Source organism: Lissotriton vulgaris, chromosome 2_1 (genome assembly GCF_964263255.1).
Source record: "Lissotriton vulgaris chromosome 2_1, aLisVul1.2, whole genome shotgun sequence".
Taxonomy (NCBI): domain Eukaryota; kingdom Metazoa; phylum Chordata; class Amphibia; order Caudata; family Salamandridae; genus Lissotriton; species Lissotriton vulgaris.
Window position 1 is genome coordinate 495213439 of NC_141687.1, and position 72089 is coordinate 495285527.

Genomic DNA, 72089 nt, shown 5'->3' on the forward strand with positions numbered 1-72089 from the left:
CGGTTGTGGCGTAAAGAAGCCCGACAGAAAGAAATCAGACAGACTAAACGTAATCAGCGAGATAGTGCTGGTACCATTGTAAAGAAAGCAGAGCAGTTTCAGCATGATAAGGAGGTTAGGGAAAAGGAAGTGTTTGACAGATTACAGCGTATGACTATAGATAAATGCTATCCTACTTTGCCTACGGAGCCGGAAAAGAAGGATGAGGCAGTTGAGGATCCTTTAATGTCTTATCTCATGAAATCGCCACCTCCGTACGTACAGGGTACCACAGCCCCTGTGATTCCCCCTGTACCTGTTCCTGCACCTATTCTTCCTCCGCCTGTTCCTCAACCTGCACCCGTTCTTCCGACTGTTCCTGCTCCTTCGTCTGTTGCTATTCCTACTGCTCCTCCGCTTCCACATACTCCTGCTCACGCTACTGCTCCTGCTCTGTTAACTCCTGCTGTTGTTTCTGTTCCTACTCCTTCACTTGTTAGTCCTGTGTCCTATACTTCTCCCTCTACTCGTAGTCGTAATTCTCCTCTTGCGGCTAGCTTCTTTCATTCACTCGGACCTGTTCTTGGGTCCGCTGGTTCAGATGGTCCTCAGAGACGTAGTCAGCTTCCAGGTAATAGGGAACGTGCTTCGCTATATAATATGGCGATGGGTTGGATGACGCACCCCCTTAGAAATCCACCCCGTGTTGTACTCAACACATTTTGTCAGTTCAATATACCAACCCAGAGATTTGTGTTCGAGGAAATGTGCAAGGTCCTTCGTGATCAGATATCGGCCGACGCACCTGACGAGGTGCTGACCGCGTTGTCTGATTTACAGCTTCAGTTTTCGGCTGGACTGATAGTGGATACCAACGTTCGACGAGCCGTTGAACGGTTGCTATCTTTTCGTCCCACTCCTATACCTCAAGCCTTGTTTGTTGAGGATATTGAAAGACAGACAGATGAGTCTGGTCAGTTTCCTATGCGTGAAGTTCCACCCGTGTTGATGCCAGGTGATGCTGCTCACGTTCCACCTATCCTGCCGTATTTTCAGAGAGTATGGATACATCTCCCATGGAAAAGATCGGAAGTGTTACAGGTGAAGCAATCTTTGCCTGACCCTCGCAAGAATCCTGCAGGGTATTACAAAGAATTATCGCAGCTCGTAGATGCTACGGTAATGAATCTTGCCGATATCGATATGTTGTTTGGCAATGTTGTACCACAACCGGTATGGGCTAAGATTCGTCAGGAAAATCACGCAAACGAATAAGTTGGTGATTGGGCGGCCATTATAGCGGCGGATGGGTTGCAAGTTGGTGGTGCTAAGCCTGAACAGTTGATTGCTGCTCTCCCTCAAAGAATAATAACGTTAATGAAAACTCTTATGCCAGCTATGAGAGTAAATTGGGACAAATTGTCAGCTTGTAAGCAAAAGAAGGACGAGAGTGTTTCCGACTTCTTTACGAGGTTCGAGGAGGCATTCATCGACCATAGTGGCCAGGATATGAGCACTGAGGGTGGTCAAAGGTTGTTCGTGGATAAATTTGTTTCAAACTTACTGCCCGATTTGAGCAATAAATTGAGGAATTCAGAAAGTGCATGGGCCGTTTCTACTTCAGCTCAGATATTGGCTACGGCACAATATTATGAGAACAGAGAGAAAGAAGAGAATGACCGCGCTGATAAAAAGACGAAAGAGCTAAAAACTAAAGTGCTGCTTCAGCAAGCGTATCCTCCACGTTCGAATCAGAATAATTCGCAACAAAATAGATCGCAGCCGCAATCGAACCGATCCCAAACTCGTAATGACTCCTCTTCCCAAAGATCCTCGTTAGGATACAATCAATGTGCTTATTGTAGACAAGAGGGTCACATTAAATTCAATTGTCCTGTTCTAAATGAACGTAATAGTGGTAACTCATCGAGAGGAGGTCGTGGTGGTTCGCAGCAGGCACCACGTGGTAAAGGTCGTGGTGCTCAGAACGATCGCTCAGATAACTCATCGAATTCCGATAATTGTTTTGATCAACGTGGATCGTCGCAAGGACGATCTGCGCAGTACAATGTAGACGATTACTACGTCGATCAGGGAACTGACGACAGTAATTACTAGGACAGCCAAAGACAAGGAGAGGGAGTGGTATCAGTTCCGGTTGATCAGAGAGGGCCTTACGTCGCAGTTGCTACATCGGGCGTCGTTGAGCCTTTTCTGTTGGACACTGGTGCAGCGAAAAGTTCCATTAAGCATTCGAAACTCCCTGGCGCACCTTTGTCTGGCTTAACAAATGTTTCCATTGGATTCTCTGGCGCCCCTGTTAGCAATCCAGTTTCGCGCCCTTTGCCCATTACAATTGGGCCTCGTGAGCTAGAAGCTCCGTTGATTCTAACCACAGGTTGTGGTGAAAATCTTTTGGGCCTGGATTTGCTCAAACGTTTGTATGCGACTTTGTATTGTTCTCCTGCGGGTGTAAAGCTTACGTTAGGAGAGAGGGTTGTCTCTCCCATGTACTTGTCTCTCGATAAGCTCCCACCGGAATTGAGTTCTCTTCCTGCGTCTTTGTGGGCAACAGGTCCCAATGATGTGGGCCTGCTTGACATCTCCCCTTATGTTGTTCAGTTGAAATCTAATGTGCGATTGCCACGTATTCCCCAATATTGTATCTCCCTCGATGGTGAACGAGCACTGTTAGCGATCATTTATGATCTGATCGAGAAGGATGTCATTGAAGAGACTAGGGGAAACGTGTGCAACAGCCCTGTACTGCCCATTCTTAAACGTACTGATCCTTCGAAATCGCCTGTTTATCGTTTTGTTATCGATTTACGGGAGGTGAATAAAATTGTTGTTCCTCAATTCCCTGTTGTGCCTGACATCACGGCGCTACTGACTCTGATTCCAGCTTCTGCATCGTGGTTTTCGGTGATTGACTTGAAAAATGCGTTTTTCAGCATCCCGATTGCCGAGGAGAGCAGAGACCTTTTCGGTTTCTCTCTCGGTGGACGCAGCTTCCGGTTCAAACGCGCTCCTCAGGGCTACTGTGAAAGTCCATCGATTTACAGCCAAGCCTTGAAGGGTCAACTGGATGCGTTTAGGTTGCCGGTCGGTGCGGCCTTAATCCAATACGTCGACGACTTATTGGTGGCTGCTGATACTCAGGACATTTGCAAAATTGCTACGGTGTCGCTGCTGCAACATCTCTGTGAGTTGAATCATAAGGTGTCCCCTTCTAAACTCCAATATTGTTGTCAAGAAGTAACCTATCTAGGTCACTTATTGTCAAAGGAGGGAAGGAGGTTGACCCCAGAGAGAATTGCAGCAATTGCGCGCATGGCTGTGCCAAAAACCCAAAGAGATGTGCGTGCCTTTCTAGGTATCACGTCGTACTGCAGGCAATGGATTCCAAATTTTTCATTGCTAGCGAAACCATTGGTGGCTCTTACGTGCAAGGATGTTTCGACTCCTTTACCATGGACGGAAGAATGTCAGAAAAGTTTTTCTGAACTGCGTGATTCATTATGTTCGGCTCCTGTGTTGGGTACTCCCGACTACAGCAAGCCGTTTACATTATATGTTCACGAGAGAGAAGGTTGTGCTTTGAGTGTCTTAACGCAACCTTTTGGTGGTAAGCAACGTCCATGTGCATATTTTTCCTCGACTTTGGACCCGGTAGCTAGAGCATTGCCGAGTTGTTTACGAGCAACAGCGGCAGCCGCGGTCTCCATCCGACAATCAGCAGGACTGGTCATGGATAATATGCTTACGGTGATGGTTCCGCATGCAGTCGATACTCTTTTGAATCGGACGAAAACTCAGCACTTGACGAGTGCAAGGTTGCCTGGTTACGAGTTGACGCTGTTGGCAAGCCACATTCAAATAAAACGTTGTAATGTTCTGAACCCGGCAACTTTGTTACCAATTAGCACAGAGTCAAATGAAGTAGCAGAACATGATTGTTACTTGAGGACCGAAGAAGAAACAAAAGGTCGAGTGGACCTTAAAAACACCCCATTGGAAGATCCGGATGGTACATTGTATGTGGATGGGTCATGCTTTAAGTTGCCGAATGGCGATGTGACTACTGCTTATGCTGTTGTAACATTGAATACTGTTGTTGAGACTGCAAGATTAAATCAGAATTCTGCCCAAGCTGCAGAGCTGATTGCTCTTACTAGAGCGTGTGTGTTAGCAAAAGGGAAACGTGTGAATGTGTTTACCGACAGCCAATATGCATTTGGCGTCGCACATAGTTTTGGACGATTGTGGAGAGAGAGAGGTTTCTTGACGTCGCATGGTACGAAGATTCAGCATGGCCAGCTTGTGAATGATCTTTTGGATGCACTGACGTTGCCTAAGCAAGTAGCGATTGTTAAATGTAGTGCGCATCGTAAGGTGACGGATGATGTTGGTCGTGGTAATGCGTTTGCGGATAAGACTGCTAAGGAGACTGCCCGGAACCTTAGCACTCGAATGTATGTGACGAGTTCGGTTAGGTGGCCTACAGAATCGAGCATGTGTGAGGATACTATCGAGAGTGTGAAAGCAATTCAGAATGAGGCCACCGACACTGAAAAGACGAAGTGGAAAGAAAGTACGGGAAAGTTGGATGCGAATGGTTGTTGGATTGATTTGTCTGATCAGAAGAGATGGATGTTACCGGATGCGTATGTGCTGGCCGTTGTGACAATGGCGCATGGGTTAGCACATATTAGCACGAAAGGTATTTGTAAATTGTTGTCTCCTGTATGGAAGAATGATGGTATCACGAAATGTGCTGAACGTCTGGTGAAGAATTGTATGGTGTGCATGATGTACAATCCTGGCAAAGGAACCCCAACTCCTCCTGGCAGTTTTGCTCCCCCTTCATGCCCCTTTGAGGTGATTCAATTGGACTTCATCCATATGGAGAGATGCAATAACCTGAAATACGTTTTAGTAGTGGTTTGCGCATTCTCCCGATGGATCGAGGCTTATCCTCTCAAAGACAATACTGCTTTGTCTACTGCGAAAATCCTGCTGAAGGAATATTTTCCTCGGTATGGAATGCCTAGAGTCGTGTGGTCAGATAACGGAAGTGAGTTTGTGGGTAGTGTAATGAAGAGTGTGTGTAAGGGCCTTGGAATTAATCAGAAATTCCACAGCGCCAATCATCCCCAGTCAGCTGGTTTGGTTGAAGGGTATAACGGCACCCTTAAACTAAAGCTAGCGAAGATTCAGGCTACGACTGGTCTTTCGTGGCCTGACGCTTTACCCTTAGCATTACTGTCAACTAGGGCGACTGTACACTCCCGAGTAGGGCTTAGTCCCTATGAAATAGTGTTCGGTCGTCCTGCGAATGTGTGGGGGGTTCCTAGGCCAGGTATTTTTCGTGATCTTGAGTACCCAATGTTGATCGATTATCTTCATGACTTGACTGCTAAACTGAGGTTAATTCACCAACAGGTTCACGAAGCATTGCCGACGCAGACGGAGGGTCCAGGCCACCAGCTCCAGCCCGGAGATTGGGTGGTGACGCGGAACTTTTCGCGCAAGAACAACTTGGACCCGAGGTTTACCGGACCCTATCAGGTCCTCCTTGCCACGAGAACTGCAGTTCGTCTTGAGGGGCGGAAGAATTGGGTGCACGCCACCCACACAAAGAAAGTCCCCATCCCGTTGCCAGCAGACTTGTGGGTGAGGAAAGGCATTGCATCAACTGAAACTGAAGGATTGCCAGCGTTTGTACCTTTTAGCGACGCACAACCTGTCGGAGAATCCTCAGTGCAGCAGAGAGACACTGTTGAACGATTGTCAGAAATGGACTCAAGACCAGAACATTCAGCTGATCAACAGGACGCTGTCCCTTCAACGGATCCTTTGTTCGACGAACAGACACGTCCTGGGAAAACTCGATACTTTTTGCGATCTAGCACCAGAGACTAATAAAAGATCCTGTTCTGTCTTTTGATAATTGCATTATCCCGTTTTCCACGATCAGTTTGAACATTCGTACCACTGTAATTATTTTGTACATATTCATTGAGCTTCGTTCCTTACACTTTTTGCTTCCACAGCTGAGAGATATTGTTTTTGCATACATATATATTGTGCATTAAAGGCCGTAGGGCCGCGCGCGTACTTCCTTCTGGATAGTAGGTCTTGACGCTAGGTTAAAGGCCGTCGGTTCCTGGGAACTCCTAGGGATTGACTATTGCTACACAGAACGAAGTGCGTCAAGAAACGTTGCGGACGGTCGTAGGGAATGGCATTCTCGAAGCTGAATGATTTGGAAGGAGCTCAGGCTCATAGATTCAAGCTGCAGCAACTCAGTCGCACCAAATGTTTTATGTTCCAACTATTTGTACTGTTTTTGACTGCTTCTGCATTATTGGCGGGTGGGGTGTATTACACGATGTCTTACTTCTTACCTTCTGCTACACCTACTCCTACTCCTGACCCTAAACTTACCTCCACTGTTTCTCCTCATTCCTTTCATATGTTACCCGAACACGAACAGGCTAGACGTGTAGAATTCCGCAACAATTCCTTTATTCAGCTCCTTCATCAGCATCAGTTAGTGGTTAACACTACTAATTGTTGGGTGTGTGGGTTGATGCCACATACTACGGATAAGGGAATTCCATATCTGGTGTTACCGTATAGTTCCCAAGGGTCTGCTCGAGCATTTCAGACAATGTTTCGAAGCGCACTGGGTTTCCACCCCATTCGAGAACCACGTTCTCCCTACTCTGGTCCTACCTCGTATCAAAAACCTTTGTCGATAGCAATAGAGGATCTAGATAGCGATATCTATGATCCCTCGCTCATTCCCGAAGAAGAGGTACAAGCCTATAGGGTCCTAAGTAGAGGCGAATATAGTGTGTTCACCAGTGAAAAGCAGCTTAAAAGCTCGCCTCCGATATGGGTCGTACCCCACATTGGTAATTTTTGTCTCATGGGTCGTGGCCGAAGATCGCAAGCCCGACTTGGAGCAAGTGCTTGCACTGAAAATTACATTCTGCCGATGTTCTCGTCCCCTGTGTTTCTGGCTGCCAAGGGTACATACTTTATCTGTCATGATCGTGCATACGCATGGTTGCCCGCTGACTTTATGGGCTCATGCTTCATTGCAAATTTGTTGCCTCCGACGTTCACTGCAGATGCCGATTATCATAAGACTAGAGTTGAGCGAGGCGTAATTAGCGAAGAGGATACTGCCGGTCAAGAGGCAGGAGACTTTTTCAAGGGTTTCCTCCCGTTTTGGGGACCTATGGTTAATAGTAGGAACCTGAGACAGTTGACTCGAGTGGTAGAATCGACAGCTAATATTACTGCCAGTGCCCTTGGTAATATCACCACTGAACTTCAGGCGGATAGACTTATGACGTTACAAAACCGTATGGTTTTAGATGTCATCTTAGCAGATCGAGGTGGGGTATGTAAGGTGATCCATTTGAGCTGCTGCATTTTCATTCCAGATAACGCTCCAACTGTCTATCAAGCCATCTCGAGGTTGCATAAGATCTCCGAATCCATACACGTGGATGTAGGGGATTGGACGCTACTTGGATGGTTTTGGGGCCTGATGTCGACTTGGGGTTGGAAGATTCTGATGATCATCGGAGTCGTTGTAGTGTTCCTGTTCACGTGTTGCCTTTGTGTGCAGTGTGGTCCTGCCTTATGTGGCCTCTGTGCTACAACGTGTATGAGACAGCCACCTGTTACCAAGGGGACTCGGTTGGACAGAGCTATGCTACAGCAACATCTCGATGGTCTGATGAATATCGAATATGATTCCGACTAGTGCTTGCCTACATGAGGGCAAAAGGAGCGTCTGAGGTTCCGTGACAATTGTAAGTGGTGTTTTCGACTCGCACGAATATGGTCGAGTCTGGTATCTATGAACCGCAAATGACGAGTTTAGTAAGTGTGCGCAGTTTCGCTGTGCTAACTTAAACCGTTCGTTTGTTATGTGGGTTTTTCATCTGTACCCACGGGTTCCATCTTAGATACGGCATCCATTTTGTCTCTTGCCCTCAAGTAGCCAGCGAACGGACGCTGTCCGCTTCGCGACCCTGGGACTCCCAAGATATTTGCGGAAGACACATGTCCTTTGTAAGTGTCTTTATGACGAGGGGGATGATACTGTAAGGCAGATGGCCCCGCTCGAGGCTCATCTCGCCGTGCCGGTTTATTGTCTCAGCCGTGCATCTCATTAGGCACGTCCCTTTGATGCCTGTATCTCGTGTTTCCCGATACCTCCCCTTTTACACCCTTTCCGATTTCCCCACTGTCCCCGTCTTCCTCTGAACCTGTCTTTGTTCCTATTTCGATCTGTTTTACTGCCGATTGGAATGCACTAGTGTTGGGAAGATGGGTTTTTACAGTTGGGAACCGCCAAATGTTTCCGCACTTATGTTCCGGACCTTATGTGTATCAAAGTGACCAAAGCGACCCCTCTGGGGGATAATGGTGGGAACCGGGTTGTAAACTTTTGTGTATCATGTTGTCCTATGGGTAAAAACTGTATAAAAGGAGCGATCCACAGAACCAATTTGAAGCAGTCTCCCCAAGTTGCACGAGTTGTACTTGTCGTGATATCTGTGTTCCCTGCAGCAAATAAACCTTGAATCTTTGACGCCGAAGGAAGTGTCCCGTGTCTCTGTCATTCGTACGCCGGAGCAGGTTACCCACGAAGGTTTCAGGTGTTGTGCCCTGGCACCGCTGGGTCTTAAAGAACCCAGTCCTTCAGTCTTCAGCCAGGATAGCTTGACTCCAGTGGCTTAGTGTGCAACATTCCGACCATCATCTTGTGTGTTTTAATTTATTAGTGTCTCATTCAATATATTAGATAGTGCCTAAACTGTATGAATATCTATATTACTTGGCCACTTGTTGTGTAAACAGCTGCACCAGTTGGTTACTAGCTACATGAAGGACTATATTAGTTATTGATTAGTTAACTGACAATTTGTATGGGAGAGTGAATGTGTGTGTGAATCGGTGGGGGTTCTGTGACTGCCCAAAGATATGTGAATATTTAATTCAGTACATATATGACGTTAAGACTACAGGTTATAATAGTTGTTTGGGTGAGTGAATATCTTTATGGGTGTGTTGATGTGCAAATATATTTCTCAATGGTACATATCCAACAAACTAGAAAAAATGAAAAGCAGTGTATATGATAGTTGTTGTTTATAAATAAGTATATGTGCAACTCATTATTTGCATGAGTGACTATATAGATAATTGTATACTAGTAATAGTGATTTTATAACATACTAAGTATGAGTTACTATCTATGTGAATAAATGAAGTGGTGTTTGTATAAGTGTGTAGCTGAGTAAATGTAAGTATGATCCATTGTTTGCATAAGTGAGTAGGATGACTGCATAGGTGAATAGGATGTGTGCTGGTGTATAATGCCGATATAGGTGTATAAGTATTTTTGATAGTGTTCTATTGATAATTGACAGCATGGATGAGTGAATCTATAGGTATGTGATTAGATGTGTGGGTTTTTAGATACTTGTATTGCTGTGTCAATGGATTCAAATATGGTACTCTGTGTTTTACCGTGAGTGATAAAAGGTTATACTAGTGTATGATGAGGTGTATTTGATTGTCACATGGATGATGTAATCAGTGATGTCATTTGAGATGTCAATAGTGATGTCATTAGTGATGTCACTGACCATGTCATGAATGATGTAATATGTGACATCATCACCAGTGGATTGCAGCGCAAGAGTTACAGTTAGTACAACTAGCTATAACGGAGGAATTTCAGTGGTTGTGTTTGAGTGAAATGTCCAGCTAACTATAACAATACTGAAACCTATTGTTTTTTCAGTGAATTTCTAAGGTTTTTTAAATTACAATTCCTAACTATAATGTGCTTCAAAGCTATGTTTTTGTCAGTGAATTTCAAAGGTTTTTTTAAATAATAATTCCTTTCTATAACCTGCCTGAAATCTATGTTTTTTTCAGTGAATTTCAAAGGTTTTTTAAATGACAGCTGAAAACGATCTGACAGGGCACCACTAGCGTTATACTTGGAGCAGGCTTATCATGGCCTTGATGGACCTTTTATTCTGGGTGTGGTGCCTTTAAGTCATTAGATTGACATCTTAATATGCTTACACTTGAAGGAGGGTTGGACCTCTAACACTCTGGGACTTGCACTTGACCACCCACGCATTTGGGAATTGATATAGCGGAGTTTACCACCCACTATTATTACAGATATATCTGTTTGGGTGCTCAGGGTGAATTGGAGTGGGCTCTAGCTACCTTGTTGGCTATATGGTACTGAGTGTCCATTGAGAAAAGCCCACTATTTATTATTTAAGGTTCAGAAAATGTCCTGTGTAATATCTGGATCTCTACGGATTTCTCACTCTTTACTTGATGAGCAAAGAACATTCCAAAAATATCTCTGCCTTGAGAAAGTCTTGTTTGAGACGAAACACATGTCGGCAAGTTGGGAAAGTTGTGCTGGAAAATCTTTTAAAGAAATCAATAAAGACATCGAAAAATTCTTCGTTTCTTGAATCATGTTATGATGAAATGTTTATGGACAATTTTCTTTCTGTGCTGAATGGTGCTATTTAGGCATTCATATGTTTGCTGATACTTGATACTTATCTGGAATTCTTATATAGGAGTGCTGGCCGAGCCCCTATTTCATTGGTTATTCCTTTCTATAATCTGCTTGAAATCTGTTTTCTTCAGTGAATTTCAAAGGTTTTTTAAATGACAATTCCTAATTATGATGTTGACCACTTCCCCATATCTTCAACAAGAAACTAAATCTGCAATGCTACCTAATAAAACAGGCAATAGTTCCACTTACCACTAACAAATTAACATCAACATTTAACTAGTGTAAGGACGTCGATTATGTACTGCTTGAATTACATCCAACTCACACCCATATTTAAAGAGCAATATGTGATAGAGGTACTAATTATACACTTCCGACAACCAACAAAATCACAATACCTAGTGCCGCCACCACTGCAACTACCCCTCCTGACCCCTCCCCCTCTACTACCTCAGAGGCAGTGCAAAACAGGAGAACGGACCTACCCAAAGTAATATGTCCCCTCAATAGCACACTAGCTCAATGCTCAGAGATGTGGCAACCAACTATGTATAAGGGAAGGAACTCGCACATCAACAATAATTTACACATTGCCAAGACTACCAGTGAAATGCTTTACACAACTCACTGTTGAAACTAAAAAACTTTCCTTTTGTAGATATACCATTGATACGTGTGTACTGCTCAGTGGACGCAACCATATTATCTCAGACTACAGAGAATATCTTGGTCATGTTGCTGTGTTGTCTCCCCCACTGAAGCAGAAGTGGAGAGGGCCGATCCAACGTACACAACTCCAGAGTAAGACTATAAATATTTAACCTACACCTGGGGCTTGGTTCACTTATGCAAAGAGAAAAGGCTTTGTCAGAGTGAACGTCCTCACCCTGCCACGTGGCTGCCGCCATGATGACGTGCCACCTTGATACAGGCCGATTGCAAACTCAGCACCACATCACCGCAGACTTATGTCTGGATCGACCTTTGCCATTAATCTACACTGCGGACAGCAGGGTTCACAACTTGAATTCAACTTTGGATCTACACTACGCACAGCATTGAATTTATCCTTCATTTATGTAAGGCAGAGACAATTCTACTCTATGTCCTCAGACTTTGTTAAAATAAGTGATAAAAATTATCCGTCGGTATCTGTGCTGACTACTGCCTTCGATCTACAGTGCGGTCAGTAGAGTTTACAACTTGATACCAGTGGTGCCTCAGCACTACAGAGAACATTGAATTCAGTCTTGATTTATGTAAAAAAGAGACAGTTGTACTATGTCCTCAGATTTTGTTAAAGAATGAACAGTAGGAAATTCAGCCTACATTTATTTAATGCAGAGACAATTCTACTATATGTCTTCAGATTTTGTTTAAATAAGTGACAAAATGCAATCCTCCATGTTTTATCAACTACTGCCTTCGATCTCCACTGCACAGAGCAGGGTTCACAACTTCAATTCAGCTTTCCATCTTCAATACGGACAGCATTCAAGTTAGGTTTCATTTATGTAAAGCAGAGACAATTTTGTTAAATGATGCGACAAAAACATTCCTCAATCTCTGTACTGAGTACTGCCTTCAAATATACACTGCAATCAACCGAGTTCACTACTTGATACCAGTTCATGAGTTCCATATGCAACAGTCAATGTATGGAGTACATTACAGATAATGCAGTGCAGCCTAAGATCTACACTGCAAAAAGCAGGGCTCACAACTTAAATGCAGCTGTCCATATACACTACAAACAACATTCAAATTATCCTTGATTTATGTAAGGCAGAGACAATTTTGTTTAAGGATGCCACAAAAAACATTGCTCAATAGCTATCCTAACTACTGCCTTCAAATGTACACTGCGATCAACAGAGTTTACCACTTGATACCTGTGGCACATCAGCACTACATACAACATTGAATTCATAATTGATTTATTTAAGGCAGAGACAATTGTACTGTGTCCTCAGATTCTGTTAAAGTATGTGACAAAAAATGCATTCCTCGATGTTTGTCAACTACTGCCTTCGATCTACACTGCGGACAGTAGGGTTCACAACTTGAAGTCAACTTTGCATCTACATTACGGACAGTAGGGAATTCAAGCTTGATACATTTAATACAAAGAAAGTTTTACTGTATGTGTTCTGATTTTCTTGGTTTTACAATGGCTAGCACACAATCCAGCAGTGAGGATGAACCAGAATTCATCGATGAACAGCCTCCTCAATGAAAAGTTAAGGAAATAAATAATGTTCAATAGTGGATGTTCAATAGTTTTTTTGCATGTGTGAGTATATGTGTGAGTAACTTTTGGAAGACTGTCGGTGTGTTAACGGATGTAAAGGTGTCTCACTACATATGATAAGTGAGTATATGTATGAATGACTATATAGAACTGTTGGTGAATGAGTGGATGTGTATATAAATGGTTGAATTACTGAATTGGTTGTTGTAACTGGTATAGGTATCGCCACTTTTTTGTAAATGTTAGTTTCTATTTTTGAATATGTGTTTCAGGGGTTACATTACACTGAAAGGAGGTCTGTCACTCTGTCACAAGGATGGTGTCATCAGTGATGTCATGAGTGATGTCACTGACCATGTCATGAGTGATGTAATATGTGACGTCATCAGCAGTGCATTGCAGGCGCGCAAGTTATAGTGAGTCCAACTAACTATAACGTGGAATTTCAATGGTTTTATGTCAGTAAAATGTCCAGGTAACTATAACTGGTGTGAAACCTATGGTTTTTTCAGTGAATTTAATAGGTTTTTTAAATGCTAATTCCTAACTATAACTGGTGTGAAACCTATGGTTTTTTCAGTGAATTTCAAAGGTTTTTTAAATGCTAATTCCTAACTATAACTGGAGTGAAACCTATGGTTTTTTCAGTGAATTTCAAAGGTTTTTTAAATGCTAATTCCTAACTATATCGAGTTTCTAACCTTTTTATTTTTTTTTCAATTTGCTGTTTTGTGTAAGTATTCTTTTTTTTTATATAACTTTTTTCTTTTGCGCTCTGGGTGCGCGCTCCGGTAAGCTCTCCGGTAAGCTTTCCGGTAAGCTAACCGGTAAGCTCACCGGAAAGCGCACCCAGAGCGCTACTTTCGTTCGTGAAAAAAAATAGGAATGAAAAGTTAATATTAATGCAAAACATTTCGTACCATACAAATAAAATCAGTTTTTTTTTATAAGGAAAATGATTATGCATTTCGGTAAAAGTTTGATGAGGTCACTTCGGCGCGCAACGTAAGCGCCCTCGGAAGCGCCTACGTTCGCGCCGCGTAAACGCACCCGGAAGCGCCTACGTTCGAGCCACGTATGCGCCCCGGAAGCGCCTACGTTCGCGCCGCGTTTGCGCACCCGGAAGCGCTCCGGAGCGCGCAGCGTAAGCGCGTCGGGTTATGTGACCTTAAAATAACACTTTTCATTTGTTGCTAACAGTTTTTTTTTACAAAGAATGAAATCCCCACCCATTTCCTTCACTTCTTCTTTCACTTTTGTGACTGAAAAACCTGCCTTTTTGCTCCTGGATATTTGTTGGTTTTACAATGGCTAGCAGACAGTCCAGCAGTGAGGATGAACCAGAATTCATCGATGAACAGCCTCCTCAACGAAAAGTTAAGGAACATTTCATTTGGAAATTTTTTATAATCCCACCTGGACTAAAAAGGGTAAATGCTCCAAAAGTGCAGTGCAAGATCTGCAAAGAAGAGCTGTCACGAGGAAACCCTTTGAAAAAGTACTCTTTTGGGAATTTCAATATGATCCGGCATGTGGAGAGGAAGCACCCCCGGAATTTTGCCCGGGAAAGTGTCAGGGCTCTGGCACAAGAGGTTCCCAGTGATGGGGCCTCTACATCAACCGGAGGAGCAACTTCTTCTGGGAGGGGGCAATCACAGGAGCAGGTGCCAAACATTCAACCTGCATTTAACCATGGTGTCCTCAGATGCAGATACTGCAATCAACTCCTCACCTATGGGGAGCAAAGTGTCTAGCTCATGGTTCGAGCATTGGAGAACCATCGCTGCCCTTCCCACCCCTAATTTGTTTTGTTTTATTTTGCTCCTGTTGAGCAGTTTCCATTCCCTGTTTTTGTTCCTGTTTTGAAAAAAGAACAAAACCAAAAGTTCTTTTCAGAACTACCTCCAATTCTCATCAAAGAGCTATATTCTTAAAAAAATGAAAAAGAGTAAGTGAAATAGAGTGCATTGATAATTGAAAGGAGAATGAGTAAGAAAGAACAGAAAGGTATGAGAGGAAAAAAGAAGTGAAGTAGGAGGACTGAAAGAAGGTGAGTGTTAGGAAAGAAAGTTATGAGAAGAAGAGTGAATATGGGGAATGTTGATATTCAATGAAAATGTTGAAAAAGAACAGGAGTGTTGAAGGATAAGAAAAGATGCATTGCTGGAGTTGAAGGTAGAAGGCCTCATTTATGAAGCCATGCATCACTTTAACGCCACCAAAGCATCACTTTTTGTGACACAACATTCCAATAAAAAATGCACCTTATTTATTCATATTTACAAAGTGGCGTTTCTTGGTAAATACATCACTTTGTAAACCCCTGTGCCACATTATTCCTACGTCAGGTGTAATGTATGCAAAAGGGACGTATTGACGCAAGAAAGTGTCGTAGAGGTGACACAGTGAATAAACTGGAGGCCTCATTTCTGAAAAGTGACGCATCGCTACGTGAAAACAGCAATGCATCACTTTTCTGGGCGCACTCCTTATGACATTCCAAATATGTCATATTTAATTTATGACTAATCAATTCGCAAGGAGTTACAGATACATCAGTATTTCTGACGTATCTGTAAACACAAAAGTAACGCATTGCTGGAGTGCGTCAGAAAAGTGACGCAACTCCAGTAATGCATCCTTTCACATGGGAAAAGCACCATGTGAAAGGTCTTGCGTCAGTCTTACACCTGCTGTGAAGCAGGCGCAAGATTTTGGCGCAACAGCATCCTAAAAGTGACACAGTGAAATCTCATAGATTTCACTGCGTCGCTATTACAAGGATTTTTGCGGGGGAACACCCCCTCTGCATACATTATACCTGACGCAGATATAATGTGGCGCAGGATTTTAAAAAGTGACCCATCTACCTAGATGCGTCACTTTTTAAATATAGCGCACCGAGGCGCATTTTTTTACACCGCTGGTGCGATGCGTCATTTTTCTGTGCGCACTCCTTACGACATTCCAAATGTGTCATTTTTAATGTATGAGGAATCATGTCGCAAGGAGTTACAGATACGTCCGTATTTCTGACGTATCTGTAAACACAAAAGTGACGCAACTCCAGTAATGCGTCCTTTCACATGGGGAAAGCACCATGTGAAAGGTCTTGCGTCAGTCTTACACCTGCTGTGAGGCAGGCGCAAGATTTTGACGCAACAGCATCCTAAAAGTGACGCAGTGAAATCTCATATATTTCACTGCGTCGCTATTACCAAGCTTTTTGCGGGGGAATGCCCCCTCTGCATACATTATACCTGACGCAGATATAATGTGGCGCAGGGTTTTAAAAAGTGACCCATCTACCTAGATGCGTCACTTTTTAAATATAGCGCAACGAGGCGCATTTTTTTACACCGCTGGTGCGATGGTGCTTTCCCCTTGTGAAAGGACGCATTACTGGAGTTGCGTCACTTTTGCGACGCACTCCAGCAATGCGTCACTTTTATGTTTACTTTTATGTCAGAAATACTGACGTATCTGTAACTCCTTGCGACATGATTTGTCATACATGAAATATGACACATCTGGAATGTCATAAGGAGTGCGCACAGAAAAGTGACGCATCGCACCAGCGGTGTAAAAAAATGCGCCTTGTTGCGCTATATTTAAAAAGTGACGCATCTAGGTAGATGCGTCACTTTTTAAATATAGTGTAACAAGGCGCATTTTTTTACACCGCTGGTGCGTCACAAAAAGTGACGCACAGGCGGCGCAAAACTGGCAGCACAAGGCCTTCATAAATATGGTCCTGGATTTTCCCCGTGCTTCGCTCCCCGGTGCGCTTCCCCCCGCGCAAATCGATTTTTTTTTTTTAAATGCTCCGCAGGACCCTATTTTAGCCCCCACATCAAACCTAGGGGGTAAGAGGGGGTCTACTCTGCCCCCTTATGGTTATTGGCCCCTTTGTTTTTGCCACCTCTTGTGTCTCGATTTTACCGAGACACAAGATGGCGGCCGCTCCAGACTGTTTAGAATGTTTACAGACAACCCAAGAGCCAATCAGCTTTCTGCGCGCAAGTCGCGTGGCGCCCCCGGTGCGCTCCCCGGAGCGCGTACCGGGGCGCGCCTATAGATATATATATTTTTTGAACCTAAATTACTCAAAATCCACTGGAGCACATATCTTGAGACATAGCAAAGGCACATTGGGCTACTAGTCCCTACAATTTTGCCAAGTTTGGTGTAAATCCATTCAGCCGTTCGAGCTAAAAGTGAAATCGACCGCCCTATGGAAATTAACATGGGGAAAACGCGTTTTGGGACCCCCCTTTTATCTCAGCCCCCACTTGACAAATCCCCCCCAAACTTTCAGGGAAAGATCGGAACTCGACGAGGCCATTTTGAGGAAATTTCCAGGCAGATTCGTCAACTGGTGCCAAAGTTATTCCAAATAGAATTTTGAGATTTAGCATTGAAAAAAATCCTAACTATAACTACCTACTGGCGACTGCCAGTAGGTAATATATATATATATATATATATATATATATATATATATATGCACATATACACATACATAGGTGCTTGGCTCTGCACTGCAGGTGCATAAAACTGGTGCTCGCCTCTGTGCTGCACTGCAGGTGCATAAACCAGGCACTCTAACAAACGCCTTCATGATTGCGCCCTTGCAGTGCAGTGAGTGTATGTGGAGCTGTTTTATGTGCCTGTTATTCGTGAAACAAACTAAAGTATCCCAATATTTCTCTGAGGTGTTGCTTTACTTTCAGAGAGCACAGCTGTAGTGACAGAAAGAGGCTAACCTTATCAGTTGAATTAATTCACTTCAGGCCCTGCAGACTAATAAAACATGGGCATGGCTCAGCGCCAAATACGTTCGTCATGACATGGCCCTTGTAAGTCACTTGATAACAGAGGGGAATATTACCAACGTATAGCGATATTTATCGCTAACTAGGCTTAGCACCGATTTTTTTATTGCTAAGCATCACCGTAAATTATCGCTGAGAAAACGTGCTATTAGCAACGTTTATGTCCAAAGCGATAATTTTTCCGGTGATAGCATGAATATCACTGAGAATACAGCGATATTCACGCATTACAGACTAAATGCTCTTAGCAATGTTATCCACCTCCCATTGTATAACATGGCTAAGAACTGGTCTGAGCAGGCGTTAGTTTTTGGCGATAGCGGGAATATTTCCATCGCTACGCCCTCCTTGCTAATAGGCGATAGCGATGCTAGCGACTGCTTTCAGTCGCTAACAGGTTGGGTAAGCCCACTTTGCATGTTATTAGCAATAAATATCGCTGACAAGCAAAGTGGACCCCAAACCGCTCACTATCACCTAAAAGCTGTGGCTAACATCAGTTAGAGACAGCATGCTAATATAGCAGTAGAATTATCGCCGCTTAGCGGCTGAAAACGGCAGCTAAACCGGCGATAATTGCCTATCGCCCCCGTTGGTAATATGCTCCAGAGTTTGTAAGGCTGGTCTTCCTCTGTGTTACAGTACTCTGTAGCTTTGACCACACAAAGCCATCATTGCGAAGCTCTGTGCGTGGTGTGGTAATTTCTGAGAGTGATGAATATCGCATTTCCACAATCTGTCCTAGGTAAATTGTGGCGGTAAAATCTGCCACATTGCACTGAGGATAAATGCCTGGAAATTATCAAGACTGCAGAACCCAGTGTGGCAGGCAGTGATCCGGCATCTGATGACCCTTTTCTGATGAAAAACATAGATTACGAATTATTTGCCAGACCCAATAAATTCTTCACCCTTTGATGCCAGTACTCGCTGCTTGCAGTAAATACCTCAGCGCAATCAAGGGCACTTGTGCTTGGGGCATTGGTTGCAAGGTCTGCTTAGTAGTCATTTGAGCGACACCCAAGTACACAATTTGGTTTTGATTACGAGAGCTTCTCGTGCAAGGATTGTGGGGCATATTACCAACGAGTAGCGATATTTATCGCTAAATAGGCTTAGCAATGATTTTTTTATCGCTAAGCATCTCCGTAAATTATCGCTGAGATAACGTGCTATTAGCAACGTTTATCTCCAGAGCGATAATTTTTCCGGCGATAGCGTGAATATCACTGAGAATACAGCGATTTTCACGCATTAGCGACGAAATGCTCTTAGCAATGTTATCCACCTCCCATTGGATAACATGGCTAAGAACTGGTCTGAGCAGGCGTTAGTTTTTGGCGACAGCGGGAATATTTCCATCACTATGCCTGCCTTGCTAATAGGCAATAGCGACGTTAGCGACTGCTTTCAGTCGCTAACAGGTTGGGTAAGCCCACTTTGCATGTCATTAGCGATAAATATCGCTGACATGCAAAGCAGGCCCCATACCGCTCGCTATTGCCTAAACGCTGTCGCTAACATCAGTTAGCGACAGCTTGCTAATATAGCAATAGAATTATCGCTGCTTAGCGGCCGAAAACGGCCGCTAAACTGGCGATAATTGCCTATCGCCCCCCTTGGTAATATGCTCCAGTATCTGTTAGCCCACAGGCGTCCAATATTATCACAAATACTTAGTAACAGTGAATCCCACAATTAGCTGACAGGATGCTGTCTGACACCTATGTCATGTTGGACTCTGAGCAACATGGAGGGTAGCAAAGCATTCCTATGATAGGCTGCATGATGTTTAGGAATGCTTATTATCTAATAGGTAAATGAAATCCTCCACAGTGGTGGTTTAAAAAGCAACAATTAGAGAAACAGCTGTACGCGCTCCGCTCACTCTCAGTGCACTTGCCTTGCAATGGGTGGAATCCCCTGCACTCGCTGATTAATAACTGAAGCTTCTCTATTCATAAATAGAAAAGGGTACTATATTTATTTATTTGTGGTTGGGTACATGTACAGCAATCACCGCCATACTTGGCAGTGCCAGCATACCACAGTAGAAATGCAGTGGATACCTCATTTTGGGAGAAGGCCTCACATACGACCTTTTCTTCCTGGTTTCTTTCTTCGTATCTGCTACCCATGCCTTTATTTGTACATTAGTACATTTTGAAAATGTGTAATACATATACTGAGCGTCTATGACGTGCAAATGTTTTTTAATGCATTTCATTTGTTTTGATAGATGGCATACAAAGCGCACTCTCCCCCCAACGCATTAAGAGGCCCCTTCACCAATTAAACTCTAGAGCCTTGTTTGATTTTCTGCAGTGTGCATGTTTATTAAAACAAGTTAACTGGTCAATTACTTCATTGACCTCCATTTCTTTATTTTAAAGTCAAAATTATTTTTCACATCACAGTATTAAGATACTTTTGGTTTACCGTCGGGTTGCGCCAGCAGGCCACACCCAAGATAGCCTGCTCTCCTTAAGTTAACCACCTTCCGGTCAACAGAGCCGCAGGTGAATAATCTGCCACCACTTGTGGCAACCAGCGGCTTCCAGGGTAGGGCTAGAGAAGCCAGGGCCACCAGCAGGTCAGCCCCAACTCTCCCGCCAGCCCGGAGCCCATGATGATTTAGAAACCTGTTCAGAGGTAAAACTGGCACTGCCCAAAGAAGTTCCTGTGATATTCTTGTCCGGGACCCCGCCACAGGGCGAGGCGCTTACTGGCGGACTCGTCCTCCCCCCCGCACTCCAGAGCTTCGGAAATGGCTCCTAAGACTGTTTGTATAAATATTTCTGTGCCTGCCTCTGATAGGTGCACTCCGTCCATCGCATATAGCTCAGGCTTGGACGCTTGTATCAGCTTGTGACGAATGGTTTGAATGCTAGATTTCTGCAGAATTTCTGCCACTGACTGGTTCAGCCTTTTTACAGATTTATTCACTGCCTTCGGGGGTGCGCCCCGCGACCATATCTGCCTCGGGATGACTTCAGACCATAATAAGATGGCCTTAGGCAAAATATTCTTGACTGCTGCTAGTGTAGTAAACAAAACCTCTTTCACCCCTCTCCTTCCAGCCGGAATCATGTTGTTGCCTCCACAGTGCAACACAAATACATCGGGATAGGGCATGCCTCTGGCCAAAGCCGCCCTCAAATCATTCGGGACGTCAGCTAAGTGCTGCCCACTTATCCCTACCCAATGATGGTCCCATCCTTGTGCCATGTGCGCCCTTCTTTCGAGCGTTTCCTTGAAGATCAACCCCGCCCTGCGAATAAAGGAGTGACCGCACCAACATATTTGGGTTCTCTGGGAGGTGGTACCTAGAGTAAATATCGAAAGAAATGGTAAGAACAGCCTTTGGAAGTAGGGAGGGGGAGGTCATGAGGATGACTTTTATACTAATTGCGGACGCACATAACGTTCATAGCATGTTGACTTCCAACGTCCTAATCTCCTAATAGTCTGTTCCGGCAACCCCAAGCCAGCGGCTGTGGTTGCTGCACCGATACGAAAGGAATGGGATGTGAAGTCGGTCGGGTCAACACTCATCTTTGATAAGGTCATTTTTACTACCCTTGTGAACTGGAATCTGGTGAGGGGTAAACCATTCTTGTGGAGCAACACTCTATCATCGGCCCCTTGAGGCCTGGCTTGCATGAACTCCCTCATCAACCTAACTGGGCAGTAAGACTTCGCCGCTACTCTGCCCAATTGTAACCAAGCCCCTTTGCCTAAAAGATCTGTTTTAGACCTTCGAACCCTGAGTCTCAGGACATTTTCTGACTCGATTATGTCTGTACACCTTATCCCTCCATCCCTATCTGTCTTAGAGGGCGGGAGTAATTCAGATATCCGCAGCGCTCCACAAAAAGCTAACACGTAGGCCACCCTAAACAGTTGAGTCTCGTAAGGGGAAAAACAAACGAGCGGCAGGGTCTCTAAAATCTTCACCAACTTCCCCACATCTATGGGCCTTCTGGAGTCCTTCACTCCCTGTGTTAAGCGCTCCCACCACTTCACGGCTCTCCTCACTCTCTGGTCCTTCGTTGGATCTGTAACCCCTTTTAAGCCCGCATAGAATGCCAGTGCTGACAATTGTCTCTTCATAAATGCCTCTGATTTCCCACTCCCCTTCTGATGTACTATAAAGCCTAATACGCTCAGGGGTACAAAAGCATCCACTAGGCCCGCTCCCCTTAAGTATAACTGATAACATTCCCAAGACTTCTGATACATACTCTTAGTCTTGGGGGCCAAGGATGCAGCTATCAACTCGGAGGCTGTGGGGCATCAAACTTCCATAGCTCCGCTGGGAATGTTGTCATTGTCTTCTCTGCTTGTGGCCAATGCACACGGAATTCTGTCAACTTAAAACGAGATAAAGCGTCAGCCGCTTGGTTCTCAACCCCAGGGACATGCCTTGCAGTGAAATGGACATTGTGACTCAAACATTGCAATATTAGTTCTTTTAGCAGATGCAGCACCCATGCGCAGGTTGCTCTCTGGTTATTGATCACCATCACTACTGACATGCTGTCTGACCAGAATACAATGTGTCTGTTTGCGAGCATATCTCCCCACAAATGTAACGCCACCACTATGGGAAACAGTTCTAGGAAAGTGACGTTGCGCGTCAGACCTTGTTGTACCCATTCCTCTGGCCAATACTGCATGCACCACTTAGGGCCCAAAATTGCTCCAAAACCAATACTCCCTGCTGCATCAGTGAACAATTCAAGGTCGGCATTTGAGGTGCTCGCTGTCCGCCAAAACACTGTGCCATTGAATTCCTGCAAGAAACACTTCCAAATCATCAAGTCCCTCCTCACGTCAGATGAGAGTCTAACTCTGTGGTGCTTTGCACGAAGCCCAGACATTGCCCTTGCTATACTCCTGGAGAACGCCCTGCCCATTGGTATGACCCTCAAGGCGAAGTTCAGTTGCCCTACCAAGACTTGTAACTGGTGTAATGTAACTTTCTTTGCTTTCAAGCAGACATCAATCGCAGCCTTGAAGGCATCCACTTTTGACCTTGGTAACCTGCACACGCCTTCTCTGGAATCGATTTCGATGCCCAGAAATGTCAAACATGTAGTAGGGCCTTCTGTTTTTTCGGCTGCTAATGGTACCCCGAGGGCTTTAGCCAGGTGCTGGAAGCCCAGCAGGGCCTTCCTGCATGACTGAGAACCCTTAGGGCCCAGGAATAGAAAATCATCCAAATAGTGTACTACTGCATGGGATTTGTCTGAGGTCAGGAATTGCACCACCGCCCATTCTAAGAACCTGGCAAAAGTCTCAAAAACTGCACAAGCAATAGAGCATCCCATGGGCATGCACAGATCTATGAAATAATTGTCTTTGAAAGTGAAGCCCAAGAACTTGGTGTCCTCCGGGTGAACAGGGAGTAGCCTAAACGCTGACTCGATATCGGCCTTGGCCATTAAGGCTCCTTCACCAAAAGCCTGCAGTTTTCCAATTGCTGTGTCGAACGTTGTATAGCACACTGTGCAGAGATCTGGATCCAGTTTGTCATTGACAGATAACCCTGGGGGGCTTGATAGATTGTGTATTAGGCAGAATTTACCCTCCTCTTTTTTAGGAACTAAACCCAGGGGTGAGCAGACCAGATCAGGGTTTGGGAGATTTTTGAAAGGACCCGCGACCCGCCCCAAAGCAACTTCCTTCATGATCTTGTTTTGCGCTGCTTCCATATTCTGAAGCACCGAACTCTGATTGCGAGGCGGGACGCTGGTGGGGGTGGCTGAGGACGGGATACGGAAACCTAACGTAAAACCATTAAGCAGGAACCGAGCCTCCTCTAGTTTGTCATACTTACTAAGGAGGTGTGTCAAAACATGACGTTTAATGGGAGTTGGGAGGCTTGTCGGATGTTTTAGGTGGCTTCCCTTTTGGAATGGTATGGGCCGACTGCTCTTTTGGGTTTCCTGTTTTCTTGAAACATCTGATTTCTGGGTGAGATGTTCCCCCACAGTAGGAACAGCAATGTTTAAACCTACACGAGGTCCCCCTGGTGCACTCATTTTTGTTAAACTGCCAGCAGGCCTGTTTTTTATCGCCAGCCCCCTTGTCACTCCGAAAGGACTGGCTCTGAGCAGGGGAACTGGTCTTGGACGTTGAAGGGGAAGAATAAAACACTGTGTGCCATAGATTGATCTCTCGTTGATCCCATGCTATCCCTGGGTGGACTGCTTTCATTTGTCTGAACTTGTTATCATATTTTAACCATCCCAGGCCTGGAAACTCAGCTGCCGCCCCATGTATCAAGGATATGTAACTCATTATTTTTCCAGCATAATTGCGGCATAAATGGCAAATCCCGTGATCCAATTCTTCATGGACCAGTCTACCCATACCTTTTTTTGGTTGTATTCGTCTTCTTTCCCTCCTCTAGCTTTCCCTGAGGCCACCCCTGCATTAATGAGATCGAACACATCCACGTATTCGCCCTTAAGAATCCTTTCCTTGATGTCTGCGGGTACGTGCCAGGTGATCCCCGTAGATGGCAATAAGGTCAGTGATGTGGGACCGAATATTAACGGGCTGTATGCTAACATTGGATGACCTGCCGTCTGCACCCCAGCCCCCCCCTTGTATCTGAGTACTAGGTGACCCAGACAAATTAACGGCGGTGTTAGCTGTTGGGGCCTGTGGTAGACACCCCACATTCGGGTAGGCGCTCATCATTATAGGCCCCCCACTTCCCGGGTATGTTGTGGTGGGGATCATCGAGTTTACCGGGCCATTACTGATTGTCTGCCCATGTGAACTATATAACTGCATCCCCGGTAATTGCGCTACTCCTCCGGATTGCACCCAAACTTGTGACACTCCGCTACCCGGTTGCGCAACTACTGGCGGTAAAGTAACCTGAGAGCAGGGCGCCTCCGCATTAGCGACGGGCGCCCCTCCTATTTGCGTTGCCTTAGCAATAACATGGTTTCCCTCAGGAGCGTCATTGTCCTTATCTGTGTTCGGGCTCAAATCAATTGTCTCTAGCACCTCCTTCTCACCTGGTGATGCTGGTTGGGGCTCGGCCGCCCTGGGCCGCTTGTCTTTCACCGCCTCTTTAAACCTTTCCGGGGTACGCCGCGTTCTCTTGCCTCTCCCTCTTGCCTCTTGAGCTTTCTCGTCCACTTTAGCCCCCTCTCTCATAGTCTTTAGAGCCCAGTCCACGCCTTTCTCTTTTGTAAACTCCATGATCTCTGTAAGCAAAAGGTAGTCATCTCTTCTGGCTGGGGCCCTTTTCCCCTTCGTTGGCCGTTTTGGTGGCATTCTGCACTTAAAAGAAAATTGTGTTAGTACCACTTAATTGACAACGTGCATCTGGATTAGCCACCACACTGAAATACCCCATCCATATGCTATCGCTGGTAGTTCGCCCCATGCGTTCAATTATGTCCTTAAATTGCTTATGCATTACTTATATATGTGTGACTTGTTATCCAATTGTCAGACTGTAGTGCCAATTCCCTTTCAGCCTTGTGTGTCGTATTTATGGCCAAGCAGCCCTGCGTCACTATGGATTATCATCGCTAGGGCGCTCTTGTCAATTTTTTAAACCAGATATTTCCTGTACTCGAAAATGCCAGAAGTTACATAGTATACATACCACCACCTTCACTGCTAGCCCCCTCGACAGCAAATCAAAATTCAGTACCCTCAAATGAATCTAAAAATCCATTAACTGTATTACCGCCTTAACCCGGCTACTACTGCATCTCACTCAAGTTTCAATGGATTAGATGCATTCACTATGCTTCTACCGTTATTAGCATAAAGCGCATGTGAGCGCTGAACTAATCAGTAAAGCCTGTCTCCTTTGTTTACACCTATTTACTGCCGAGTTTGCCTTTAGACCCGGGGGAGAGGGAGGGGCGTCTCGCCCAATAGCGCATGCCGCTGTACACTAACTCCTGCGAGCACTATGCCGCTTTACCCCTCAGCTTGCCCCGACCCTCTAAATCCTGCGCGCACTACATTATATTCACACAAGGGAGGGAAGGCGTTTTGATGCAACGCAAACGATCGTGCAACTGCTCGCCACTTTTAAAACTTTCGCCATCTTTAAAGTCACAACACAGGGGGAGGCGCGTGTCTTTCCCGCTCATGCCAGCTCAATAACGCAACGTACCCACTTTATGTTTGTCTGGTCCGGCCCTTTGCCCCCACCTCCGGCGTTACTTCCACTGCAATCAGGGAAGGGGCGCGATCGCGCTGGGTCTGCCCGCATACGACCGACACCCCCCCTCATTCACCTCCGCTCCCCTGCCTCCCCGGCTCTCACTCGGCATGTCCCCACACATACCGCCTACCAGACCATACGCGCGGCGGCTCACACACTCGAAAGGCAATTCCGCCCCCCCCCGCGCTCTCATCATCATTCGTGCCATGAAGCATTCACGCCACATGACTCGCCCCGGCAATCTTCCACCAGACACACTGCGAGGCCCACTCACCTGCCACAAAACGAGTCGGATTGACCCTCGGGAATCACGCGACGGCCCTTGACTTCTTCCTGCGACGTCCGACTCCTGGGCGGTCAGCAGACAAAGAGGGGGTCCCTAAGATGGTCGCTGGCTTTTAAGCCTCGCGCCCTATGACTGCATCCGGGGCACTAGTAGGACGCGCTTCCATTCGCCCCCCTTACTTTCACTTCCGGGTCGGGTGACCCGGAAGTGATTCCTTAATAGAACGGCCCTTTGGCTGCCACTAACGGCGCCACGCCCTTAAGGGGGGTGACGCCTTGCATTATGTGCACTTTTTCATTCGCCAATTGGTTTCTGCATAGCGTATTTTGCTCAGACCTACTTTCTAGATTATCAGTGTAACAATGTTGCAAAACAGGACAAGAACAGCCTAGCAAATTGCACATGTTTTTGAAATTATTATGCTTGTTTTTCACAGTGGAACTACCCGAAAGCCAATTAGTTTATATAAAAGCAGTTATAAAACTGCATGTACTTACAGATCGATTAGGGGCACTTCGATATCTCTTTACAATTGTCTTCCCCTAAGAATTAAAAACTATTCACGTTTGCAGCACATTCATGTATGTCAAATTAAGCAAATCAGTTGTAAATTACTGATCAACATTTTCTATACCAGCATAGATTTGCAGAAACAGAATATGTTGTTCTTAAAGAATATATGTTAGCTTTACTGTTAAATAACCTATATACTCTGTAATTAAAATGCAATCGATTGTAACCATATTGTAAGTCACTTTTGGCGCAGCTGTAAACACGTCGCTAATTAATACGAAAACCACTGTAAAATAGTGTCATGCTCCTATTTTGTTATACATTTGATGAATGTCTTCACTTGTCAAAAGTCACACTGCTGGTGAACTTTCTGTACGAGTCTCTTGACTGACACACCTTACACTGCAAACATCTGACTCTCATGCCTTTGGTTTGAAAGCCTATTTGAAATCTCTGACAACTCCTTAATATCATTCATAGAAATCTGAGTGGAATCTCGCAACTCAGTAATTGCTTTATAAAGCAGGTCCAAAGTTATCTCCAGTGTTGATTTACTCTTAGCGCCTGACAGGCTGAGAGAATGTTGAAGCACCTGACTCACTGAACCCTATATATCTCAAGGGATTTATTTTCTCTACCTCATCTTGGACTGTTGTCAAAATTGTTTTGCAAGGTTCTTATTTCTATTGTCTCCGTTTATTTCGTTTATATTTTCTTTAGTACTGCAAGCATATATGTAAATATTATTGAAAATTAGTAAATGTCCTAAGTTGGTGTCCGCTTATTAATTAGTCATAGTGAAAAGTATCATTATTCAGCCAAATAAATATGACCACAAAAGCACACAATGCAAAATACAATCACAGCATTCAGAGCAAAAATAAGGTAAAGCATTAAAAAACAACAATTAATGTAAAACACCATGCCAAAAACTTTTCACATTTTATTCAGTCCAGCAAAGATTAGGTTAAGCTAGGCTTTGCATAATGTACCAACTCTTCTTTAAGGGAGGGAAAGTGCTTGCGCAAAATAATTGGATGTATGAAATGCATGGTGCGATATAGAGTGCAAAAAAGCATAAAGTGCAGAGTCGATTGGGCTGAACCAGCATCACATGGGCAACATGGAAGATAGTAATAATAACAATAATAATGATCTTTATTGCACGATTAATTAAAATCTTTGCAATTCCTCTATAAAAAAGACGGATACACATAATCAAAGCGTTTTACAGAGCAGATAAAAGCGGTAGAAAAGTTAAAAAAAGAAGTAAAAAAAGCTGTGCAGACTAGTACAGTACTATGGAACTATATAAAAGGCCTTTCACGATTTGCTGTGTCTTTAGTTATCAAAAGAGAATTGTCTTAAAGTGCAAAGGTAGATCTCGATAAATCAAGTTCAATCACTAGCCGCTGGATTTAGGGCTGTGTTAACTATTTTCATGAAGCGCACTAGTCTACAGGCTGGTTGGATGTCTTCTCCCTTGAAGCTAATCAGCAGAGCTTGTCTGTGAGTTTGCACACAACTTTGGTTCCAGAGCTGTGTTAATTGGCTCCTTCGGGCTCTATCTAGAGCTTTGCAGCTACATAACAAGTGCAGAACGTCCTCCTTTGGGTTATCACAGAGTCTACACTTAGGGTTGCACTCCAGGCGTTTCCATGGGGGGAGATGTTCTTTTGATGGAATTGCCCCCATCCTTAACCACAGAAAGTCTTCCTTCGCCTTCCTTGAGAAGCCGGTGTTGAGGTATGACTGTGGTGAGGCGCTGGTGTAGCCTTGGATCACGAACCATCCATGGGACCTCCTGGTTAGTGCTGCTTTGTCTTCTTCCAAGGAAATTATTTTCACAGATTTGTTGACAAGGCGCTTAAAGGAATTGTTTGAACAACTCGAGGCCCAAAGGTCTTTTAGCACAAGGGAGTTTATAGCTGCCTGGAGGTAGGCCATTGCAGGGGAGTCCTTGTTTGTTTCCAGCTCTTTCCAAAGGTGGGCATTCAGAGAGTCTATTTCAGCGTTCTTTACTTTATGCCAGCATTTTGCGTATGCACCCTTATTTTGTTTTTAATGCTTTTTAATGCGATGGCCAGTGAAATCCCTCTGTTCCTTATTAATGTTTCTTGTCGCTGGAAGGAGCCTTTTGAGTCAAAAATTATCCCCAGGTATTTATATTCTTGGACTGTTTCCATTTTATGGTCATGAAGAGACCATTGAAATACTTGCTTTTTTGATTTTTGATTTATTACCATCACCTTTGATTTTTCTGTATTTACGCTTAGCCCATTCTCTTCAGAAAATTCGCTTGTGGTGTTGATGAGGTGTTTCAGGCCTACTGGGGTTTGACTGATTAATATCAAATCGTCCGCATATAATAAGGTGGACAACGTAAAACCTCCTAACTTTGGGGCATGGTGATTGCAGTTATCCAGATCTTTGGAGAGGTCAGACATAAAAATGTTGAACGGGGTCGGTGCGAGGACGCACCGCACATTGAAGATAGGCAAACCATGTGCCTCCTAAAAGAAGGGCCACTAAAAAACGGGCCTTGTTCAGTCTCAGCCTACTCAGATAAAATCTATGCTCAGGATAAGCGATCCAGGATAAATACAGTTCCCTGAAGTGGTAAAGTTTTGCATGAGGTGTACCTGAGCTCGTCATGAGCATCAAAGGGGTTAAAGGAGTCTGGAGACCATTGGCTGTTAATGCTGAAAGGACTGTGTTGTCTGTGTTAACAATATCAGAACTGCGTGGGGACCAAATCTGGGAAGGTCTTTACTAACTATACAGCCATAGAAATGTGTCTAAAGAATAAATACGAAGTAGAAACAGGAAGGGAGCTATTATACAGCACTGCTTAACCCCTCGGGCAACTTTTATTGGGTGTGTACAATCGCCATATAATGTGTAGTGCACTTTTGCTGTTGTGAACCAGTGCAAGTGCCTTATGAGGTCCAACGAAAGGGAATCGATGCCCACATGCTCCATCAGTTCCCAGAACGTTGCCCTGTCCACTGAGTCAATTCATGAAAGCCATATGCAAGGCACCTCTCGTAGATTTGACACATTCTCCAGAATTAGGGATGATTGAGTGTTTGATCCACAGCCTCTAAACTGGGTTGTAAACCATATTCAACTGTTGAAAAGAAAGAATTGGCCTCTGCCCATTCGTCCAAATTACCCATGGTGACCTGCCATAGAAGCTTTGCATTAGAATCTATTGGTGAGATTGGGTGATAACATGAGGGCAGAACTCGATCACCTTTTTGGAAAATTGGTTCTATGATTGCTTCTCTCCAAAGTTCAATGGGGCAAATTTCTTTAAATCTGTCCCAGATATTATTAGGGTTGGCATCTAATGAGAGACAGCAGGATATATCATTAAAGGGCAGGGCCACAGTAATCAGCTCATCAAAAAAACGTATTTGATGGATATTTCCCCAGTTTAATCGTAGAGGGCTTATTCTTGCATCATGTACCAGAATGTAGAGACATTTAAAAAAGTAAAATAATAGAATTGTGATCACTATGACTAAGGAAAAATCTCATCATACACAAGATTCTGTCCCAAGTCCATCGATGGGAGAACAAAATCTATTGTGCTGCCTCTTCCTCTTCCTGTAAAAGTGCGTTCGAATTGCCCTGGCCATGTACATCTGAAGAAACAGTCAACTTATAGACTATCTGGTTTAAAGCTTCACCATACATCAAATGTATAAAATGGCTACTATCCGCCCCATGGTCAGTATGAAACCTGCCTATGCGATCCCACCATAAGTATATATCTAGTGATATAAAAAAGTTCACACCCATGTAATTAATATGTGATTTCTCTGTTTAGACACAAATTCTAAAAATGACATTTCCCAACTCTTGAATGACACCTACGGGTTGTTCAGAGGCAAAATAAAAATAAAAATTTATTAAAACTATATTAAACAGTTTTGGCAGTTGAAGGTTAAAAATGTGGTAACATGTCCAAGATACTAAGACTTTGACCTTTATATTTCTATTAGTGCATGACACAAAGATGGCCAAACCCCTATTCCCTCCTCTAGCAGATGACAGGGGTGCACAAATAAAATAATATTTAAAACTATTTTGAGCAATTGAGTCCAAGACCCAGGTCTCCTGGCAACATATAATATGACATTTCTGAATAAATGTCAACCAGTGCTCGTTATCAAGTTTTTGGCAGATCCCGGCAATTTTCTAGTATAGAAACTGCACGCCTTGCCTCCGTGTAGCACTATGGAACAGATGGATACTTGTAAATGACAATCAGCCTTATTCATGAAGGCTAAATCGGCTCGCAAAGGGCCGGATTCTGAGAATCCGGCCCTTTGCGAGTGCGATTTTTGCTTTTGGGATTCAGCATCCCAAAAGCAAAAATCGCTAATTGCGATGTCGCAAATGTGCGAGGAAATGACATTTAAGGAATCTCTATTTGAGATTCCTTAAATGCTATTCAACATCCTATTTCAATTTGCGATTTCGCTATTTCTAGGCGCAATTTACCGCGAGGTCAGACCTCGCGGTAAATTGCGAAAACTCAGAAAAATGCATTTAAATGCATTTTTCTGAGTTGCATGTTACACACACACATGTCCTTTGGACATGTGTGTGTGCAACACCTGTGTCACAGATCATTTGAGGGGTGCTACAGGGTGTCCTTTGGACACCCCTGGCACCCTTCAAATCGCTATCTTATTTGCGATTAGCAAATTGCTAATCGCAAATAAGGAATACTCACCATTCATTCCTATGGGCCTTTTGGCCCATAGGAATGCATGGGGAGTTTTTCCTTATTTGCGATTAGCAATTTGCTAATCGCAAATAAAGAATGTGTAGGAATCGCAAAAAATATTGCGATTCCTACATGAATCCCGTTTTGCGAGTCTCAAATAGCGATTCCTTATGATTCGCTATTTGAGCCTCGCAAAACGGCCCGGTCATGAATCAGGCTGAATGTCTTTTCCCATGTGTGTTGGTTTGGAGTGGAGTGGGTGTATGTGGTTTGGGGTGGAATTATGTGGGTTGAATTCGAATTGTTAATTGTGGAATTGTGTGGGGTGGAATTGTGTGGTGTGTAGTATATTTGTGTAGTGGAATTTTGTGGCATGGTGAATAGATGGAGTGAGAACTGCATAGAATAGATAGAAAGGGAGGTACAGAGAGGTAGTTTGTGCATGAAGTGGTGAATGAGCTCTAGACAGAGGAGCCAGAAGAGTGTGTGAGAAAGAGAAAGAAGGGGATATCAGACCACAGATGCAAAAATAGAGAGCCACTTTGTATGCTGAAGACATCCTAAGAAGAGGTGGAGAGAATGAGTTTGAGGGATGCACATCTCGAAAAGGCACAAGAAAGAAACTGTGCCCGAAGACCTGAAGTGAACCAATGTGAGAGAGGTGGGAAGAGTGCGTGAGAGAGAGTACAAGAGAGAGAGAGAGGGAGAGAGAGAGTGAGAGAGATGGACGAGAGGGAGGGCATCCATAGGGGGAATTGAGAGGTGGACCAGTGCGGAGCATGAGGAGGTACAGGAAGGTAGCATGTGTGTACATAAATGTCAGCCTCCCCTTGGGTGTATTGCACAATGTAACTTATGAGTGCTACTGAGGCTGAGGGCTGAGGAATATGTGCATTTTACAGTCTCTTTAGTCTCGGCATAGGAGCGTGCATTTGACTGCTGGAAGCCAAAAACAAGTAGAAATATACAATTGAATGACCCTAATAAAGAATAATAAGAAAATGAATAATATTCTTTTAAAGTTCCTTGGTACTGTACTGTGATATTGTTATACTTCAAGGGAAAGACAAATAACATGTTGTCACGAGGGTCCGGGGCAGGGTGAGGACTTTAACCCCTATTCATTTCCGCCCCGTAAACAGGACGCATGCGGTCCCTTTAACGCTGCCTGGGCTTTCCCAGAGGTGGAAACCTCCGGCGTGACGTCACCGGCATTCAACCAATTTGGGGCCGAGGCGGCGCTCACAGTCCAGCTCCAGGAAGAAAGCCAGAGGGAGAACGCGAGTGGAGACGCTGGAGCCGAGCAGCCTTTTTGAGGAGAAGCCACACCATATAAAGGACGAAGAAGACGGACAGCCTAGCAGAATCAACACGCCAGGAGGCCAACGTCATCACGAGCTTCCCCGCCGCACTTCTGGAGAAGTGTGGCCGAACAAGGTACGGGCCGGTTAAGGGGACTGTTTCTCTCACAGGGTTGGACAGGATAGGAGAGGCTTGAGGGAGGTCACGTAACCAGGTGTGTCTGTGTTATTTTTGTACCCTCGTCCCTGAGCACCCTCACAGTACTTGTCAATTGAGCTGGATACAGACCGATAAACTGGTGGTAGTCCCTGGTTATTCCCTCACTCCCCGTTCCCCCTCTTCCATACCCAGGACCCCAGAGCCATACAGTAAACCTCAGGTTTTTTTTTCCTCTCTTTTTCACATGGCCTTGCTGGGGAACTCACGCTGATCGCCTGAGTGGAACACTGAAGGCAAGACATCGAAGTCAGGAAGGACTTCTGATCCAGTCCACTGAGAACCAGCCATCTTCTTTTGTTTGTTTGATTTCGCCCTCCAGAGACGGAGACTGTTTATTTTGAGTGGTGCTGCCCCTCCAGAGACGAGGACTGTTTATTTGACTGGTGTTACCTTGCATGTAAATAACAGCACCACCTCAGAACTTCCACGAGTGGTCCCGCCTTTTGTTCATCCTTGACCCCCCCCTCCTGCATAGTTGACAAGTGGTACAGAAGCATCATCTGATACAAGATGAAGAATCTCATCCAACAAATGAAGGAGGGCCAAGAAAAGCTTGAGTGGGCCATAGGGCAGACATCATTACAAGCCGAAGCAGACCGCACAGCCTTCACTACGGCTATACAGAACCAGGCCGACAGCATGCTGAAACTAGCGGAGGGACAAACCCATCTCATGGCAGTTCTTGGGCAGGGAAAAACCACCGCCCCCCTCCGGGAACCATCGTGCCCCTACAGAAGTACACACCTGGGGACGAACCATTGGCATTCTTTCTGAACTTTGAAAGGGCTGCCTGGGCAAGTGCTTGGCCCGGGGATAGATGGCCTTTCTACCTTGCCCCTCTTTTACTGACAGAGGCGCAAACAGCATATCAGATGGTAAACAAAGATGGCACCACTGCCTATCCCCTGGCAAAACAATACATCCTAGACCGCTTGGGTGTTGACGAAGAAACACACAGGCTAAAGTTTCGGCAAGAACGGGGGACCCCCGGAGACCTCCCCAAAACGCTCTTTTATAGGTTAAAAGCAACAGCAGGTTTGTGGCTCAAATCACAGGATTCAAGCATGGAAGAGGTGATGAACAAAATATACCTTGAACAATTCCTTTGAAGCATTGCCTTATGTGACCAAGCGTTGGTTAAAGCAACACGCTGGATTGACTCTTGAACACGCGATAGAAATGGCTACATGTTATGCCTGTGCCCAAGGTCGACCCCCCATAAAGGAACCTGAGAAAACCAACCGAAACATCCCAGGAAAACCAGACAAGAAGTTCATGAAAACCCCAGTAAAATCCCCACGACCTCGTTTGACTCGACCTGATTTTCCACCGGCTTCAGGCCCCCAATGTTATGACTGTGGGGAGTGGGGACACATAGCGCGGTATTGCCGGAAGAAAAAGAAAAAGAAGAGGAACCAATGGACGTGAGCTACACCCCCCGTTCTCTCCTGTATGCCCAGGAAACAATGCCAGTGTTTTACGTGAGTGTGGTGATTAATGGGAGGGTAGTAAAATCATTGCTTGACTCTGGCTGTAAACATTCAGTAGTAAGGAAAGAGTTTGTCACCCCTTCCTGCACTCTGCCAGGGAGAACCGTTCATTTAATATGTATCCATGGGGACGTTAAGGAGTATCCCCTGGCCAAGATAACCCTTTGTAGTACCTCAGGAAAGGAGACGGAGGTAGTAGTTGGGGTTTTAGCTAATCTTCCTGAACCGGTCATTATAGGAACCGATAATCTGGGTTTCATCTCTCTTATGACTGATGCTGTTAAACAAACCCCTAACAACGCCCTCCTTGCATCAGAACCCTGGGCTAGGGACACACATTTTAGAATAGCTCAATTAAATGACGCCAGTCTCACCAAAGCCTGGCAAACAGCCCGTTCTGTTCAGGATCCCTTAACCAGGTCTTATCCTACTTTTGTCGAACAAAATGGACTATTGTATAGAATAGCCAAACCGGATGGGGTTCCCCAACTCTTGGTCCCAACAGACTTTAGAGAGAAAATCCTTTTCTTTGCTCATACACATTTGCTAGAAGGACATTCGGGGCGGAGAAAACAGGCCAGGCCATCCTTCAACATTTCTTTTGGCCAGGAGTGTATGCTCAAATACAGCAGTACTGCCAGGAATGTCAAATCGGTCAGCGGCGCAATCCCTATGTTCCTCCAGCCGTGCCCCTGACTCCCTGTCCTATCATAGGAAAACCGTTCGATAGATTGGCGATGGATATAATAGGCCCATTGCCCAGGTCTGCCCGGGGGCACCAGTATGCACAAGTTCTGGAGGACTATGCCACCCGCTACCCGGAGGCTTTTCCGCTTCAGGCCGTTACCTCCACCGCCATCGCCCAAATATTTGTGGAGGATTTTTCTCGAATGGGTTTTCCCCGGGAGATCGTTAACGATCAAGGGACACCCTTCATCTCTCGGTTATTGAAACAAGTCTGCCACCAACTTTGTATCACCCATATTAAGACCTCAGTCTACCATCCCCAGACAGATGGATTGATCGAGCGCTACAACAGGAGCCTAAAGCTCACCCTAAAGAAACTTCTGTCTGGGGATGGCAAGAACTGGGATCAATTGTTACCCCTGGCTCTGTTTGTTCTCCGCAGCCAAAAACAAGCCAGCTTAGGAGCGTCTCCTTTTGAGCTATTGTTCGGACGGAGTCTGAGGTCCCGACTGGAAATAACTAAGGACAGTTGGGAAAAAGAGGGGGCCCAGGAAGCAGAAGCATTGTTGGATTACACCCCACAGCTACAAACCAGGCTCCAAAAACTAAGAACCTTGGCCCACGACCATCTAGCCCTAGCCCAAATAAAACAAAAGATATTCTATGATAAAAGCAAAAAGTGGAGGGAACTGGATGTCGGGGATTCGGCCTTAGTCCTTCTACCCACATCCACTCACAAACTGAAAAAGGAGTGGCAAGGCCCCTTTAAGATTGTTAGGAAAATAGGCAGAACCACCTATATTCTACAAGTAACCAGAACCAGGACTCAAATGTATCATACCAATTGGTTAAAGAAATGGCTAGGTAAACCCCGTCAAGCTGTTCACACCCTCACCACCACTACTCACACTGTTCACGACACTCCTGTCATCCCCGACCTCACTGCTATACAAAAAGAAGAGGTCCTATCCATCTTACTCATGTATACGGACATCTTCCCAGACCAGCCGGGGAAGACAGAGATAGCAGTCCATTCCATACCTACTCTCCCAGGGGTTGTGGTTAAACAAAAACCCTACCGTATACCCGAAGCCAGGCGGCTTGCCTTCCAAGATGAAATCAATCAAATGTTAAGATCTGGGGTAATAGTTCCATCATACAGCAATTGGTGTTCGCCAGTGGTTTTGGTACCAAAACCGGATGGCAGCATCCGCTTTTGTATAGACTTTCGAGCAGTGAACAGAGTATCCAAACAAGACGCTTACCCACTTCCCAGAGTGGATGAGTTACTAGAGCACCTTGGTGAGGCTCGTTATATCACTACTATCTACCCCACCAGGGGATATTGGCAGATCCCCCTAGCCCCTGACGACCAAGAGAAGACTGCCTTCTCTACTCCCTATGGACACTTCCACTTTACCGTTCTTCCATTCGGATCACACGGCTTACCAGCGACATTCAAAGGGCCATGGATACGGTATTGTCTACTCACCACCAATATTCTTCCGCTTACTTAGACGATATTGTCGTCTTTAGTAAGACGTGGGAGGAACACACCAATCACCTCAAAAATATCCTCACTAGTCTTAGGGCCACTGGATTCCACATAAACTCCAAAAAGTCAAGGGTTGCCTTTTGGAAAGTGAAGTATCTTGGCTATGTATTGGGTGACGGCTTGATAGAACCTCAAACACAAAACATTAAGGACATCTTGAGTGTCCGATATCCCAAAACCAAGAGAGAACTGAGAGCGTTTTTAGGACTTGTGGGGTATTACAGAAGGTTTATCGCCCAATTCGCTGATATAGCCGGACCCCTCACGGATTTGCTAAGGAAATCCCAAACCTCTTCCAAATTACCTGCCCCCACCGACAAGGAAACAACAGCGTTTCATACATTAAAGACCATTCTCACTTCCGCACCGGTATTGGTGTCCCCAGATTTCCGCAAACCTTTCATCCTCCAAACGGATGCCTCGGGAGTAGGAATTGGGGCTGTTCTCTCCCAGGAAGATGGGGAAGGTATCGAAAAGCCCATCCTCTACATCAGTAGGAAGTTGTTTCCCAGAGAGGTTGCCTACTCCACCATCGAAAAGGAATGTCTAGCGGCTCGTTGGGGGTGGACAAGATCAGATACTACCTTGAAGGCAGGCCCTTCATATTATATACGGACCATGCCTCGCTGACCTGGCTCCAGAGGAACTGCAGCCACAACAAACGCATACTCTGCTGGTTCTTGGCTCCCCGGCCTTTTCAAATCGAGGTCTGTCACCGGAAAGGCTTGCACCAGGGCAACGCTGACTTTTTGTCTTGGTTTCCTCTTTCCCCCGATCGAGGTGGGATGTGTCACGAGGGTCCAGCACAGGGCGAGGACTTTAACCCCTATACATTTCCGCCCCGTGAACAGGACGCATACGGTCCCTTTTACGTTGCCTGGGCTTTCCCAGAGGTGGAAACCTCCGGCGTGACGTCACCGGCATTCAACCAATCCAGGACCGAGGCGGTGCTCAAAGTCCAGCTCCAGGAAGAAGACGTTGCAAAAGCCGGAGGGAGAACGCGAGTGGAGACACCGGAGGCAAACAGCCTTCTTGACGAGAAGCCACGCCATATAGAGGACGAAGAAGACGGAGAGCCCAGCAGAGTCAAAACGCCAGGAGGCCACCATCATCACGAGCCGCCCTGCCACACTTCTGGAGAAGTGTGGCTGAACAAGGTTTTGGGCCGGTTAAGGGGACTGTTTCTCTCACAGGGTGGGACGGGGTAGGAGAGGCTTGAGGGAGGTCACTGGACTGGATGTGTCTGTGTTATTTTTGTACCCTCGTCCCCAAGCATGCTCACAGTACTTGTCGATTGAGCTGGATACAGACCGATAAACTGGTGGTAGTCCCTGGTGATTCCCTCACTCCCCGTTCCCCCTCTTCCATACCCAGGACCCCAGAGCCCAACAGTAACCTCTGGGTTTTTCTTTCCTCTCTTTTTCACATGGCCTTGCTGGGGAACTCACGCTGATCGCCTGAGTGGAACACTGAAGGCAAGACATCGAAGCCGGGAAGGACTTCGGATCCAGTCCACTGAGACCCAGCCATCTTCTTTTGTTTGTTTGCTTTCGCCCTCCAGAGATGGAGACTGTTTATTTTGAGTGGTGCTGCCCCTCTAGAGACGAGGACTGTTTATTTGACTGGTGTTACCTTGCATGTAAATAAAAGTACCACCTCCGAACTTCCACGAGTGGTCCCGCCTTTTGTTCATCCTTGACCCCCCTCCTACATAGTTGACACATGTATAAGGATAAAGGTGAACCCGCTCCTCAAAAAGCAGTTGGAGGAGAAATTGTAAATATCACTCTAGAGTTTGGAACTACATACACTTAAGATGGAAAAAGAGCTTTATCCTGCTTGATTCAAATAAGATTGTTGCCTCAAATGAGATCCAGAGTAACAAGATTTACCTGTGAAAAACAGATGGTGCAATTCCCAGTACTGAAGGCTATGAAAAGGTAATAATAATAGCCGACTGATGAAATGATGTACGAGCATAGGAACAGTGTAGGTGGTTGTAGTATACATAAAAAAATATTGAAAGGGCTCGCTCCCATTTATTGCATGCTTTAAACACGAAAATAGTGCATGCAAATTGCTAAGCAAATGGCATAGTTAGTTGATATTATGTGTGCAATGTTGAAAGAACTGTGATACCCATCCTATACAGTTCTGTCAATACGAAACCTGGTATACTCACGCACTATGTATACTGTACACTAACATACCATAACTGCAATATTGCGTACTGCTGATTAAGTATGGGCAAAATTTGTGAATTTGCGTTCCGCGAATTAGCGCAAAATAAAATTCGCAATCCGCAAAATCTGCGAATTTGCGGATTTTAGTTTTTTGGCGTGTTTGTGGGGTTTTTTGCGTGTTCGCGAGCTGCTTGCATGGCGAAGTTACCCATCCGGTCGTGTATGGGCATAGCACCCTCTGGTTCATCACTGCCACCCTCTGGTTCATCACTGCCACCCTCTGGTTCACCACTGCCACCCTCTGGTTCACCCCTGCCACCCTCTGGTTCACCACTGCCACCCTCTGGTTAAGAACTGCCACTCTCTGGTTAAGAACTGCCACCCTCCGGTTCAGCACTGTCACCCTCTAGTTCACCACTGCCACCCTCTGGTTCACCACTGCCACCCTCTGGTTCACCACTGCCACCCTCTGGTTCATCACAGCACCTCTGGTTCACCACTGCCACTCTCTGCTAAACCACTGTCACCCTCTGGTTCAGCACTGCCACCCTCTGGTTCACCACTGCCACTCGGGTTCACCCCTGCCACCCTCTGGGTCACCCCTGCCACCATCTGGTTCATCACTGCCATCCTCTGGTTCACCCCTGCCACCCTCCGTTTCAGCACTGCCACCCTGTGGTTCAGCACTGTCACCCTCTGGTTCACCCCTGCCACCCTCTGGTTCATCACTGTCACCCTCTGGTTCATCACTGCCACCCTCTGGTTCACCACTCCCACCCTCTACCGAGACCTTTTGTGACGCAGCGGCAGCACAAAAGATGCGCCACGGTGCTGGGTATTAACAACGTGACGCAGCTGAGAGATGCATTACGTTGTAAAGCCATGTGCCATCAGGAGCCGTTCTGGCGCAGGGCAGGGCGTTCCTGCGCAGGAACGCCTCCTAAAAGTGGCTGAGTGAAATCTACAAGAATTCACTCAGTCACTTTTAGGCCAATGCTACGTCAAAACCCAGTGCCTGCTTGAAGCAGGCGCAAGGCTTGATGCAGCATTGGGGAGATAGGGCCCCCCGGAGCATTGCTGGAGCTGCGTCACAAGCACGACACAGCTCCAGCAATGCGCTGCTTTACGGCATAGATGCGTGACGCATCTGTGCAATTTTTGCCACAATGTGCGCCGCATTGTAAATGCGGCGCAGCATGGGTGGCGGAGCTGTGGCGCAAATAATTGGCGCATCCCTGGGGATGCGCCAGTTATTGTAAATCTGCCCCTATACATTTAGCCAACGAGGGAGCACTCACTGATTAGACAGTAGAAAGTACTCCAGTTGAGTAGAGGTATTGCACAAAAAGGTGGCATCTTCGTGGACAAACACGCAGGGCGGGATTCATTCTGCCCCCTGTTAGATTCATTTTCGGTGCCCTTCTGCCCTCTGTTAGACTCGTGTTTCCCATGTTTTTCTGCCCTTCTGCCCTCTGTTAGACTCGTTTTTCCATTGTTTTTCTGCCCTTCTGCCCCCTGTTAGACTCGTTTTTTGTGCCCTTCTGCCCTCTGTTAGACTCGTTTTTCCCTTGTTTTTGTGCCCTTCTTTCCTCGGTTAGACTGGTTTTTTTGTGCCCTTCTGCCCTCTGTTAGACACATTTTTCCCTTGTTTTTCTGCCCTTCTACCCTTTGTTAGACTGCTTTTTGTGCCTTTCTGCCCTCTGCATCACCACATCATCACTCAGCGCTACCGCAGCATCACTCAGCACCACCATATTATCACCCAGCACCACCACATTATCACTCAGAACCGCCACAGCACCTCTCAGCGACACCACAGCATCACTCAGCGCCACCACAGCATCACTCAGTGCCACCACATTATCACTCAGCACCACCACAGCACCACTCAGCACCACCACAGCATCACTCAGCACCACCACAGCATCACTCAGCACCACCACAACCACAGCATCACTCAGCACCACCACAGCATCACTCAGCACCACCACAGCACCAATCAGCACCACCACAGTACCACTCAGCGCCACCACAGCATCACTCAGCACCACCACAGCATCACTCAGCATCACCACATTATCACTCAGCACCTCCACAGCACCACTCAGCACCACTACTGCACCACTCAGCGCCACCCCAGCATAAATCTGCGCAACCATTCAACAACAACTGGTTCAAATATGTTCTCTCAATGTTTCAAATTTTATTACAAATGTCACAAAAAGATGTTAATATTTCACTTCTGTTCTTGGATTTTCGTCACAATAAAATACACAACATAATCTTCAAAAAAGTTATTTACAAAAGTTTAAGCTATTGCCATTATAAATTAAAATCACTTTTATTTAAGTATTAATTATTTAAAAAAATTAAAAGCCATTGTAATTTGTAATATCAATACAGCTAAGTCACGTAAATACAAAACATGTTGCATTACAAATGCTATAGGTGTCACATTTGAGAAAGTTATAACTATTGGCATTGTAAATGGCAAAGCTATTAATTTAGCTATTTTCAAAACCAGCACATAAATAAAAAAATTGTCATTTACAAGACCAATAACTCAAACTTTCCTAATGCGAGACCTATTGCATTGCAAATGCTTGTTTTTATATCTGTCAGTGCTTCCTGTTGAGGTTTAATTTTCGTGACAGGCGCCTCATTGCCTACTTGTAACTATTCTCTGACCCTGCTTCAAGGGTCAGAGCAGGGTCAGAGAATAGTTGCAAGTAGGCAATGAGGCGCCAGGAAGCACTTACAGGCTTACAGCAGCAGGTGCCCAAGTTTAAGTTAATTTCTTTGTAACCCTTTTGTAAAAGGTTACAAAAAATTAGCTTCAATTTTTGCACCTGCTGCTGTAACCCTGTAAGTGCTTGGCTGAAAATTCGTCCCCGCTGATTCGCGGATTTTACAGCAATTTCGCAAGATTTGCGGAACGCGAAATCGCGGAAAATCCGCAAATTCCGCGAGTGGAACGAATTTTTAGCCCATGCTTACTGCTGAATATGTCGAGTTCACGAACAAAATTAATAATACGGCTGCTGAAAGGTGTTCCCTCCCCACCAGGAGAAATAACTACAGGGGAAGAAAGAATGCGGCAGTAACTGGTTCTTTATTCTTTCCTCTCCCTCTGCCCCGTTTCTGACTGTCGCTTCCCCCCGTGGCTCCTCCCTCTCCTCCCTCTAGCTATGCCTGGCTCTGGGACAATCGGAATACAGGCATAACGATGTGACTTCTTCCTCTTTTGTATTTTGAATGTTCAATGTCTCTTTCAGAGTTCTTCAATGAGTCGGATGGGCCTACGAGGAGTCTGTCGCGTTCGACTGGGTCGTAATTGACTGTGAGGATGTTCTCTTATCAGATCATGGGTTTCCGATATTTGTGTGGGTTTTTCTTGATTGTTCTCTTCTTGACTTGACACCTGCATGTCCAAGTAAGGCTTCCTAGTCCTAGCGTAGGAAGTTGGGTTGCATCTTTTTAAATGCAACACATTTCTGGTCGTTCTTTTACTTCCAGACTCAGCTGTCATCATAGTTCCTTACCTTCTAGTTACTTGTAGTTGGTGATCATGGTAACGGCTATCTGTCATGATCCTACTGTCTCTATCTAGAGATTCTGTACATCATTTAGGCACATATCATGCAAATCCCTTATGCATAAACATTACTGACTCTGTAAACAGTTATGTACATTCCTAGTACATAACTGCCTTAATTCCTTCTAGAAAACCCACCCCTTTCCCGTGCACCAGCACCTCTTGAATGAACATGTGTAGTGTAATTTGTTTGAACATTCGTTACTGTAAAATGGCAGTTTTGCATTTCAGGGTAAAGAATTGAAGTTCTTGTAATGCTATTTCATTTTGATCATGTTGCTCATGTTTACGAATATGTATTTAGGCATTTTGTGGGCGTTTTGTGGATAAATCAGTGATGCTTCATGCTTCTTACGCACAGTAAAGGTAATGTGCATCTGCTTTCATTGCCGTATTGAAGCTGAAGACTGAAGGCGGCTAAACGTGCGTGCGCATGTTTCTCCTGGGTGCGGCCGGTATTTAAACCGCACCCAGGCTTCTGGAACTCGCTTTGCCTTCTGACTCGCAAGAAGCAACAGCGCGAGTTCCAGATCTCGGACTCCTGTCCTCCTTGATCAGCGCTTCACCGGGAAACGTCGCCTGGAGCAGTAAATCTTCACGGACTCCAAAAGAAAAGGAAGACGATTAAGCTAAGTGATTCTTAAAGTATTTGCAAGGCGCCCAACGCAAGAAAGAAACATTAATAGACTCGATTGTTTAGCTTGAGAGGAAACAGAAACTTTGATTTGTTCCTCTGTTCAGTGACTTATTGGGAAATTCAGGACAATAGATGTTTATTGGGAAATTCAGGACAATAGATGTTTATATAATCTAATTCACAAGAAGCTAATTGTGAGTTAGGTTTGCACAGGTTGTGTCTTTTCTTTATATATTTATTTCTTAGGTTATAAGGTACACAGGAAATCGCAGAACCTATCTGTACACCATATTTTGAAGATTATATTCATGTAAGTTTAGGTTGCTGAAAAAGGGGGTCAAAAGGAAAAAGAACATTTTGTGAAAGAACTATTTTAATAGATGCTGTTTATTTACAGAACTTCAATCACCTTTAATCCAACTCCATCTAACAAGACAACTCAAGACTCCTTTCCCCGACAAGACAAGAAATACTGGACGAAGGACAGAACCAGACTGATCACAGGTAGGATTTAGTTAGATTTCTAGCTTGTTCGGGAAGAAAGAGGGAAGGGCAGTCAAAGTAGGAATTCAATAGGCTAGATTTGTTTATTAAAAACTATACACTTTGTTGTTTCGCAGGTCGACAGCAAAACGTCCAAATCTCCAACCAACGTCCCGTACCGGCCCTCCTTCGAAGTTCTAGTTATTACTTACCTGTTAAATTCTAGTCAGCAAGTTTTAGTTAGATTTTTGGGAAGTTGGTCCCTTGCGTCTCTGCGAAATCCCCTACGTTGTCAACAAGAATCCATATCCACTTAAGGTAAGGGACAACGTATCTTGGTCTTGACAGAAGGCAAAGCCCAAGAAGAACATTTCGCCCAGACGCAATGGACCAAGTTACCCTGCAGGATATAGCAGCAGTTTTAAAAGACATTAGAGATGAGAATGCTTCCTTAAGAGACGACATGACTGCGTTACAAGCTGCTCTTCAGCAGAATCCCGTCACCTTGCAGGGCTCATCTTCTGATTCTGGAGTGCAAACTCAGATTCAAGTGGTTACCCCAATGCCAACTCCTTTAGCTCAACCAGAACGTTTTTATGTAGACTGTAATAAGTTCTCCATATTTTTGCAACAATGTCATTTACATTTTTTAGCCAAAAAGTCAGCCTTTCCAGATGACTCATCCAAAGTTGCCTTTATGTTATCTTACTTTGGAGGAGATGCAGCTCTATGGTCAATTCCTTTGGTTGAAAAGGATGATCCGATTTTGTATAATTTCCGGAATTTTGAACGTGCATTAAAAAAGATTTTTGCTAAACATGTTTTTGTGCAGTCTGCAGACAACGAATTATTGAACTTAAAACAAGGGCCTTCTGATTTACTCCATTACATTTCCCATTTCAATCGATTGGTACTTGAGGCTAATTGGCCGTATGACAAAAGAATTTCTATTTTCTATAGAGGACTACGGAAGATTTGAAGGACATGGTAACCCAAATTTTAGAACCCCCGGACGGCATCAATGAATTTATTGATCTCGTGGTAAAGTTAAATCACCGTCTTAGTGAAAGGAAAGGCGAGAAGGGAAGGAGTGATCATAAACTTTTATTTGTAAAAGATAAAAATACGACAGTTAAAGAAGTAGGCTCTAAACTAGATCCTGTAGAACCTATGCAAATAGGAACAGTTCGAGGTCAACTCTCAAAAGATGAGAAAGAAAAAAGGCGAAAACTAAATCAATGTCTATATTGTGGTAAGACAGGACATTTTTTTAGAGACTGTCCAACCAGACCAAATAAATTTAAGCCAAAATCTTCAGATTTAGCTTTAACACAGGAGTCGTCGGAAAACTAGAAAACTCAATGAAAGAAGAGGTCGGTTCATCGACTGTAATTTCCAGTTTGGCCTCTACTGTTCCACCTTTGGGATGTAAGCATTTTGGTATTTTAGTTGAGTTAAGAAGTTTATCTCCTTCCTCTCAGACCAAAAAGGTAGAAGCAGTCATAGACTCTGGAGCAACGGGAAACTTTATTGACACACAGTTTTTCTCTCAGTTAGGCTTTAAATCCATCCTAAAAGATCATCCTGAGATTGTTAGAGCAGTAGATGGTAGGGAACTAACTTCTGGACCGAAAACCGACAATCCGAGATTCTTGACATGGACTGTTCCCCTATTCACAGTGAAAAGATCCAATTTGACATTATAGACTCCCCTCAATTCAAGATGATTTTAGGAATTCCTTGGTTGATCAAACATAACCCAAGTATAGATTGGGTATCTCAGACTATAACTTTTCTTTCATCTCATTGTGTTAAAGAATGCTTTCTCTTAGAAAGATTTGAAGATGTTATCCAAGGTTTTAATTTTCCTTCAGATTCATCCTGTGTTCTGGCATTAGAGGGGGTACCACCTGTTTACTCCGATCTTCAAGACGTGTTTGATAAGAAAAAGGCAAATACTATTCCTCCACACAGGGATTTTGATTGTAGAATTGATCTCGTACCTGGAGCAACTCTACCTTGTAGCAGGATATATGCATTAACGGAAAAAGAGAATGCTCATCTTAGAGAGTATTTAGATGAGTATCTAGCAAATGGTTTTATTTGTCATTCCAAGTCTCCTGTCTCTTCAGCTCTCTTTTTTATTCCGAAAAAGGGAGGTGAATTGCGCACGTGTATTGACTATAGAGCTTTAAATAATGTGACCATTAAGAACAGGTATCCTCTGCCTCTGATTCCCACCCTGTTAGACCAGATCAAAAAGGCAACCATTTTTACAAAATTGGATTTGCGTGGAGCTTATCATTTGGTGCGAGTTCGAAAGGGCGACGAATGGAAGACAGCATTCAGCACAAAATTCGGACTTTTTGAATACCAAGTTATGCCCTTTGGACTTTGCAATGCCCCTGCTGCTTTCCAATTTTTTATAAATGAAGTTCTGCATGAGTTCATTGACATATGCTGTGTTGTCTATATAGATGACATACTTATTTTTTCCAATTCAGAAGAGGAACATGTGCAGCAGGTCCGAGCTATTCTTCAAAAATTGCTTTCGAATTCTTTGTTTGTGAAATTGGAAAAGAGTTTATTTCACACTACAAGAGTTGAGTTCTTAGGGTATGTTATCAGTCCAAAGGGAATTGAAATGGATCTAAAGAAGGTAGAAGCAGTAGAATCTTGGCCCAGCCCTTCTTCCGTAAAACAGGTTCAAAGCTTTTTGGGATTCGCGAATTTCTACCGCCGGTTCATTCATGACTTTTCTAAAACTATCACTCCCATCACTAAATTGTTAAGAAAAAGTGCAAAATTTGTTTGGACAGATCTTGCTGAAGAAGCTTTTCAAAATCTCAAGAAAAAATTTACTTCAGCCCCTATTGTTTGCCATCCAGACCCCAGTCAGCCTTTTATTCTAGGAGCAGATGCTTCTCAGTATGCTATTGGTGGCATATTATCTCAAAGACATCATGATACAGGACAGATGCACCCAATTGCATATTTTTCTAGAAAGTTATCCGAAGCAGAATTGAATCATGCAATTGCAGATAAAGAACTCCTGGCAATAAAAGCAGTTTTTGAAGAATGGCGTCATTACCTGCTAGGAGCTACACACCCTGTAACGATATATACGGACCATAGAAATCTTTAAGCGTTGAGATCTGTTAAAGCTCTATCTGCAAGACAGTTGAGGTGGTCAATGTTTTTTAACGATTACAATTTTGTTATCACCTATCGACCAGGAAAAGAGAATTTGAAAGCCGATGCCTTGTCTAGAATGGGAGAAAGTTTTGTTGATTCTCCTTCTGAAGTGAATCCGGTAATACCTATGTCACGATTTTAAGCCAGTATAACTGTATGTGATGTTATTTCAGAAATCAAAAAAGAATTGGTAAAGAAAGAATTCAAGGTATGGAAAGAATCACATCCTTATCTACAAGAAAAGGATGATTTAATCTTTATGCAAAATCTCATTTTTGTACCCACAGAAGCTATAAAAAACAAGATTCTTCATTTCCATCATCACACTGCTTTAACTGCTCATCCAAGAATGATAAAGACCTATGACTTAATCAAAAGAACCTTTTGGTGGCCTTCCATGTTTAAAGATGTGCAACTTTTCGTAGAGACTTGTGGTGTTTGTGTTAAAAAAAAATCTTCTCTTCAAAGTCCAAGCGGATTGTTAAACCCTCTTCCCATACCACCTCAACCATGGCACACTATCTCTTTAGATTTTATTGTTGAACTTCCTATCACTAAGAGAGGTTTTATGACAATTCTGACTATAGTAGACCAGTATTCACGCATGGCTCATTTTGTCCCTCTTAAAAAATTACCAACTACTATGGAATTGGCACACTTGTTGATGGAAAATGTTATTCGTTTACATGGAATTCCATCAGTGGTTATTTCAGATAGGGGGTCTCAATTCATTTCACGTGTCTGGCCAAATTTGAGTTCTCTCTTAAATATGGATATTCGTTTATCCTCTAGCTATCACCCTCAAACTGATGGCCTTACAGAATGTACCAATCAAACTATTGAGCAATTAATTCGCTGTATGTTAACCAATGTAGATGAGGATTGGTCAACACTCCTAAGTCAACTAGAATTTGCTTATAACAATGTTGATCATACCTCCTTGGGAATGTCTCCTTTTTTTTGTAACTTCGGGTATCACCCTAAGTCTTTTCCAAAAGAAATTAAAGAACTCAATCATGTACCAGCTATTTCTGAATATGTATCCAAATTATCTTCTATTCAGGAACAAGCCACCTTCAATTTAGCCAGAGCTAAGGAAGATCAGAAAAAGTTTGCTGACAGACATAGATCTAAACAACCTCTTTACACACCAGGAGACAAGGTTTGGCTAAGTACAAAAAATTTAAAACTGAAGGGGAATCGTAAATTTAATCCTAAGTTTATTGGTTCTTTTCCAATTGAAGAGGTTCTTAATCCTGTTTGTGTGAAGTTGACCTTGCCTACAAAGTATCTGATCCATCCGGTATTCCATGTGTCTTTAATCAAACCTTTTCACTCTCAAACTCGATTCGTCCAACCTCCTTCCTCTATTGATATAGAAGGAAATCCAGAATTCGAAGTAAAGTCAATTTTGGATTCAAAGAGGACTCAAGAAAGGTTGTATTACCTTAAAGACTGGAAAGGATACGGTCCTGAGGAAAGATCTTGGGAACCATTAGAACATTTAAAGAATGCTCCCAAATTACTAAAGAAGTTTCATGCACGATATCCTGAGAAACCAAAACCTATTTCACCGGTTTTAGGGGGGATCTTGAGGAGGGAGTACTGTTATGATCCTACTGTCTCTATCTAGAGATTCTGTACATCATTTAGGCACATATCATGCAAATCCCTTATGCATAAACATTACTGACTCTGTAAACAGTTATGTACATTCCTAGTACATAACTGCCTTAATTCCTTCTAGAAAACCCACCCCTTTCCCGTGCACCAGCACCTCTTGAATGAACATGTGTAGTGTAATTTGTTTGAACATTCGTTACTGTAAAATGGCAGTTTTGCATTTCAGGGTAAAGAATTGAAGTTCTTGTAATGCTATTTCATTTTGATCATGTTGCTCATGTTTAAGAATATTTATTTAGGCATTTTGTGGGCGTTTTGTGGATAAATCAGTGATGCTTCATGCTTCTTATGCACAGTAAAGGTAATGTGCATCTGCTTTCATTGCCATATTGAAGCTGAAGACTGAAGGCGGCTAAACGTGCGTGCGCACGTTTCTCCTGGGTGCGGCTGGTATTTAAACCGCTTCTGGAACTCGCTTTGCCTTCTGATTCGCAAGAAGCAACAGCGCGAGTTCCAGATCTCGGACTCCTGCCCTCCTTGATCAGCGCTTCACCGGGGAACGTCGCCTGGAGCAGTAAATCTTCACGGACTCCAAAAGAAAAGGAAGACGATTAAGCTAAGTGATTCTTAAAGTATTTGCAAGGCGCCCAACGCAAGAAAGAAACATTAATAGACTCGATTGTTTAGCTTGAGAGGAAATAGAAACTTTGATTTGTTCCTCTGTTCAGTGACTTATTGGGAAATTCAGGACAATAGATGTTTATTGGGAAATTCAGGACAATAGATGTTTATATAATCTAATTCACAAGAAGCTAATTGTGAGTTAGGTTTGCACAGGTTGTGTCTTTTCTTTATATATTTATTTCTTAGGTTATAAGGTACACAGGAAATCGCAGAACCCACCTGTACACCATATTTTGAAGATTATATTCATGTAAGTTTAGGTTGCTGGAAAAGGGGGTCAAAAGGAAAAAGAACATTTTGTGAAAGAACTATTTTAATAGATGTTGTTTATTTACAGAACTTCAATCACCTTTAATCCAACTCCATCTAACAAGACAACTCAAGACTCCATTCCCCGACAAGACAAGAAATACTGGACGAAAGACAGAACCAGACTTATCGCAGGTAGGATTCATTTAGATTTCTAGCTCGTTCAGGAAGAAAGAGGGAAGGGCAGTCAAAGTAGGAATTCAATAGGCTAGATTTGTTTAGTAAAAACTATACACTTTGTTGTTTCGCAGGTCGACAGCAAAACGCCCAAATCTCCAACCAACGTCCAGTACCGGTCCTCCTCCCGAAGTTCTAGTTATTACTTAGCTGTTAAATTCTAGTCAGCAAGTTTTAGTTAGATTTTTGGGAAGTTGGTCCCTTGCGTCTCTGCGAAATACCCTACGTTGTCAACAAGAATCCATATCCACTTAAGGTAAGGGACAACGTATCTTGGTCTTGACACTATCTGCCTTGGATTTCCTTTCCCGTCTCACCAGCACCCGGTCTCCTTCTCGCATATCAGATGTCTTGGCGTGTCTGCGGTGGTCTACATATTCCTTCATTTTATCCTTCTTGGTCCGATCCAATTCGACCAATGTCTCTTGGTCCGACATTGTGATTCTGCACTACGTGACGGCGTCTGTGGTTGGTATTCAGATGCGAGGGGTGCGGCCGAGCATCAGAGTGGCAGGACATTGGTTTGTGGTGCTTTGTGGCGTGGTCCTGTATGCACGTAGTACTTCATTTAGTGCTGGTTGAATATCACAGTGAGTTAGCTCAGCTTGTTGAAGTGTCTTTTTGATGGTGGCCATAAATCGCTCCATCATCCCGTTTGCCTGGGACAACAGGGAAGGATTAATGTTCTGATGCTTGAAATTTAGGTGTCTCGCGAATTCTGCAAACTCTTGTCCATTAAAAGGTGGTCCATTGTCAGACTTCACTACTGTGCGGATTCCCCATGTGGCAAATGCTTCATCGATCACTGGTATGACAGTGGTCGCTTTAGTGGAAGAAATCTGGTGAGCAATGGGGAATCAGGAATATTCTCCATGTTGATAAGGATGTACTTTCTCAATTTCAGGGGGCCAAAGAAGTTGATGGCTACATGTTGCCAGACACTATCTGGTACATCTGACATCTGCAGGGGAGCGTGTGGTCCTTCTTGCCATACTAGTTGACATTGTGGGCAGTCTTATAGTGTGGTCTCCACCATATGATCAAGGTAAGGGAACCATACATGCTCTTGCAGCGCTTTCTTTGTGGCTACTACTCCTCACTGCCCTTCATGAGCTAAATTTAAATTTTCTTGTTGCAGCTGGCTGAGAATGACGATTTTCCGATCTCTTAGTAGTAGTCCATTGTCACTGATGGAGTTCTTTGATGTGTTTGAATTCCTTGAGTTCCAGTGTGTTGATGGCGTCACTTATCTTCGCGTCTTCCATGTGCCGCCAGGAGTCCCTGCGAACACGATGCATGATGTTTTGGATCGTGAAGTCGTTTGTTGATGTGTCAATGATGGCTTCTAATGGAAGAGCCGGTGGGAAGGCTCGATCAATGACGAAGTGGAGGTATTCTTCCCCTACTGAGTGTTGCACTCATGTCAGGGTTCGGAGATGACGTGAGATGTAATCTGGCGGATTCTCGGCCTTCCACGGTTTGTGAATAATGGTGTATGTGTAGTCTTGCAGGTAGATGCCCCATTGTTCAATTCGCGAAGCATCTTCACCCTGGGGTTCCCAAAATTTTTTATCAGCGCTTGGTGGTCGTTGATGAGTGTGAAGTGCTTGCCATACACAAAGAGGTGAAAATGTTCACACACCCATACAACTGCTAGGCTTTCTTTTTCTGGTTGGAAGTATGCCTTTTTTGGTGTCGGTAAAGCTGCATACAAAGGTTCACTAGGGATGGCGTAAATCTGGATCCCATCAGGTCCCGCATAATAGACCATACAGCTCTCCATTGTACAGGAAAATGGTATTCTCCAATATCAATCTGGCCGATTCAATACTTGTATTCAATTGTTCCATAAATAGGTATCTTGCTAAGAAAGTATTTTAGTGTAAACAATCCCTGTTCATGTAAAATAATAGTATATAGTGAGGCTGTATCCATAGAAACCATAAGCATTCCTGATTCCCAAACAAAGTCATTTAGTAAACTAAAAATATGTTTGGTGTCACGGATGTAAGATGGAAGTTTTGACACAAACGTGCACACAAAAATGTCTATAAATTCCGATTACCATTCGCTAGGACCCCCAATGCCTGAAACTATTGGCTTGCCTGGAGGGAAAGGAAGGTCTTTATGAATCTTTTGTAGCATATACAAATATGGGAATCTTGGACAATCAATATACTCATCATCATTGTTAAACCTGGAACCATTGGTGTGGGTCTCCCTTACATTTTATTGATGTTGCCTCCTGTATTTCTGCTATGTGTTTTGCTGGCCTAGATGCTTTGGGCACCTTGCCACTGCTAACCAGGGCCAAAATGCAAGTGCTCCCTATTGTAAAGTATTGTAATGGATTAGTGACTCCATGATTGGCTCATTTAGTGTACTGTCAGACCCTAGTACAGTGCACTATGTGTGCCCCAGGCCTGTAAATCAAATACTGCTGGTGGGCTTGCAGCCCTGATTGTGCCACCCACCGGAGCAGCTTGTAAACTATGGTTCAGGCCTGCCATTGCAGAGCCTGTGTGCAGCCTGGGGCTGCAATGTCGACGTGGCAAGTGCACCAACTTGCCAGTCTCTAAACCAAAGGTCTTCAAACTTCTGTCAGCTGAGTCCCCATCTAAAACCTTTTACACGCCGAGCCCCCCCCCCACCATCACCACCACCTGACAAAAATGTTCTGGAGGTGTTACTCTGCATCATTGATGGCCCTTCCCTCCTGCAGAGCCCAGGCCGCATAGGGCAAATAATATTAAATAAATTAAGAGTGTTTAGTAAACTGAAGTCTGCTTGCCAGTAGATGTCTGGAGGACCCATAGGACATCTTGAGTTCCCTACTGAGGGCTGCCTTTACGGGGTGCACTGACAGTGCTGCACCACCTATTGTAGTCTCCTGATGGCTTCTTCGCCTTTTTAGCCAAGTCCATTTTATGGCACAGGTGGAGAGGCAAAGAGATTCACCTTCCTGCAAATGAGGAACTGCGGTCTTGAGCACTCTGCCACCCCAGTTCAGATATGGCCATATGCAAATCAGTCTGACCCTGTGCCTTATGGGAACAGTCCAGCCCGAACTGCCAAGCCATGCCTTCCCTGGACCGGAAAGAAGCTTTGGTTTTGCTTTGTTCGCCGTAAGTTGGCAGGATATGCTCAGATGGGAGTCCCTTGCTCACTTTGCCACTGGATTCAAGCAAGCCGGGCTGAAGACGTCTGAAATGCAGAAACCAGTCCTCGGAACTGCTTCCAGTCCAGAGAAGGCATGGCTTGGCAGTTCGGGCTGGACTGTTCCCATGAGGCACAGGGTCAGTCTGATTTGCATATGGCCATGTCTGAACAGGGGTGGCAGAATGGGCTGAAGAACGGTGATGGATTAAACCCAGATCTGTTGACTGGGTGTGAGTGTTTGATTGGTTCAGATTCTCTGTCCATTACCACCCGCTTTTGTACCATTTTGTACTCTTGAATTGAGCACTAGCACAAGTGAGGGATTGAAAATCTTCACTAACCATTAGCAAACTAATACTGGATTTGCTAATCAAATTACAACAGCCAACTAAGATAACCTGACCGCACCCCAACTCTCACTTTTAATTCCTCCATCACACGGCTAAGCTTTCAAACCCACGAGGCAATAAGACACAGCTCTGGGCATTCTCACAAATAACACAAACCACCTGCTTGAAACGTAGGCTCACAGCACCTACAACACTTTTCCAACCAAGCACATCCCCATAGCGTACCACCCCTCTGGTAAAGCGCTATGGCACTCCGGAGTGAGGCATATAGCGCTAATAAATGCATTATCGTACATAATATAAAAGGCATTTGCATGCACAATCTGTATATTTATTAAACTATATTTACCACACATTCGCACTCACAGGAACATTATTCCACATCGTTGTGGAGGGGTCAATCGGTAGCCCACACCCAGGGGTTACACAAAACAGCAGCATGGCGCCTTTCTGTTACTAAGCGTACAGCCATGAACTGTAGGTCTCTGGAGAGGTTGCTTACTATGGATTAAAGGAGGAGCACTTTTGGTGTTCCTGAACCTGACAGAGTCTGCCTTTGCGCAAGGGCACCTATCTGAAGTCTGCTTCAAAGACCATCAGGCTACCTCTACCACAAACAAGACACTGCAGAACAGCACATCTGTAAGTCAGAGCACTGGGCCTTCTCTTTCCAACCCATACATACAGTCCTATTAAATAGGAAAGGGTGCGCAGCATAAAGCACACTCTGCACCCTGACTTTTGCTTGTGCACTGTTTTGGGTATAAAATGGGTCAGATAGCTGGCACGGTACCCCAGGCAGCTGCCACTGCAGCATCACCCGTATCCCATTTCAATATTGAAGTTTGCAGACATCAGCTCGCTTTCCCGAATTTCCGGGCACCTTTTTTGTGCGGGTCTTACTCTTCAACGATTTGATATAAGGCCCGCATGGGGACGTCAATAGCATATCATACCTTTTCCAATACATTTTATTTCGGGTGACTTTCACACAGATGAAGTGTAGTTCATAGAAATGTAGCTACCTAAAACTCCCCAGCAGCCTCCATATTAACATAGAAATACCCTACTTAAAAATGCAGAAACAGTTATTGCGTGCATGGGATGGTCTTATTGTAAGGTATTTTTAAACGTGACCACTGTAATAGAAGGTCCTGTGAGCTTGTGGCGTGTTTTGATAGAATTACAGTGATTTATCAGAGTTTGCAGTCGACATCACTGGGAGCTGCCATTAAATAAAAACATATTCCCTCTTATAATCTCTGTGCAAGAGGTCACCACTCCTTCGTGCAACAGAAATGTTCTGCATTTTTGGAAAGTTCTCATTGTCTTGTCTCATTGATGCGTTCACCAGGACCCTTTATTTATCTAGGTGAGTAAACTAGAGCATCCCCAGTGCTGTGTTTTTATTTTCCTCCGTCTTGATTTTCCTTTGTCACTAGAGCAGAGGCCAGCTGCACCTGTGTACTTCACAGGTCGTTTAAAAGACCATTCCCGCCTAAACGAGGCTTTGTTGTTTTTCACCTCTTAGCGCCCTTGCATCTCCAGTCTGCCTACGGCTGAGATGCACGCCTGGAGGCAACAATGAAAGATGAAGTGGTGGCGCACCCCCCCACCCCCCACAGTTTGAAGACCTATGCTCTAAACCTTCCCATTTCTACATATTAGTCACCCCTAAGGTAGGCCCAAGGTACCTCCATGGGCAGGGTGCATTATATGTAAAAGGTAGGACATGCCGCCCGTGTGGCATGTCCTGATAGTGAATTACAGCCAATTTATTTTTCACCATTGCAAGGCTACCTGTTTCCAAAGGCCAGAAAGGGTAGTTGGATCATACCATCCTATAATCATAACTGACTCAGGGAACTAGGTAGAAATTCAAGTTTAGTATGCCTGAACTCAGAATGATGAAATACATCTTTTAGTGAAGTTTGTTTTAACATTCTTTGTTTGAAAATACCACTTTTAAAAAGTAGGTATTTTCTTGGCTAACCATCCAGCCCATGCTAGGTTTGTGTATTCCATGTCTGGTTTGTGAGTGACAGGCTGGAGTGGCTCCAGGAGACAGGGTGAGTCAGCCCAAGGCTGAATAGACCTATCTGCATTGGGAGTGGTGGGAGGAGTAGCACCTGGGCCTGACTAGGACTGTGCCTGCTTTCCACAATGCTGGCTCCACCTCTTGTGGTGTGTCTGATTACCCTGGCCCATACTGACAAATGAAGAAGAACAGACACTCACTGCCTTCAGAGACAAAGGATTTGTGTGCATAAAAAGGGGAACCCAGACCCCAGAACTTTAGATCACTTCTGAGATTTAAGACAAACCTTTGCTGAGGAGAAGAACCAGAGAAACTGAAGGAGAAGACTACCCCTGTGCTGTCTGCTGTTTGGGGGTTGGCCTTCAGTGGTTGTTTCATTGCGAAAGAAAGGAGAAAAAGGACTGAGTGTGCTTTCATTATCTTGAAGAAGAATCTCCAAGGACTTAAACTGTGCTTGCCTCCTGCCTAAAGTCGCAGGACACAATACTTCCCCACCAGCTACCCCCTGAATTCCCTTGCTGGGAATTGAAGTGCCTGCTGTTGTGCTGGGCCTTCTGAGAGACTGTGTGTTGCTGGGAGCTGGAAGCGCGACTCAACTCAGAAAAAGTGTGTCCCCGCTGCAGCACAAAAGTTGTTCCTCCCGAAGTAGGGGCACATCAGGAAATCGACATTCAATCCGAGGTATCATTTGAGGAAGCCACTCCTCCTGATCATTCATTGTCTTCCAGATCCCAAGCAAGGAAAAGATCAAGGATGGTGTCTACATCTTCTTCAAGCCCCCTTCCTTCTGAGGATATGGATCCAAATTGGGAACCACCACAGCCATCTGAGAGTGAGGCACACCATGATCTGACAAAGGTAGCTAAGCGTAAAAGGAAGGTCCCCGAAACTCTCGTACTTATGGAGTGTGATGATGACGCTGAAGAAGAAGTATTTACAACAAGGGGTGGTGAGGGACAGAGTCTCTGAATTAAACAGAATACTCTCACCCAGTCAAGAGATCAGGGCTAGATCCAACACCGTTTTTTAGCTCACTGCACCATCCCAGTTTCAGAACCTGGCTGTATGCAAATTAGTCTGTTCCTGTCCCAGTGCATGATGGGAACAGGGCAAACCAAACTACAAAAGCCAATTCTTACACTGGGAAGGAAACAAGCTACCGGGGACCGGTTTCTGGCATTTCAGCCGTCTTCGGCCCGGCTTGCTTGAATCCTGATGGTGCAATGAGCAAGGGACTCACATCTGAGTATACCCTTCCACGCTTAGGGTGGACAAAAATATTTACAACAAGGGGTGGTGAGGGACAGAGTCTCTGAATTAAACAGAATACTCTCACCCAGTCAAGAGATCAGGGCTAGATCCAACACCGTTTTTTAGCTCACTGCACCATCCCAGTTTCAGAACCTGGCTGTATGCAAATTAGTCTGTTCCTGTCCCAGTGCATGATGGGAACAGGGCAAACCAAACTACAAAAGCCAATTCTTACACTGGGAAGGAAACAAGCTACCGGGGACTGGTTTCTGGCATTTCAGCCGTCTTCGGCCCGGCTTGCTTGAATCCTGATGGTGCAATGAGCAAGGGACTCACATCTGAGTATACCCTTCCACGCTTAGGGTGGACAAAAATATTTACAACAAGGGGTGGTGAGGGACAGAGTCTCTGAATTAAACAGAATACTCTCACCCAGTCAAGAGATCAGGGCTAGATCCAACACCGTTTTTTAGCTCACTGCACCATCCCAGTTTCAGAACCTGGCTGTATGCAAATTAGTCTGTTCCTGTCCCAGTGCATGATGGGAACAGGGCAAACCAAACTACAAAAGCCAATTCTTACACTGGGAAGGAAACAAGCTACCGGGGACCGGTTTCTGGCATTTCAGCCGTCTTCGGCCCGGCTTGCTTGAATCCTGATGGTGCAATGAGCAAGGGACTCACATCTGAGTATACCCTTCCACGCTTAGGGTGGACAAAAATATTTACAACAAGGGGTGGTGAGGGACAGAGTCTCTGAATTAAACAGAATACTCTCACCCAGTCAAGAGATCAGGGCTAGATCCAACACCGTTTTTTAGCTCACTGCACCATCCCAGTTTCAGAACCTGGCTGTATGCAAATTAGTCTGTTCCTGTCCCAGTGCATGATGGGAACAGGGCAAACCAAACTACAAAAGCCAATTCTTACACTGGGAAGGAAACAAGCTACCGGGGACCGGTTTCTGGCATTTCAGCCGTCTTCGGCCCGGCTTGCTTGAATCCTGATGGTGCAATGAGCAAGGGACTCACATCTGAGTATACCCTTCCACGCTTAGGGTGGACAAAAATATTTACAACAAGGGGTGGTGAGGGACAGAGTCTCTGAATTAAACAGAATACTCTCACCCAGTCAAGAGATCAGGGCTAGATCCAACACCGTTTTTTAGCTCACTGCACCATCCCAGTTTCAGAACCTGGCTGTATGCAAATTAGTCTGTTCCTGTCCCAGTGCATGATGGGAACAGGGCAAACCAAACTACAAAAGCCAATTCTTACACTGGGAAGGAAACAAGCTACCGGGGACCGGTTTCTGGCATTTCAGCCGTCTTCGGCCCGGCTTGCTTGAATCCTGATGGTGCAATGAGCAAGGGACTCACATCTGAGTATACCCTTCCACGCTTAGGGTGGACAAAAATATTTACAACAAGGGGTGGTGAGGGACAGAGTCTCTGAATTAAACAGAATACTCTCACCCAGTCAAGAGATCAGGGCTAGATCCAACACCGTTTTTTAGCTCACTGCACCATCCCAGTTTCAGAACCTGGCTGTATGCAAATTAGTCTGTTCCTGTCCCAGTGCATGATGGGAACAGGGCAAACCAAACTACAAAAGCCAATTCTTACACTGGGAAGGAAACAAGCTACCGGGGACCGGTTTCTGGCATTTCAGCCGTCTTCGGCCCGGCTTGCTTGAATCCTGATGGTGCAATGAGCAAGGGACTCACATCTGAGTATACCCTTCCACGCTTAGGGTGGACAAAAATATTTACAACAAGGGGTGGTGAGGGACAGAGTCTCTGAATTAAACAGAATACTCTCACCTAGTCAAGAGATCAGGGCTAGATCCAACACCGTTTTTTAGCTCACTGCACCATCCCAGTTTCAGAACCTGGCTGTATGCAAATTAGTCTGTTCCTGTCCCAGTGCATGATGGGAACAGGGCAAACCAAACTAAAAAAGCCAATTCTTACACTGGGAAGGAAACAAGCTACCGGGGACCGGTTTCTGGCATTTCAGCCGTCTTCGGCCCGGCTTGCTTGAATCCTGATGGTGCAATGAGCAAGGGACTCACATCTGAGTATACCCTTCCACGCTTAGGGTGGACAAAAATATTTACAACAAGGGGTGGTGAGGGACAGAGTCTCTGAATTAAACAGAATACTCTCACCCAGTCAAGAGATCAGGGCTAGATCCAACACCGTTTTTTAGCTCACTGCTCCATCCCAGTTTCAGAACCTGGCTGTATGCAAATTAGTCTGTTCCTGTCCCAGTGCATGATGGGAACAGGGCAAACCAAACTACAAAAGCCAATTCTTACACTGGGAAGGAAACAAGCTACCGGGGACCGGTTTCTGGCATTTCAGCCGTCTTCGGCCCGGCTTGCTTGAATCCTGATGGTGCAATGAGCAAGGGACTCACATCTGAGTATACCCTTCCACGCTTAGGGTGGACAAAAATATTTACAACAAGGGGTGGTGAGGGACAGAGTCTCTGAATTAAACAGAATACTCTCACCCAGTCAAGAGATCAGGGCTAGATCCAACACCGTTTTTTAGCTCACTGCACCATCCCAGTTTCAGAACCTGGCTGTATGCAAATTAGTCTGTTCCTGTCCCAGTGCATGATGGGAACAGGGCAAACCAAACTACAAAAGCCAATTCTTACACTGGGAAGGAAACAAGCTACCGGGGACCGGTTTCTGGCATTTCAGCCGTCTTCGGCCCGGCTTGCTTGAATCCTGATGGTGCAATGAGCAAGGGACTCACATCTGAGTATACCCTTCCACGCTTAGGGTGGACAAAAATATTTACAACAAGGGGTGGTGAGGGACAGAGTCTCTGAATTAAACAGAATACTCTCACCCAGTCAAGAGATCAGGGCTAGATCCAACACCGTTTTTTAGCTCACTGCACCATCCCAGTTTCAGAACCTGGCTGTATGCAAATTAGTCTGTTCCTGTCCCAGTGCATGATGGGAACAGGGCAAACCAAACTACAAAAGCCAATTCTTACACTGGGAAGGAAACAAGCTACCGGGGACCGGTTTCTGGCATTTCAGCCGTCTTCGGCCCGGCTTGCTTGAATCCTGATGGTGCAATGAGCAAGGGACTCACATCTGAGTATACCCTTCCACGCTTAGGGTGGACAAAAATATTTACAACAAGGGGTGGTGAGGGACAGAGTCTCTGAATTAAACAGAATACTCTCACCCAGTCAAGAGATCAGGGCTAGATCCAACACCGTTTTTTAGCTCACTGCACCATCCCAGTTTCAGAACCTGGCTGTATGCAAATTAGTCTGTTCCTGTCCCAGTGCATGATGGGAACAGGGCAAACCAAACTACAAAAGCCAATTCTTACACTGGGAAGGAAACAAGCTACCGGGGACCGGTTTCTGGCATTTCAGCCGTCTTCGGCCCGGCTTGCTTGAATCCTGATGGTGCAATGAGCAAGGGACTCACATCTGAGTATACCCTTCCACGCTTAGGGTGGACAAAAATATTTACAACAAGGGGTGGTGAAGAAGAAGTGGCGTATACTCCTGCTGATGAAGACTCTCACGACAACGACACAGTCATCATAAACATCACTCCAGGCTCAGCGGGTATGCAGCAAACAGACATTTTGACCCTAGCCCGATATGCTGCTGAGCGTGATGTTGGCGATGTGGGAATGGGACCACCACCAATGCAGTTAACTAGTACACCACCACCTACCACTTCCATATTTTTCGCCAGAAGGGACCTCCATCCACCTCCACCTCCACCTCCATTTCCTCAGTTAGTGGTGCTGCAAGTGCACAAAGTAGAAAAGTTCGGCAACACACATCCTCTACTTCATCTGGCATGAGCATAACTAGTATCGCCTCCTCCGCCCCCCACTGACATTTGAAGTCCGCAGTTTGGGACTTCTTTAGTGTTTGCCCAACAAGGGAAAACATAGCCATTTGTACCATTTGTAAGCTTGGAGTTAGTCGTGGTAAGCTTGATACCAACTATGGTACCGGATGCCAGTGATTTCATCTTGAGAGACAGCACACTGTCAAATGGCATGCGCACCTAAAGGAGATCAAGGAAGCCCGAATTGCAAGTCAACAAACTATGTCCGTGGATGTTTCATCTGATGATGACGAGGAGGAAGAATCGTTAAACATTCCTTCAGTTACACCCAGTACCCCTGTCAGCAGCACACCCCCTGAAAGATATATGAGCCACACTAAGAGTGCGACTGGGTCGAAGAAGTCATCATCATCCCGTAAAATCATGGTCCAGCCCACCATTAGAAGCATGTTGTTTTCAGATGCGCCATTTGAACGCAACCACCCAATGACGCATCTGTATAACGCTAAGCTGGGTAAAATGCTAGCTCTGGACCTTCTCCCTTTTTCTTTTGTGGAAGTGGTTGGTTTTCTTGAATTAGTGGCAACACTCTGCCCTAAATGGAAGGTTTCTAGCCGGTTCTATTTTGCCAGAGTTGCGGTCCCAGCACTACATGAAGATGTGTTGGAGGTGATTGGGGCAGCTTTGCAAAAGAGTGCTGTTCACACTATACATCTGACAACAGACATGTGGACCATTTGCCAAGCCGTTGATTACATGTGCATCACGCCACACTGGGTCTCTTTTTCAGGGGTTAAAGCAAAGCTAAACGCTAGTGTTGACCCGAATAACGTTTTTAAAGCTTCTCGGAAACATGCAACACTAGCCATGTTTGGCATGGAGAAAAGTCATACAGGAGAAAACATTTTGCAGGAGTTTAAGACAAAGGTCTTTCAATGGCTGTCCCCCAAAAAAACGCAAGATTGTTTATGTTTCCACGGATAATGGCGCCAATGTAGTTAAGGCCATGGATATGGGTAACTAAGTGCCGTGTTTGGCGCACTGTATAAACCTGGGTGTTAAAAAATTCTTGAGTGAAGAAAGTCCAGTGTGCGAGTTACTGAACACCTGCCGAAGAATGTGCACACATTTCAACCATTCTTTTAAGACCCGGAAGCATCTGCGGGGCCTGCAACATGAACGTAAACTGCCAGTGAAAGCACTCATCCAGGAGGTGGCAACACGTTGGAACTTAACCTTCTACATGCTTGAGCGTCTGTTTGAGCAGTGTGCGGTAGTCGATCAGTATTTCTTTACACAGGGTGCAGCTATGAAGGACCTGAGGATACATGTGGAGCAATGGAAGCTAGTTCAAAGCCTGACAGACATGCTTCATCCTTTTGATGTCTTCACATGTGCAGTCAGGACGGAGGACTGTAATTTGGGAAAAGCTATCCCATTGTTGCGCATGCTAGAGCACCAACTGAAGGCGTTGTGTTCTATGTTTCAAAATGATGAAGAAAAGGAACAAGCATTTGAGTTGGCGGAAAAGTTATTAGAGCGCCTACTTTGTGATGGACGTCTTCAAAGATCCACACAGAACAGCATTACATTTGTGCTACTATTCTGGATCCAAGGTACAAAAAGGCACTGGCAGGCAGAGTATTCTTTCCTTTTGATGACGCAGAAGTTACAAAGTAAAAACATTGGCTAGCTGTGGCAGCCAAGAGGTTTGAAAGAGAACGACAGGAAATTGAAGGAAAAGGCATCACATCAGCAGGCCATCCGGAGTCAAAAGAATCCAATTCTGCATCTGTGGCAATGGCAGAAGTGAGTGATTTTCCTTCTCAGCCGTTAAAGGCACTAGCAACCATATCATCTGCACCAAACACAACAGTAACATTGTGTGAAGAAGAGGATTGGCTAACTCAGCTTGGGAATGCTTCTCGAAAGGTCCCAGCAAAAAGTAAGCAAAGTGGAGGAACCCTGGAGAACCTTGAGTCGATGGTGCAGGACTATCTGAATGACGCAACAGAGGTGTATGTTCATGATGACCTATTGGCGTATTGGCATGGGAAAAGAGAATTGTGGCCAGAGATCACCAACCTGGCTATAAATTACTTGTCTTGCCCACTCGCAAGTATGTCTTCTGAACGTGTTTTCAGTGGTGCTAGTGGCATTATAACTTGCAAAAGGACCCGCCTCTCGCCCAAAAAAGTGGAGAGGTTAACAATGATCAAGATGAATCAGCACCTCATACCACCAGATTACAAAATACGAGAATACACGCAGGAAGAAGACGAGGGCGAGGAGGACACCAACTTAGATGAGGGAAGTTCTTCTCTGTTAGGTGACCTACTCCCGCCTGAATTCGGAGAGTATGAGGACAAGCTCTTCTTCCCCGACACCGAGCCCTGAAAATGAGTCAATGAATCAATAACTTTTTTTTTCGTCCTTATTCACTTTTATTCCTGTGTGTCTGTCTTTCTTTGTTTTGCAAAACCTATATAAAAAAACTGTAATCACCTAATCACAAAAACAAGCCCATCAGCAGAACTGTCTTCACTTATTTGCTTATTGATTTGAAGGTGCCGCAGTCTGAATTCCTCAGGTTCACAAGTTCACAAGAACATGATCCTCTATCCTCCTCCTCCAGACTCCTATTTCCCTCAAAGCAGATGGCTGGATTACGCCCAATGAAAAAAGACTCTGCACTTGTGGAGGTTTTCTACTTCTTTGCGGGTGAGTTGACGGGTCTGGGGCCATTGCTCGGAAGGTCTAATACCGGATAAAAGTGGTTTGGAGAAAATCGGAGCAGAAAAAGACTTTGCGCTTTTGATCACATGCCTGTCTTTGGGGTGCTGTTTGGCGGGCTTTTAGGTTGTTGTGGGTGGGTTTTAGGGTATGGGAGCACTGCTGGGTATGGATACTTTTGATTGCAAGAGGTTTGAAGCAAATCCATGGTGGCAAAAGGGAGTTAGGGCCTAGCTGCAGAGCGTGCGCGGAGTGATTTTGGAAATTTGCCTGAAAATTTCAAAGTCCCCATTTTTGTAGTTTTGCTTTTTGGCTGTTTGGGGGTCTTCTACTTGTTTCCGCCTGGGTTGTTGGGTCTTGGGCCATTGCTGGGAAGGTGTAATACCGGATAAAATTGGTTTTGACCAAATCGGAGGTGAAGATTTGTTTGCGTTTTTGCTGACTTGCTTTTCTTCAGGGTGCTGTTTGGGGGGGTTCCGGGTGTTTGTGGGTGGGTTTTGGGGTCTGGGAGCACTGCTTGGTATGGATACTTTTGATTGCAAGAGGTTTGAAGCAAATCCATGGTGGTAAAGGGGAGTTAGGGCCTAGCTGCAGAGCGCACGCGGAGTGATTTTGGAAATTTGCCCCCATTTTTGTACTTTTGCTTTTTGACTGTTTGGTGGTCTTCTACTTGTTTCCGCCTGGGTTGACGGGTCTGAGAACATTGCTGGGAAGTTCTAATACCGGATAAAAGTGGTTTAGACCCAATCGGAGGTTAACATTTTTTTGTGTTTTTGCTGACTTGCTTGTCTTTGGGGTGCTGTTTGGCGGGCTTTTAGGTTGTTGTGGGTGGGTTTTGGGGTCTGGGAGCACTGCTGGCACAGTCTAATGTGGATTGCATTTGTTTTTCAGGAAATCCATTCTGGAAAAGGGGAGTTAGGGGTTAGCTGCACAGTGCGTTTGGACAGAATTGAAAGAAGGCCGAAAATATTCTAAGTATGAGATTTTCCATTTTTGCTTTTTGCTTGTATGGGGGTGTTCTGCTTTTTTGTGGGTGGGTTGGAAGGTCTTGGGGCATTGCTGGGAAGGTCTAATACCGGATAAAAATGGTTTGGAGAAAATCTATGCTGAAAAGCGTTTTGGCACATTAACTTAGGGCTTTTTAGGGTTAGCACTAGCAGCAGGATTGCATGTGTTTCGGGGTGTTCTAGATTTTTGCAACTGACTTCTGGGGTCTTAGAGCACTCGTGCGAATGTGTAATTTTGGTTGCAAGTGGTTTGAAGAAAATCCATAGTGGGAAAGGGGGGATTTGGCCTAGTTAAAGAAAGCGTTTGCCACTATTCTTAACTTAGGGCTCGTTAGGTTTAGCAGTATTGTATTGCATGTGTTTGGGCGGGGGGCTGTTTGTGGGGGGGTTTGCGAGTCTTGGAGCGATGCTGGGTATGGATGCTTTTGCTTGCTTGCAAGTGGTTTGAATACAATCCACGGTGGGTAAGGAGGGATTTGGGCCTACTTTACTTTCAAAGTACGCTTTGTCACCATTTTCTACTAGGCCTCGTTTTTTGAGATCTGATTGGGGGTCTTCTACATTTTTGTGACTGGGTTTAGTAAGGGTCTGGGAGCACTTCTGGGAAGGTCTAATTTTGTTCTAAAACACAGTTTACAGTACACCTAGCTTGAGGGGAAAGATCCGCTAAATTAATTTGCCCATACTTAGGTATCCTTCAAAAGGAGACTCAGACAGAGTACGCACTTTCAAAAATATTGTACTGTCTATTAGGAAACTCAAAGTCTGACTTTTTGCACTACACAGAGTACATACCTTATATTTATTTGTCAGTGGTGTCCCAAATATCACTTCCTGTTTTTCCATCAATAATTACAGGCCGGGTTTCAGCCTGTGCAATCGGAAAAGGATGAAGTCAGGCTTCACACTAGCGAGCCGAAATTCAGCATCTGCCAGGCAGGCAGTGGACAGGGTGTCTTCTCGTCACCAACATTGATGGAAGGAGCGTCAGATGGAATGGAGGAGTCCCGCTAATTAGAGGAATGGTGGATGCATCTTACAACTTCCCAAATTCAACAGGACAACTACAACAACAAACAGATACAGTATCCATTCTTTTCTAATTATCTTTTAAGTAATGTTATTGCTGTGAACTTCTATGAGTGTGACTCAGCATTTCTTTGATCTCTGCTTCTAAATTCATCCCTACAGCCATTGTATAGGTTTTACTTCTGCTATTTTTCGAACCCAATTTAATGTACGAAGTGTTTCTCTGAGTGCGGAGATATGCAAGTGAAAACGCATAATTAATACTGCAGCCCTGTACTGTCGCATTCTCTCATTCACGGTTGTCGAAAGTACTACTACTTTTCAGTAACCATGCATGCAGTAGTGCATGCACTTCCTTTATGTCACTTAAAAGATTTATGGTTAGCTTTGTACCCAAAGATTTGTTTATCTTCAATTATTGTTTGTCCATGCTGTGCTTTTTTTTGCTTCTCTCAACAAAACTTTTCCAAAAAACCCTATTCCCATCCATTTTCCAAACCCTAACCCTCTTCCCCCGGGCTGTGTGGTTTTGATTGATGTGTGACTAAATGACAGCAATAATTCCACACACTTGCTGGGGAGGATAAGGTCATAGCCACAGGCTGGTGAAGGAATCCGAGGATATATTCTTACTCAGCTTGACACTGAGTCACTATTGGCAAATGAAAGCAGATTTTCATGTGCGCCATCAACTTGATTGATCATCAAGAACATCCTCCTCCTAGACATGGCAAATGATTACGCTGCTGTGTCCTTCACCTTCAGTACTATTTCTTGTATTAGTAGCCAATGTCAAAGAAATTCAACACAAGTACTAGTTATACTTTCAATACTTTACCATTTGTTAGGCTACATTGTGGCACTGTTCTAGTGTACTGTCACCTGCTATATTCTCTATTGTACCGTTCTAATGCTACGGTAAGGACAAACAAGTTTTAATTTTCTCTTTTTTCAGATGCTGCAACTGCCACTGTGTAACACCACAAGTACCACCGCAATGATGACATTTCATCCGCCCAGGATTGCCAACCTTAATCGCCATTTCCAGTGCAGCCAGCCCTGTGTCTAGCCCTATTTCCAAACACAAATTACAAGTAAGATAAGCGTTTTGGGGGAGGTAGTATAATGGACTATTAGGAGAGACGAGAGACTGACGGTCCTAGGACTATTGAATTCACTTACTCTGTGACAGGCACTTAGTTTAGAAAACATTTGGGCAATTACTAGTACATATACAGCTTGAATCAAGATGCCACTTAAGTTTCAGGAAAACAAACTTACTGTTAAACCCCAACCCACCAGCCTCAAAAGCAGTAAAAGACACGTATGCTAAGATAAAGTTTAAAGTATATTTATATATCCCTAACATAAATATTCTCCCGCAAGACCCAACCCACCCCCCCTCCCAAACCCCAACGAATGTCCGTGAAAACTAAGTCCAAAAAAGTAGAAAACCCAACTCCCAATTCCTACCCCCCAGAAGTCTTTAAAAAAGGGGCAAGGGACAGTGTCCTCCTACTGCTGGCTGCTGTTGACTTTTCGGGCCAGGTCGGCATGCTCCTTGCGGAGGGTCTCGAGCAGGGTTTTGGTATTGAGGATCTCCTGCTCGAGGTAGGACACCCTGAGGGAAATGCGGTGCATCTTTTTTTGCAACTGCTGTGGGGTGCAGCTGATTTCTTTGCTGCTCGGCAGTGGCTGTGGCTGCGGTACCATGGCTCCATACCACTGGAGACCTGCTGCGCTGACTGGCTGACCAAGGGAGCGCGAAGGAGGATGCAGGTGTCACCGTGGATGTTGTCAACGTACTCTGCGTGTCCTCCTCCTCCTGGGCCACCAGCCGCCTATATTGGGCGACAGTGGCCTCCAGCCTCCGTTGCCGGGCCTTTTTAGCCAGCTCCTTCAGTGTTGGTTTGGAAGGAGCATCTATATGAAGAAAGAAAGACATAGTCTGTAACCAATGCTCTTTAAGATTAGCACAAAATGATTCAGCAGAAAGTTGTGTCACAGTGGAACTAGCAACTTGCAAGTGCAGTACATAACTATTGTGGCCAGTATCTATCTAACCTCCCAATTCTTCATCCTTACTCTAACATTAGTGGGAGTTTAAGGAATCAATTCTACGAGCACTATGGACTCACTCCATTAGATTTGACTATGACAGTAAACCAGTCTTATTCTTCTTCTTCCCTCTTGTTTACCAAAATTGGTACGTTAACTTCTGCAAGCTGGCATAATGCCAGCACAGTGAACTTGCACCCGAGAAAAACAGACACCAGCCATGATGAGTGAGGCAGACCTGCTTTACTGTACCAGTCCAGTACATGCAGGTGGTGATGCTCTTACTTTTCTATTACGGGTGGCACTGAGAATACTCTGTTACAAGGGCTACTGCTTAATTAATTTAACTTTCACCCTAAAGTGCCAATGAATACTAGAAAAAGAAAATGAAGAAGATAAATAATCTGATTATCTATCACTGCAAAAGGTATGTAGTTACTTACATATGGGATGACTTTAGGTGCTTTGCTTTTTATTGAGTGAACAGTAATACCTCCACACATGAATGACCGACTTCTACTAAACTTATTAACAGAGGTAGTGAGTGGCCATCGTAATAGCCGGATATATGCTGTGCTTGCAATTCAAACTACTGCTACTATTCATGGAAGAATTTAGGACAAAATTAAAACTTCTTTTCCTTACCTTTCCTACACTGGAACGGACGTGCGGGTGCGGTGTTCCATGCTCTTCAAAGTAACACTTAGTTCATCCAGTGACCGACGATACACATATGCTATCTAAGAGTCAGATAGTACCATGATCCAGGCATCCATCCATTCAAACTATATGTCAATCATTCTTCTTCATGTCTCTCATCTGGGCAAACCTTACTTTTTCTCACTGAAAAACAACCTTTTCATTTTATTTGGGAAACCACAGCCATACATCCGTGCTTGACTTGCATTTGAATTTCAACCAAAGCATATATTGCGCACACATACAGTTTCTGTTTCACCCACCCAGGCTGTTCTCCTTCCACCAATCCTTGCTTCATCCTTCACCCAGCCAAGCATCATATTCCTTCACAGCCACCTCGGGCACCAATCAAACACGTATCATTCTTCTTTGTCAGTCATCATTACTTTTAACTTGCTCGTCCTTCCACACTTACTTACACCCTTCTTTCGCTTTTCGTTCATCCCATCCATCAAGTTAATCTCAGATCTGATTTGGATTCTCGAAAAAAAATTCACCACTGAAATGAAGTAAATTTAGAGAAGGCTACTACCTGGTTGATAAAGACTTTGTTCTAAATTTGAAAGTCTGCTTAACAGTATATTAATTACCTGTAGAACATATATACTACACCCGTGCAGAGAGCACACTCTGCAGTCTGCAATCTCAATAAGTAAGGAATTTAAGAGCTTACCACTGCCCGGCACTACTGTGGCAATCCGCACAGCAGTTACATCTGGCACTTGCACCGCCTCCTCCCCAGAACTGCCCTCCTCCACCTCCGCGCTGGGCCCGGCACCAGATGTTCCACCTACAAAGTACATTTAAGAATGTTAGATGTCATAGACATACACCACTCACTAGTATTTTGTCTAGGAATGAAGAAATGTGAATACAGAAACACATCTAATAATTTGTGACTGTCTACTCTAAAGTAAAAATGTCCCTTTTTCCAGGGAAGGGTGTTGTCTTGCTGCACTTTTTGGCACAACTGATGAACGCTTGCTTTTTAACCCGCACCATTTTTCTCATAACAGAGAGAAGATTCACTTCTAGGAACAAATCATCATCACTAGGACGGCGTGACCAACGATTCAGCACCAAAAAGAAAAATTAAAGTTCAAACCAGGTGAGGGCTCGGCTCGCCCACAATAAATGTGTGAAATAATAAATAACTAAGCACTTTTCCATTTTTAATCAACTGTTTATGTTTTATGACAAGCTTGATTATAATAAATGTTTTTACTTTTAATAAAGCTTTAAAACTTAAATAGACTCTGTGGTTTTTGGTCATGAGTGAATGAGCAAAAGGTTTTGCAATTTGTAAGCATGAGTCCGTGCCTCTGACACTTCTGGACTCTGACTCCGTACTCTTGTCCTGCGTTGGATAATCATCATTGGGGATCAATCGTCGATGAATTCAGGAGCTAAATGACTCTGCCACACTATCTAGTCAGTAAGGAGATTGGGGGTTCTTCAAAGTCTGATATCACTGAGGTATGTGGAAAGTCTACCTGCGCCTATTATAATTGATAAACAATGCACTATTTAGTGTCCATAGTTCTGTTTGTGCAGACTTGTCCCTGCAACAGTAGTAGTATGGATTGTCCTCGTAGCCAAACCAAAAGTAAAGTAGTATCTTATTCTTTCTTGGTGGTAATTCAGATTTTATTGTTAGGAATTGTCAAAGCATAAACATTTAGAAGACTTGAAAAGACATTATGGACAATCCCAGAGGACTGCACTCAGTGCATAGAGCTATTGCTGACTAGAATGGGAGTTTCGTTTAACACCTTTTGCCAAATGTGCAATCTTAGTTAGCTACACAGACAGACTAATAAGAATAATCTAGTAATACCACAGGGAGTCATAGTAGAGGCAGGATAACAATTTTAGATACAGTCTACAAGAAATCAAAGACGATTTAGAAAAAATTGAATAAGGACGCTAGGAAAAAATAGGTACTCTATAATAAAATTAAAACTTACTGGGGCCAGCACAGGAGCCCTCGCCTGCCCGATCCTGGCCTTGTACAGCAGCAGCAGCCTCCTCCTCTGTCCTCTTGCCCCTGGGGGGAGCTGATGTACAACATGAAAGAAAGAAAGACCCGAAAACATGGATGATTGTTGTCAACCAAATAAAACATTGCAAAAGAACAATAACAAAATATTTTGGCGAAATAGCAAATAGACAAGTATTCCACTGCATATATTATTGACCTATCTCATGTGGTCTACTACGATATTAGTATTGCTTGATTAGCGGAGCGTCGACTTGGGAAGTTATGTAACTCACTAAAGAAGCTACTGAAAAGGTTCGCCTAGGACTGGCAGGTAGCAGTCCGCAGCACGCGAAGTGACAGACAAACTCCATCGTGATTGCATATCAGTGACAACATAAAAAGTTTCATACTACATTAACCTGTCATTAAAATACTCAAACTATCAATCCACCACCACTATTTCTTCTTACTGCCAGGTGTACAAAGGAAGAACTGGACTTGAGTCTGTAGGGGCAGATTTACAAGCCCCTTGCGGCTCTTTTGCTCCATTGTTGCGTGACTTTTGTGACGCAGCGGCAGAACAAAAGAGGCGCCATGGTGCGGCGTATGGGAGATGCATATGGGAGATGCATCACGTTGTAAAGCCCTGCACCATCAGGGGGCGCTCCAGCGCAAGGGAGGGCGTTCCTGCACAGGAACGCATCCTAAAAGTGGCTGAGGGAAATCTGCAAGATTTCAATCAGTGACTTTTAGGACAATGATGCGTCACTCATACCTTGCGCCTGCTTGAAGCAGACGTACAGCTTGACGCAGCATTGGGGAGATGGGGCACCCCAGAGCATTGCTGGAGCTGCGCCATCATTGCGACGCAACTCCAGCAATGCGCCGCCTTTACGGCACAGATGCGTAACGCTTCGATGACGTTTTGGGCCCATGGTGCGACGCATTGTAAATAAGGCGCACCATGGGTGGTGGTGGCGTGGCGCACAATTACTGGCGCATCCCTGCTACTTTGCAGGGATGCGCCGGTAATTGCAAATCTGCCCCTTTGTGTCTAGCATTACGCAGTTCTGTAAACTACACTCATACATAATTTCTCAGGCTAATGAAATGAACACAAAATCGAAAACAAATAAGCATAGTAGCAACGCTACTGAGGAGAGCAGTGCACCTGAAATGTACAGAAGATTTTGAAATATAATTTACCTACAATGTAATCAGCAGCATTATTGCTCTTGGTAAAAAACAAATATTTTGCAATATAATAATAACACACAGAGCAGGAGAAAACAGAGTAGTGATGAAATAGCTACTACTACTCACCAAGCCCGGGGACCTCGATGCCGAGCAGGTTGAGAAAGTTGTGTTCCCGGTCCAGGACATCCGTTCAACGGTGGGTGGCCTGGTTGTAGGTGCGCCGGCCCGAGAGTGTTGATACAGGTCCGGCACACCTTCTCCCACCACTTCCAGCGCTCCCGGAGCCCGTTGCCGTTAGCGATATTGCCGCCTGCCATGATAGTCCAGGGGAGGCGGCGCTGGACATAAAACACTAGTCCGACCACCTCCTCCGCGCTAAATATCTCTCGGGCTGTGACTTGCTCCCCCCTCAAACGCCCGCACGGGAGCCGGGCACAGGGTGCGGGACCCTTCCCCTTCTCAGGCTGCTTCCTGGCTCCCTTTACCATGGTGTGGGCAGAAAGGAAAGGAAATAATAAAGAAGAAATAGAATAGGGAAGAAGAAAAGAAAAGAGTTTAAAAATAGTAGTTTAAAATTAACCAAAAGTAGCAGAAAACACAAAAATATAGCGCTAGAAAAATAGAGGGATAGATAATAAGTAAAATAGATGAAAAAAAACTTCAAACAAGCAAAGGATGGCAGAGATTGACAGAGGATACAGAAAGCATGCCCAAAACCATAGCAATGAATGAAAAACAAGATGGCCGCGCCCGTTCACGACCGCGTGGGTAAGTTTGCGCGCGATTTCCCTCGCGATCACACGCAAACTTGTACTACCGAGCCGCACACTTTGCGAGATTACACATAGCGCCCGGAGATGGAAATACGTCAAGCAAACAAGATGGCTGCGCCCATGTACGACCGCGAGGGTAACTTCGCCTCGTTGCGCTACCAGCGGCTCGCTGAAACACACAAAACCACGCGAACTAACACGCCGCAAAACAACAAATTGCATATTTGCATGAATTTGCGGCTTCCGAATTCGATCTCGCACAAATTTGCGTCCCGCGAATCCTGCGAAATTGCAGAAAAACGATTTTTGCAAAACTGAAAGCACTCACAAGGTGCAAAAGTTCAAGCTCATCATTAGTAACTATTCCCTGTAGTGCTTCCTGAGGGCCCCCTCCAGAGTTTAGTTGCCTACTTGCAACTATTCTATGACCCTG